This window comes from Salvelinus namaycush, chromosome 20, assembly GCF_016432855.1.
Source record: "Salvelinus namaycush isolate Seneca chromosome 20, SaNama_1.0, whole genome shotgun sequence".
In the NCBI taxonomy this organism is placed as follows: Eukaryota; Metazoa; Chordata; class Actinopteri; order Salmoniformes; family Salmonidae; genus Salvelinus; species Salvelinus namaycush.
In genome coordinates, this window is record NC_052326.1 from 32,204,611 (window position 1) to 32,276,277 (window position 71,667).

Sequence of the window (71,667 nt, forward strand, 5' to 3'; positions counted from 1 at the left end):
GTGTGTGTGTGTGTGTGTGTGTGTGTGTGTGCGTGCGTGCGTGCGTGCGTGCGTGCGTGCGTGCGTGCGTGCGTGCGTGCGTGCGTGCGTGCGTGCGTGCGTGCGTGCCGGATGTTCCGGTTTTCAGGGGAAATGGAAAGAGAGCCTGTGACGTGACTTTTGCTTTTGGAAATGAGAAAGGTGACACCACTCTTAGCTCCTCCATTTTTTTCCCCTCGTCAAGACCAGTATGTAGGGGGGGATCTAGTTTCAGGCATTTATTTTACTTCTGCTACGTTAGGTTAAGTCTTCAGTGATGTGGACGCAAGGAACTTGAAGCTCTCAACCCGCTCCACTACAGCCCCCTCGATGTGGATGGGGGTGTGCTCTCCCCCCTATTTCGTGTAGTCCACGATCAGCTCCTAAATCTGACTGACGTTGAGGGAGAGGCTGTTGACCTGGCACCACACTGCCAGGTCTCTGACCTCCTCCCAGTAGACCGTCTCATCACCATCGGTGATCAGGCCTACCACCATTGTGGTAGCAAACTCGATGATGGTGTCGGAGTCGTGCATGGCCATGTAGTTGTGGTTGAACAGGGAGTATAGGAGGGGACTAAGCACACACACCTGAGGGGCCCCCATGTTGAGGGTCAGCGTGGCGAAGGTGTTGTTGCTTACCCTCATCACCTGGGGCTGGCCCGTCAGGACATCCAGGATCCAGTTGCAGAGGGAGATGTTCAGTCCCAGTGTTCCGAGCTTGATGATGAGCTTGGAGGGGACTATGGTGTTGAACGCTGATCTGAAGTCTATGAACAGCATTCTCACATAGCTATTTATCCTCTTGTCCTGGTGGGCGAGAGCATTGGGAAGTGCAATTGAGATTGCTTCATTTGTGAATCTGTTGGGGCAGTATGCAAATTGGAGTGGGTCCAGGGTGTCTGGGATGATGGTGTTGATGTGTGTCATGACCAGCCTTTCAAAGCACTTCATAATTACAGCTGTGAGTGCTAAGGTACAATAGTCATTTACAGTTTTTTCCAACTGCTTTCACACAAAATCTTTTCATGTCACACGATTTTTGAAACCTCTCACTCAAAGTGCAAAACTACACACCAAATATCCAAAACCATAAGCTATTTCTCAGCCTTTGACTCAGTTGTCAATTGCATAAAACACTTTTTTCAAAACACTACACACAATTCTCTACCTAAAACACAAAAATCTAACAGGAAGTGACTTGCTTTCCTTTTCCAAACACAACCAATCAAAATGCTACACTTATTCACCAGGTCACACACACACTCCTCACATGTGCAAACACTAATAGCTTAACTTTTCACTAACTATCACTGCTTTACTGTAGTATAGGCCTATAAATAGGTCAAAGGTCAGATTACCTGTTTTGAACAATGGATGCCAACAATGGACAGAGAGCAAGAGGAGTAGGAGGGAGAGGAAGAGGAAGAAGAGGACAAGGGTAAAGAAGAGAAGGAAGGAGAGCCATCTCTGATGAGATTAGGGCAACACTTGTTGATCATGTGATCAACCACATTTTGACCATGAGAGAGGCTGGACTGAGAGTCCAGCCCAACTTGAGGCGATTTACAGCGTCCATAATTCGAACCTTCAGAAATGAGAACAGGTATGCAACTATCTAATGACTATTTTAGCATTACAGTAATGTACTGTAAAATACGTATGACTGCATAGTATTGCATAAACATTTGTAACTCTAAGCCATCAATTTATTGCACTGCATTGAATGAATGAGGTTGGTTATCATGCTGTACTACATTTTTTTGTACATTGTTTACAGTTCCTATGATGAACACATACTGTAATTGAATTCTGTACAGAGTGGAAAGGCAAAGACATCATGGAGGACGAGGATGTTTGTTTACTGATGTCCAAGAGACTGCAATTATAAATATGGTTTTGGCCAACAATCCAATTAGGATTCGAAAGATAAAAGAGCATATCTTGAATAATGACACCATATTTAACAACATCAATACTGTAAGCCTGTCGACCATACAATGCATCCTCCAACGGCACCGAGTGACGATGAAACAACTTTACAAGGTGCCATTTGAGAGAAACTCTGACAGAGTCAAGAATATGCGACATGACTTTGTAGAGGTATGTATTCAACACTACTTCCAGTACTTCAGACATACCATATTTACTCATCTGTATATCCTTTTGTCTGTTACAGAGAGTATTGGAGTTGGATGCCCATGTAATTCGCCATGAATTTATTTATGTGGATGAGGTTGGCTTCAACCTCCCCAAAACCAGGCACCGCGGAAGAAATGTAATAGGACAGCGTGCAATTACCAATGTTCCTGGACAGCGTGGGGGTAATATAACTATGTGTGCTGCCATCACTCAAAACGGGGTCCTCCATCACAATGCCACACTGGCCATATGCTCACTTTTCTGGATGCAATTTACACAATGCTTGTCCCTGATCCAGATCAGGAGCCTGCTATATTTGTGGTTTTATGGGACAATATTAGTTTTCTACCGGGCTGTTCTGGTCCAAAACTGGTTTGCCACCCATCCACAATTTGTAGTTTTGTACCTACCCCCATATTCACCTTTTCTAAATCCCATAGAGGAATTCTTCTCAGCCTGGCGCTGGAAAGTGTATGATCGCCAACCCTATGCCCGCATGCCGCTTCTCCAGGCAATGGAGGACGCATGTGGGGACATAGAGGTTGCCTCTGTCCAAGGTTGGATATACGCCATGCTAGGAGATACTTCCCTCGATGTTTGGCAAGAGAAAACGTATCTTGTGATGTGGACGAAGTATTGTGGCCAGACCCAGGCCGAAGAAGAGATGAAGCGTAGCTTAGCACTGGTGACTGCCCCCCCCCTACCAATTCCTGGACTGCCCCCCCGGGACCCCACACACACAATTGTGTTCTTTACCTTATTCTTGTAACGCTCTGGGTGTCGGGGGGGGGTGAAGTCAAGCGCAGGAACAACAGACAGTTCAATTATGGTGCTTTTAATGCACAACTGGCAAAAAACGTCCACACGAATAAACACTGGGTGCAACAAACAAATGTCCCCTACACGGAGGACAAAAACCCCAGTCCAAAATACAATTGATGAACGAAACCAACAAACGTTCATCTACTCCCGAATCCAACATACAGCTGAACAATCCCGCACAAAGAACCGTACGGGCTGGATGACTAATAAAGCCCACTAATTATAAATCACCTCAACACAGGTGTACCAAATAAACACATAAGGAGGGGGAGGAAAAAGAGTCAGTGGCAGCTAGTAGGTCGGTGACGACGACCGCCGAGCCCCGCCCGAACGGGAAGGGGAGTCACCCTCGGTCGGAGTCGTGACAGTACCCCCCCCTCTGACGCGCGGCTCCCGCAGCGCGCCGACACCGGCCTCGAGGTCGACCCGGAGGGCGAGGCGCAGGGCGATCCGGATGGAGGCGATGGAAATCCCTCAACATTGACGGATCCAAAATGTCCCCCACCGGTACTCAGCACCTCTCCTCCGGACCGTACCCCTCCCAGTCCACGAGGTACTGCAGGCCCCTCACCCGGCGTCTCGAGTCCAGAATGGCCCGTATCGTATACGCCGGGGACCCCTCGATGTCCAGAGGGGGAGGAGGGACCTCCGGCACCTCACCGTCCTGCAGGGGACCAGCTACCACCGGCCTGAGGAGAGACACATGAAACGAGGGGTTAATACGATAATAGGAAGGGAGTTGTAATCGATAACACACCTCGTTTATTCTCCTCAGGACTTTGAAGGGCCCCACACACTGCGGACCCAGCTTCCGGCAGGGCAAGCGGAGGGGCAGGTTTCGGGTCGAGAGCCAGACCCTGTCCCCCGGTACAAACACGGGGGCCTCACTGCGGTGGCGGTCAGCGCTCCTCTTCTGCCTTCTCCCAGCTTGTTGGAGGGACTCCTGGACGGCCCTCCAGGTCTCCTTAGAGCGCTGTACCCATTCCTCCACCGCAGGAGCCTCGGTCTGGCTCGAATGCCATGGTGAAAGGACCGGCTGGTACCCCAACACGCACTGAAATGGGGATACGTTAGTAGAGGAGTGGCGTAGTGAGTTCTGGGCCATCTCGGCCCAAGGAATGTATCTCGCCCACTCCCCTGGCCGGTCCTGGCAATACGACCGCAGAAACCTACCCACCTCCTGGTTCACTCTCTCCACCTGCCCATTACTCTCGGGGTGATACCCGGAAGTCAGGCTGACCGAGACCCCCAGACGCTCCATGAACGCCCTCCATACTCGGGACGTGAACTGGGGGCCCCGATCAGAAACGATGTCCTCCGGCACCCCCTAGTGCCGGAAGACGTGGGTGAATAAGGCCTCCGCAGTCTGTAGCGCTGTAAGGATACCGGGCAACGGGAGGAGACGGCAGGACTTAGAAAACCGATCCACAATCACCAGAACCGTAGTGTTTCCCTGAGACGGGGGAAGATCGGTCAGGAAATCTACGGACAGATGAGACCATGGCCGTTGTGGAACGGGGAGGGGTTGCAACTTCCCTCTAGGAAGGTGCCTAGGAGCCTTACTCTGGGCGCATACCGAACAGGAGGAGACATAAACCCTAACGTCCCGAGCTAAGGTAGGCCACCAATACCTCCCCCGAAGGCTCCCCACTGTCCTCGCCACCCCAGGGTGTCCCGAGGAGGGTAGGACGTGAGCCCACCGAATCAGTTGGTCCCGAACACCAAGCGGCACGTACTTCCGCCCCGCCGGACACTGAGGAGGCGCGGGTTACGCCCATAGCGCCCGCTCGATGTCCGAGTCCACCTCCCATACCACTGGCTCGAGGCGGGAAGGATAGGAGTGGGTTCGGTGGACCTATCCTCCGTGTCGTAAAGGCGGGACAGTGCGTCAGCCTTTACGTTTTGGGAGCCTGGTCTATAGGATAAGGTAAACCGGAACCGGGTGAAGAACATGGCCCACCTTGCCTGACGTGGGTTCAGTCTCCTAGCTGCCCGAATATACTCCAGATTCTGGTGGTCGGTCCAGATGAGAAAGGGGTGCTTAGCCCCCTCAAGCCAGTGTCTCCACACCTTCAGAGCCCTGACCACCGCTAACAACTCCCGGTCCCCCACATCATAGTTACGCTCCGCTGGGCTGAGCTTCCTAGAGAAGAAAGCGCAGGGGCGGAGTTTTGGTGGCGTACCCGAGCGCTGTGATAGCACGGCACCCACCCCAGCCTCGGACGCGTCCACCTCCACTATGAATGCTAAAGAGGGGTCCGGATGCGCCAACACGGGCGCATCCGTGAACAGAACCTTCAACCTGTTGAAAGCTCCGTCCGCCGCTGCTGACCACCGCAACCGCACCGGGCCCCCCTTTAGCAGTGAGGTAATGGGAGCCGCTACCTGGCCAAAACCCCGGATAAATCTCCGGTAGTAGTTGGCAAAACCCAAAAACCGCTGCACCTCCTTTACCGTGGTCGGAGTCGGCCAATTACGCACGGCCTTAATGCGGTCACTCTCCACCACCACCCCCGAGGTGGAAATGCGATAACCCAGGAAGGAGACGGCTCGTTTGGAGAACACACACTTCTCAGCCTTGACGTATAGGTCATGCTCCAGCAGTCTGCCAAGCACCTTGCGTACCAGAGATACATGCGCGGCGTGAGTAGCTGAGTAGATCAGAATGTCATCGATATACACAACCACCCCCTGCACGTGCAGGTCCCTGAGAATCTCGTCTACAAAGGATTGAAAAACGGCTGGAGCATTCTTTAACCCATACAGCATGACGCAGTACTCATAGTGGCCCGATGTGGTACTAAATGCGGTTTTCCACTCGTCTCCTTTCCGAATACGAACCAGACTGTAAGCGCTCCTGAGGTCCAGTTTTGTAAAGAACTGCGCTCCGTGAAATGATTCCACCGCCGAAGCGATGAGAGGTAGTGGGTAACTAAACCCCACTGTGATGGCATTTAGACCTCTATAATCAATACACGGACGCAAACCTCCCCCCTTTTTCTTCACAAAAAAGAAACTCGAGGAGACGGGTGAGATGGAGGGCCGAATGTACCCCTGTCCCAGAGACTCCGTGACATATGTCTCCATAGCCAACGTCTCCTCTTGGGACAAGGGGTACACGTGACTCTTGGGAAGCGCAGCGTTTACCTGGAGATCTATCGCACAATCCCTTCCCGGTCGATGGGGTGGTAATTTCGTCGCTTTCTTTTTACAGAAAGCGATTGCCAAATCGGCATACTCGGGGGGAATGCACACCGGGGAAACCTGGTCTGGACTCTCCACCGACGTAGCACCGATGGAAACTCCCAGACACCTTCTAGAACACTCCTCTGACCACCCCTGGAGAACCCCCTGTCTCCACGAAATACTGGGATTGTGCCGGGCCAGCCAGGGAATTCCCAGCACCACTGGAAACGCAGGCGAATCAATAATATAGAGACTGATCCGTTCCCTATGATTCCCCTGCGTCACCATGTCCAGTGGAACTGTGGCCTCCCTGACCACCCCTGACCCTAATGGCCGGCTATCTAGGGAGTGCACGGGAAAGGGAGAATCTATCGGCACAAGCGGAATGCCCAACTTACGGGCGAGTCCGCGATCCATAAAGTTCCCAGCTGCACCTGAATCGACTAGTGCCCTATGCTGGGAAGAGGGAAAAAATTTAAGGAAAAAAATCAAGACAAACATGTGACCAACAGGGGGTTCTGGGTGAGTCTGGTGCTGACTCACCTGGGGTGATCGAGAAGTGTTCCGCCTGCCATCTCGACTCCCAGACGGGACCCCCCAGCACCGATCGGCCGTGTGTCCTCTCCGACCACAGCTGGTGCAGGGGGGGCCTCCTCCTCCGATACCCCTAGGCGCGGTCCCTCCCAACTCCATCGGGATGGGAGCCGGGGTGCTGGGTGGTGGAACGCACAGGACCCTCTCCGAACGCCCGCGGGTAGCCAGCAGATTGTCCAGTCGGATGGACATGTCAATTAGCTCATCAAGGGAAAGAGCGGTGTCCCGACACGCTAGCTCCCTGCGGACGTCCTCCCGGAGACTACACCGATAGTGGTCAATAAGGGCCCTGTCGTTCCACCCTGATCCCGCGGCCAAGGTCCGGAACTCCAGCGCGTAATCATGTGCGCTCCTCTTCTCCTGCCTGAGATGGAATAGTCTTTCACCCGCCGCTCGGCCCTCTGGGGGGTGGTCAAACACGGCACGAAAACGGCGGGTAAACTCTGGGTAGTGCTCCTTCGCTGAGTCTGGGCCATTCCAGACTGCGTTTGCCCACTCCAGAGCACGACCCGTTAGGCAGGAGACGAGGACACTCACCCTCTCCGCTCCCGAGGGAGTGGGGCTAACGGTGGCCAGGTATAGTTCCAGTTGGAGTAAGAACCCCTGACACCCCGCCGCCGCTCCATCATAATCCCTCGGGAGCGTAAGACGGAGCGCGCTGGAGCAGGGGGATGGAGAGTCCTGAGGAGGGGAAACCGAAGGTGGAGAGAGGAACCCACTCCTCTCCCATCGGTCCATTCTCTCCATCATTTGGTCCATGGCTGATCCGATCCGATGGAGGACGGTGGTGTGGTGGAGAACCCGTTCCTCCATCGAGGGGAGAGGGTTGGCTGCTGCTCCTGCTGACTCCATTTCTGAGGTGCGGGATTCTGTAACGCTCTGGGTGTCGGGGGGTGTGAAGTCAAGCGCAGGAACAACAGACAGTTCAATTATGGTGCTTTTAATGCACAACTGGCAAAAAACGTCCACACGAATAAACACTGGGTGCAACAAACAAATGTCCCCTACACGGAGGACAAAAACCCCAGTCCAAAATACAATTGATGAACGAAACCAACAAACGTTCATCTACTCCCGAATCCAACATACAGCTGAACAATCCCGCACAAAGAACCGTACGGGCTGGCTGACTAATAAAGCCCCACTAATTATAAATCACCTCAACACAGGTGTACCAAATAAACACATAAGGAGGGGGAGGAAAAAGAGTCAGTGGCAGCTAGTAGGCCGGTGACGACGACCGCCGAGCCCCGCCCGAACGGGAAGGGGAGTCACCCTCGGTCGGAGTCGTGACAATTCTAAAGAATATACTTTTTGTTTACATATGTATATGGTTTTGTTGTATGCTACTGTATACAACAGTAATGTTTGGCCTAATAAATATTTTCTGTTTCTACATTGCATTGGTGTTTACAGTGTACTTGTTAACCCTCTCAGCAGATTACTTTCACTGTAGAACAAAGAGCTTTAGATTTAGAACAACAGTGTTTACATGGTATATCCAAAAATGTACTATTATGAAAGCAGTGTTTGCCATTTGATGAAAATGCTTCATTCTGACATGTGTTTATGGCATTTTTGTCACGACTACTACCGAAGGTGGCTCCCCTTCCTGTTCGGGTGGCGCTCGGCGGTCGTCGTCACCGGCCTACTAGCTGCCACTGATCCCTTTTCCCCTTTTCTGTTTATTGGTTTCACCTGTGTTTGTTGTGCGGGATTGTTTGATGTACATGTGTACACGTCTGTGTGTCACGGTTTTCCCATGTGTTTGGGTTTTTTGCTGGACTGTTTTAGTCCCCCGTGTTTGGGGCATTTGTTTTGGTTGGCGTATGTTCACCGTTGTGGTGCATTAAAAGTTAGCACTACCCTGAACGCTCTGCTTCCTGCGCCTGACTTCTCACCCACTACATCCCGGGCGTTACTGAATCCCACACCTTCAATATGGAGTCAGGAGGAGCAGCTGCCAACCCCCTCCCATCGATGGAGGAACGTGTCCTCCATCATACCACCGTCCTGCATCGGATAGGATCGGCGATGGACCAGATGATGGAGAGAATGGACCGATGGGAGAGGAGTGGTCTCCTCTCTGCACCTTCGGTTCCTCCATCGCTAGATCCACCTTCTCCTCCCTCCCCCTCCGGCTCCGGCGCTCCCGTCTTGCGCTCCCGAGGGATTATGATGGAGCGGCGGCTGGGTGTCAGGGATTCTTGCTCCAACTTGAACTGTACCTGGCGACCGTGAGGCCCACTCCCTCGGGAGCGGAGAGGGTGAGTGTCCTCGTCTCCTGCCTGACGGGTCGTGCTCTGGAGTGGGCAAACGAGGTCTGGAATGGCCCAGACTCGGCGAAGGAGCACTACCCAGATTTCACCCGCCGCTTTCGTGCCGTGTTTGATCACCCTCCAGAGGGCCGAGCGGCGGGTGAGCGACTGTTCCACCTTAGGCAGGAGAAGAGGAGCGCACAGGATTACGCGTTGGAGTTCCGGACCTTGGCCGCTGGGGCTGGGTGGAACGACAGGGCTTTGATAGACCACTACCGGTGTAGCCTCCGGGAGGACGTCCGCAGGGAGCTAGCGTGTCGGGACACCGCTCTCTCCCTTGATGAACTCATAGACATGTCTATCCGGCTGGACAATCTGCTGGCTGCCCGCGGACGTTCGGAAAGGGTCCTGTTCGTTCCACCACCTAGCACTCCCGCTCCCATTCCTATGGAGTTAGGGGGGGCCGTGCCGAGGGGTACCGGAGGAGGAGGCTCCCCCTGCACCAGCTGTGGTCGGAGAGGACACACGGCCGATTAGTGCTGGGGGGGCCCGTCTGGGAGTCGAGAGGGCAGGCGGAACACTTCTCGGTCACCCCAGGTGAGTCAGCACCAAACTCAACCAGAACCCCCTGTTGGTCACATGTTTGTCTTGATTTTGTTTCTTGATTTTTTTCCCTCTTCCCAGCATAAGGCGCTAGTCGATTCAGGCGCAGCTGGGAACTTTATGGATCGCGGACTCGCCATCAAACTGGGTGTTCCGCTAGTGCCAATAGATTCTCCCATCCCCGTGCACTCCCTAGATAGCCGGCCATTAGGGTCAGGGTTGGTCAGGGAGGCCACGGTTCCACTGGACATGGTGACGCAGGGGAATCATAAGGAGCGGATTAGTCTCTTCATTATCGATTCGCCTGCGTTTCCAGTGGTGCTGGGGATTCCCTGGCTGGCTAGTCACAATCCTAAGATTTTGTGGAGACAGGGGGTTCTCCAGTGGTGGTCAGAGGAGTGTTCAGGAAGGTGTATGGGAGTTTCCATCAGTACCACATCAGGCCACTATGAGTACCTCGTCATGCCGTATGGGTTAAAGAATGCTCCAACCGTCTTTCAATCCTTTGTAGACGAAATTCTCAGGGACCTGCACGGGCAGGGCGTGGTTGTCTATATCGATGATATTCTGATCTATTCCGCCACCCGCGCCGCGCATGTGTCTCTGGTGCGCAAGGTGCTTGGTAGACTGCTGGAGCATGACGTATACGTCAAGGCTGAGAAGTTTTGTTCTCCAAACGAGCCGTCTCCTTCCTGGGTTATCGCATTTCCACCTCGGGGATGGTGATGGAGTGTGACCGCATTAAGGCCGTGCGTAATTGGCCGACTCCTACCACGGTGAAGGAGGTGCAGCGGTTCTTGGGGTTTGCCAATTACTACCGAAACCTCCGGGGTTTTGGTCAGGTAGCGGCCCCCATTACCTCACTGCTGAAGGGGGGGCCGGTGCGTTTGCGGTGGTCGGCAGAGGCGGACAGAGCCTTCAATAGGTTGAAGGCGCTGTTCACGGATGCACCCGTGTTGGCGCATCCAGACCCCTCTCTAGCATTCATAGTGGAGGTGGACGCGTCCGAGGCTGGGGTGGGTGCCGTGCTATCACAGCGCTCGGGTACGCCACCAAAACTCCGCCCCAGCGCTTTCTTTTCGAGGAAGCTCAGTCCGGCGGAGCGTAACTATGATGTGGGGGACCTGGAGTTGTTAGCGGTGGTAAAAGCCCTGAGGGTGTGGAGACACTGGCTTGAGGGGGCTAAGCACCCTTTTCTCATCTGGACCGACCACCAGAATCTGGAGTATATCCGGGAAGCTAGGAGACTGAATCCGCGTCAGGCAAGGTGGGCCATGTTCTTCACCCGATTCAGGTTCACTCTGTCTTATAGACCATGCTCCCTGAACACAAAGGCCGACGCGCTGTCCCGTCTCTATGACACGGAGGATCGGTCCACCGAGCCTACTCCCATCCTTCCAGCCTCGAGGCTGGTGGCACCAGTGGTATGGGAGGTGGACTCGGACATCGAGCGGGCGTTACGGGCGGAACCTGCGCCTCCTCAGTGTCCGGCTGGGCGTAATTACCTGCCGCTTGGTGTTCGGGACCAACTGATTCGGTGGGCTCACACCCTACCCTCCTCAGGTCATCCTGGGGTGGCGAGGACAGTGCGAGGCCTCCGGGGGAAGTATTGGTGGCCCACCTTGGCTAGGGACGTTAGGTTTTATGTCTCTTCCTGTTCGGTGTGCGCCCAGAGTAAGGCTCCTAGGCACCTTCCTAGAGGGAAGTTACAACCCCTCCCCGTTCCACAACGGCCATGGTCTCACTTATCAGTGGATTTCCTGACCGATCTTCCCCCGTCTCAGGGGAACACTACGGTCTTGGTGGTTGTGGATCGGTTTTCTAAGTCCTGCCGTCTCCTCCCGTTGCCCGGTCTCCCTACAGCCCTGCAGACTGCGGAGGCGCTATTTACCCACGTCTACCGGCACTACGGGGTGCCGGAGGACATCGTCTCTGATTGGGGTCCCCAGTTCACGTCCCGGGTATGGAGGGCGTTCATGTAGCGTCTGGGGGTCTCGGTCAGCCTGACCTTCGGTTATCACCCTGAGAGTAATGGGCAGGTGGAGAGAGTGAACCAGGAGGTGGGTAGGTTTCTGCGGTCGTATTGCCAGGACCTGCCAAGGGAGTGGTCTAGGTACGTCCCATAGGCGGAGTTGGCCCAGAACTCACTCCGTCACTCCTCGACGAACCTATCACCGTTTCAGTGTGTGTTGGGCTACCAGCCGGTCCTGGCACCTTGGCATCCGAGTCAGACCGAGGCTCCTGCGGTGGAGGAGTGGGTGCAGCGCTCCAAGGAAACCTGGAGGGCCGTCCAGGAATCCCTCAAACAAGCCAGTGGACGGCAGAAGAGGAGTGCTGACCGCTACCGCAGTGAGGCCCCCGTGTTTGTACCGGGGGACAGGGTCTGGCTCTCGACCCGAAACCTACCCCTCCGCTTGCCCTGCCGGAAGCTGGGGCCGCAGTGTGTGGGGCCCTTCAAAGTCCTGAGGAGGATAAACGTGGTGTGTTATAGGTTACAACTCCCTTCCTATTATCACATTAACCCCTCGTTTCATGTGTCTCTCCTCAGGCCAGTGGTAGCTGGTCCCCTGCAGGACGGTGAGGTTCCAGAGGTCCCTCCGCCCCCTCTGGACATTGAGGGCTCCCCGGCGTACACGATACGGGCCATTCTGGACTCGAGACGCCGGGTGAGGGGCCTGCAGTACCTCGTGGACTGGGAGGGGTACGGTCCGGAGGAGAGGTGCTGGGTACCGGTGGGGGACATCTTGGACCCGTCACTGTTGAGGGATTTCCATCGCCTCCATCTGGATCGCCCTGCGCCTCGCCCTCCGGGTCGCCCTCGAGGCCGGTGTCGGCGCGCTGCGGGAGCCGCATGTCAGGGGGGGGGGGGGTACTGTCACGACTCCTACCGAAGGTGGCTCCCCTTCCTGTTCGGGTGGCGCTCGGCGGTCGTCGTCACCGGCCTACTAGCTGCCACTGATCCCTTTTCCCCTTTTCTGTTTATTGGTTTCACCTGTGTTTGTTGTGCGGGATTGTTCGGTGTACATGTGTACACGTCTGTGTGTCATGGTTTTCCCATGTGTTTTTTTTTTGTTGCTGGACTGTTTTAGTCCCCCGTGTTTGGGGTAGTTGTTTTGGTTGGCGTATGTTCACCGTTGTGGTGCATTAAAAGTTAGCATTACCCTGAACGCTCTGCTTCCTGCACCTGACTTCTCAACCACTACACCCCGGGCGTTACAATTTTGAATGCAGTATTACATTTTGAAGGAGATGTGAGGCATTTTGCATTTTGTGTGTGCAGTTTTGGGAATTGTGTGTAGAGTTTTGAAAAAAGGAGACAGTTTTGAAAACGTGTGTAAGCAGTTGGAAAAAACTATAAGCAGGTTACTTTGGCGTTCTTGGGAACAGGGACAATGGTGGTCAGCTTGAAACATGTTGGGATTACAGACTGGGACGTGCTTTGAACTTGTTGTGAAACGCAGATTGGCTAATGGCAAACAAGCTGCGTCAACCATGAACTAAAACTACAGCTTTCATGCTTGTAAACACATTATAGTGTTAAAAAACCATATTAATAGATTTATCTTTGTATAGATAATGCTGTGTTACATTTATCTGCCGGAAATTCTGTTATCGAGGTAATTTCCTTAGTAGTTGACGTCAGAGTTAAGCATGTGGGAGAAGAAAGAGCTCAGGGATGATAGACGTTAGAAATTATAAATTGGAGGGACGTTCAACTGGATTTTTCACAGTCATAAGTGGTAAATACCACCTTCCCACTTGGTTATGAATGCAGCATTAGGCTCTTGAAACGCTTCTTTACAGTCTGTCAGTCTGGCATTTCTGTGAAAAGTAAACATTTAAGGCGCCTATAATCACCTCCAGTTGAGATTCATATGTTGATTTTCCCTCAAGACATTTGTAAGTTATTGCTTTCAAGGAAGTAGCTAATTCTATTTACTCTTCTGTGAACCTGTCCCCTCTGCCTGTCCTACATCTGGCTGCTGCTTATGTCATCATTCCATTGGAAACTGGTAAATAATGATTGAATTGCCCTCCTCTTGCTCTCACAGGTTACATTGTGACAATTGTCTGCACTCTGAGACATGTTGACTCATTATACCTCTAGACTTTCACGCGCAACATTATTCCAATGATCAAACAAGATTTCACGCTTTTTCCTGTTGATTTGAACCTATTTATGTTCAAATTCCTGACATGCCTCAGGTGTTTGCTCATTAACTTTTTGTCCCAAGTGTGTGTGTGTGTGTGTGTGTGTGAGAGAGAGCGAGAGATAGTTGACAGTTACGGCCAGCAATGTGTGACCTGCATACAAAATTCTGGCCTCCATCTCGTGCTGAATTTCATGTGCTGAAAATGAACCATTGTAGCCTTCATTTGTGTGTAAATGGTAATACTGTAACTGTACAAAGCCAGGTTAGAGACAGTTTAATGCCTCTTCAGTTGAATGTGTCTTCAGAAACATTATTTTACTAAATTTGTGAAAAATATTTTTCTCTCATCATAAATGCACAGCTAGTTTCATTCTGGTTTGTGTGGGCTTTGTATAAGCCAGTGTTCTATGGTGGCATCTTTGCTGTGGTGTGCTGTGCAGTGTGGTTGGTCAGGTGCTCTGTGGGAAGAATTTAGTGAGCCATTAGCAATGTTGTTAGCACATGAGGGGTCACATGTAGTGCAGTTGAACAATCTCACCACCAACGTAAGGCAACTCAAATGGTAAGATCTGTCAGATCTGTCAGCTACATACATATATCCCATTGAATGCACCTTGTGTAAAAAAGAACATGTGGCTTCTATTTTAATAACCCCTTTTCTCTGTAAAATGAGAACTTCCAAGTATCAAGGATTTAAGGATGCAGAGGCCTACTCATACCACTACCTGTGTCCATACATAACTGAAGAATTTGTTGATTTGTTTTTTAACCTTATTTGAGTATTTAGTGAGTTGCATGCATGTTATTTTGTTTTATGGTGTTTTAGTACATTCTGTATTTTGCTTTATTGTATTGGAAGAATTGTACTCACTCAACCTTTAAACCTTTGAGCATACTGTAACAAAACAAGGGAGTAGCACGAGGTTCCAAGAAGGATTTGATCCCAGTACCCTAGGGTCCAGAGCCAGACACGTTACCACTGCTCCTAGAAAGCTAGCTCCCTTAGGATAATCGTGCTTATCAATCCCAGGGTCATTACAATACTATGTTTCCCCACACAAACCAAGGTTATGGTATTTTCATTGTGACCGGTGTTCTCATCCATTGAGACCTTTGTATTTCTACCCCATTAGCTCAATAATGTCTCAGGCTTGTTTGACTGAAACGCTCTGGAATGCAGAAGAAGGACAATGAGCTTCCACAGTAATATAGAGCAAGCACGAGTGTTTCCCAGCGTGTGTGGACTGCTACGAGCGTAGATACTTTGACTTGGTATGAGGCTTAGGGCACTGAAAGGAGGATATGGGGAAAGAGAGGAGTAAAAGGATGCTATTGATTTGCCATCCCCACACACTCATCTTGTGACCCCCATGCACACACAGCTGTAAGGTCGGACGTCAGGGCAGGCATGCATGACTACAGCTGAGAGAATTCTTCCAGGCCTTCACATAAGGAACAGACATTACATACAGTACAGTAAATTACATTTGTTTAAAGTCTCTGTCAGAATATGATGGATGGTGGTCATATTTAAAACGCGATATTGATGAGAAAAGTTATTAACTGAAGTGAAGTTAGATTAAGTGACATTAAAGCATATGGTATAATGCTGGAGTCATGGAATCTGGCGGAGATTATTGGGACACACCCATTGATTCAATTTCCTAAAGAGAGACCTTTGACCTTTGCAAACTCCATATGCTAGGACAACATCAGCAAAAAAACAGCCAGCCTGCTCAGTGCTCACAGGCTGTAGCAAAAAGCATGCTCCAGCACTCAGGTAACGTGTGCAATAGGCCCCTCAGTTGCTGTGTATCCTCAGACAACACTCCAACACACTCATCATCCTTACTTTGTGAGGCTATTGCTTTTTTTCACACCACAACCACTAGGCCACTAATTCCAGAAGGTTCCCACTCTCTGATGAAAATGGGAAACCTAACGTTCTGTACTTGTTAGAGAAAATAATATTACATTTACATTTTAGTCATTTAGCAGACGCTCTTATCCAGAGCGACTTACAGTAGAGTGCATACATTGTCCAAAATCTGATAATTTCTTCAGTTCTTCAAAATAAATGTAAGTGTTTTATGCGTCGTCTTTATCCAGTGGGAAGATGGCATTACTGATGATTTTTTTAAATGCATTCTGGCATGTGGAAATATGTTTTCTGGGTGGATGGTATCACTAAATTAAGGTTAATCCCTTTAGCTACTGTAATTATCCAATTAAACATGTGAAAACATAATAGCATTGCTAACAAAGTGTGTGTCTGTCTATTCACACAGTTGATTAGAGTGGGAGGGGCTGGTTTGTAGACTTCCTATGATGTCAGAGGTGAGAGGCAAGTTTATGGTAATTTATGGTCCAAGACTCTTTTATAGGGAATCGGACATCCTACCACAAATCTCTCCGGGTGGTGTGTTGTTGGGTTTTAAAGACTAGGACGAGGGTTAGGAACTGGGCAAAGAAGGACACACACAACCACGCACAATGAAGACTGTACTGATAGTACTAGTGTTGGCTCTCTTGTCAGCAGCTTTAGAAGCAAGTGAGTATATGGATTATTTTCTGCATGAAAATATCTACTTGATAAAACACAGGTTTCTCCATCCCATCTTTCTTGAATTATGTGCAGTGTTGGAGGAGAGATGGGGCTGAGGTTGGACGGATTGAAATAATGGAAGAGATTATCACTGAGCCTTGCTAAGTACTCACCGAGTAATTAGAAATAATGTATAATGTTCACAGCTTTCCAGCTGCGTGTGAAAGGACATTTGTGCTAACAATCGCCTTTAGTAGTGAAATGTTTGTGTTGTTCTATATTTCCCCAAATATCATCTAATTGCATTTTTTGTATTCCATAAACTCGTACATTTGACTAATCAATACGTACAATATAACTTGTCTGATGATCCGTCAATCATCATGTTATTAATAAGAAACAATAATTAATTGTATAGTTGTTTACACACTAATGGAACTTGGACAAGCTCAACTAACGTAATTATTCAGTAATAGTGAATAACAGTGGTCTCTCTCATATCATTCAGTTCTGTAATATTTTCAACTTAGTTTGAATGGTTTCTTTTATTCTCAGGATCTGTGTAGAAACCTGAGCTCTAAAGCCGGAATTTTGGAACACTGTAGGATTAATAATAATCTATGCATTACTCCTCTATACACTGCATATATACTCTACATATATCTGCATATAGTAAAGCGTTTCAATACCTGGTGAATTTACAGAACTACCAGTGTCTGAAATGACAACATTTTCAAAGAGTATACAAGTACAATCTTCTAAGTAACAACATAATTTGTGCAAATCAGTTCAAATTTAAAGTGTGAAGAATTTCATAATGAAGATCCTGAGTAAACACACACTAAGTTTTGACATGAGCTCATCATACAGTTCATTTTGGTATCACATATTACCAAACAATTTGGTAAAACATTATCTGCACTCCAAGCCCTAAAACTCGAATGTGTATCCTGGAGTTTCAATAGTAAGGTGAACACTTTATCTCAGCTATCAACAATAAAATAGATTAACAAAAATTTTCCAAGAGGGAACATCAGTACTAATGTTGGAATTTCACTGTCAATCATGCAGTTCAAAGTGTATTATTTTTATCTAAGTTTATCTAGCAATCTAGCAATGTGTTGCATCTGATGGATATCAAACCAAATCACAAACTGTAATTAACTTGGTAACTTGGTAGGAGATACTGGTGTTTTCATCAGAAATCAGTTTGAAGTGTGACGATCTGATTAATGACTGCACACGATAATGATATTATGGCTTGTCATTATGAATTAGATCTTTTGGAATTTGCATTCCTGAGGTTGTTGAAGCTGAGTGTGACTGTACAGTATCATATGGGGAATACAAGGGGCTCACAATAACGGAAGATAATGTAGGTGTTGAGGTTTCCTAAATCCTTAACAAACTCGTGCACACACACACACGCACGCACACACACACACACACACATACACACACACAGGAACAACAGTAGGAGAATAAGGCCGCCCTGATGTCTGAGCACCACAGAGGCTCCCCTCATTCCAGCAGTTGGGATTACAGCTGCCTGCGCTCAGCTGACAGTCACATGAAAGGGATTGAGGGGGATTGCAGGGGCCGTGTGACTCACACCACCTGGAACCCCCACCTCGCTCCCTCCTCCCCCTTCCACAACCATCAAAGAAATACCTGAACTACTCACCACCGCTATCTACATGTCAAACAATTATTTTTGTCCTTCTTTCAGTAAAATGTTGGTAAATGTCTTTGTCCACACCCCATCATACGCCCATATCCCAAACTGTAGTGTTATGATAATAACTTTTCCTCTACCCAGGGTAGGCAACAGGGCAGAGAACACTTCCCCGTATAATCATGTGGTCATAAAATAGAATAGCCACGGCTGTATTTCAGTAAGGAAGGGTCAGATACTGTAGATTTGGAGATAAATAGATTTTAGAACAGTAGAAATTGTCAACATTTTCAATAAGCATTTGAGTCGGTCTGAGTAGTAGATCTTCGCATGACATTCACAAAAGACATTATAAAAGTAAATGCTATTTAATTAGCCTGGTAGGTAATGAGTTCTGGGTGCCAGGATCCTGATCCTGACCAATGTCTAGACAAAGTCCTAATAAAAGAGCATATTCAACCTCAGATTTACGTTTAGATTTAGTAGTGCAGTGATCAACTGGTCTTACAAACAGATTTTCCGGTAGCGTTTTTGCTGATACCTAATGGCAATACCTCACCATACCTACTGGAGATGCTAAATAACTGATAAAATCTCAATAATATGATTCATATGAATGGATAACATGTCATGTAGTAGTAGAAGTTCACTATGTCAAAGTGTGATCAACAAAAACAATTAGGAGAACGAGAGGAAAATTACCCTAAAACTTAAACACTTTTCTTTTTACAGAGCCTAAAACCCGTTTTACACGCTACCGCTCATGGAACTCAGGGATATATCCAGTGTGGAAGGATGGGGACTCCCGATACAGAGACTGTTGGACTGGTGGGTTCTCACTTTATTGCACTTTTTTATAGATCAATCACTTAATATAGAAACATTAACTACTTTCTATTGATGTATTTATCACTTTCTGTCATCAGGTGGAGAAGTTACATTCGATGTGAAAAATGATGCACCCACCCTGACTGGCGCAAAGGCAACCTTTAACATCGACCTTCGCTTCCCATCAAACCAGACAGTGCTTCCTGATGGACAGGTGGTGTGGGCGCGTAACTGCACTGTCAATGGTGAGCTCTTCTTCCAAATTCAACCACTATACCATACCCCACTGATCCCACAGTTTTTTTGTTGGTCCTATAGGCATACAGTCTTTTTCTAGTGTCCCTAACCTTTTATGTTGAACTGGGTGTCGTGTTCCTCTGCTACAGGAACACAGTACCGTCAAGGCCAGGCTGTGTATCCCGACCAGGTCTCTGGTCCTTCAGGAGAGTACAGCGGAGTCTTCCCTGATGGCACCCCCTTCAATGGGACAGCAGACAGGAAACCACACTACGTGTTTGTGTGGAAGACATGGGGTAAGGACAGCTCTTTCATTTACAGACATTCATGTGAGAAAATGCTAATACAATAACACAATGATTTCTGGTATTTACAAAGCTGTGCACAGTGTGCACTGTGAAATCATTCCTTTCATAAGAGGGTTGAAAGGACTAATGAAGCAGCTAATGTTCTTGGGAGTTTTGTCAACACAAGATTTGATCATCAGGCTGTTAATTTTTATAAGTGCTGCTGGTTTTTCTAACTACTAACACCACTGCTTTGTATCCCAGGACGTTACTGGCAGGTGGCGGATGGGACCTCCTCCTCTCTCACCATCGGCACGGACAATGTGCCCCTGGGCTCTTACAACATGGAGGTAGTCATCTACCACTACCGTGGCAAGGACAAGTTCATCCCTCTGGGCTATGCCTCCACAACCTTCTCCATCACAGGTGGGTAGCTGGAACCAGGGTTTAAGTGCACAAAATCTTATTTAAACCAATATTCAATCAACCCTAATTTGACTTCAATTGATAATTTGAAATAATTTGAATTCACAGCATTGATGTCACGATGTGACATATTTTGCCTTTGCTTTGTGCCTCCCCAGACCAGATCCCCTTCACAGTGTCGCTGACTCAAATTAACGATGTGAACGAGGCTGACCAGAGCTTCATCCAGAATCGGGCCATTGCCTTTAGCATCAGCCTCCACGACCCCAGCCAGTACCTCAGCGCCTCAGACGTCACCTTTAACTGGGACTTTGGTGACAACAGTGGCACCCTCATCTCCAGGGAGCACCAGGTCACACATACATACCTCAACACCGGCACATACAGGCCTCAGGTGGTCCTGATGGCAAGCATCCCCAATGGCTGTGACACACCTGCAGACCCCACCGCTGCCAGCCCCACTGGTGAGAGACATCGATTTTCTATTTTACAGCGAATCCATTTATTGGGTCCAATCTTCCCTTTACAAAAGTCAATGCATATTCAGTGTATATAACAGTCATAACTGATGCCTTTCTTCTTGTGTTTTCAACCAGTGATGCCTATGGATCCCTCCGGTGCTCCTGCCGTTGTTGTGGTGGTCTCTACCCCAAGGGCAGCTCCAGCTGACATCGCCCTGGATGTGCCTGCCTCTGACGTTACCCCTGCTGAGGCTGCAGACACAGCTGCAGCTGACGCCGATGCCGCAGACACAGATACAGCTGCAGCCGAAAACCCAGCCATAGCTGAAAGCACAGACACAGCCGCAGCCGAAACTGCAGTCGAAGCCGGTGCCACAGCTGAAGCAGAACCCACAGCTGACGACGCAGCCGCAGCCGCAGAGGGAGTCGAGGTGGTTGCCTCAGTAGCAGATGATCCAGCCGTCATCCCAGCAACAGAGGACCCTGCCTCTGTCCCTGCAGTAGAAGCCGATGCCACAGCAGAAGACACGGCTGCTGCAGCCATTGAGGTCCCTGCCCCTGTGCCAGCTGTGGAGGGAGCCACAGCTGCCTCCGTCACCCCAGCAACTGAAGAGGCAACTGTTGATGCTGATGCAGTTGCAGCTGCCGAAACAGCAGTGGTAGAGGCGACGGCTGCAGATGTGCCCGCCATCAACGCTGCTGCTTCAGTTGCTCCAGTTGCAGAGGGAGAAGAGTCCACAGTGGACCTGCCGGCCACAGTCCTCCCAGAGGTCCCAGCTGTAGCCACCGTTACACCCGTGGAGGAGGCAACCGTAGCTGCCGATGCTGAGGTGGTGGCTGAGGTTGCGGCTGCAACAGAGGTGGCCCAGGTCGAGACGGTGGCCCCTACTGCTAACGTCATTGTTCTTGCCGCCACGGAGGCTGCAGCTGTGGTGGAGGTGGTGCCAGCTGAACTTGCTCTTGAGGCCGAGGCAGAGCTAGAAGCAGAGGTCGTAGAGACAGTGAATGAGGTTGCAGCTGATGCCTCTGCAGGTAATCAGTTACTTAGTTACTTAGTCATTCTGTATACAATCAAAAACATGATTTGAGCCATTTCATAATATTATTAACTTACTGTATTTTTGTTCCTCTTCAGCACCAGCAGCAGTGACTGCTCCAGTGGAGAGTGAGGTAGCAGCAGAGGCTGAGATAGAGGCAGACACAGAGACACAGGTGGCTCTTGTTGTGGCTAAAAGACAGGCTCCTGAACTTACAGCGGCTGACAACTGTATGATATACCGCTACGGCTCCTTCTCGACCGCCGTGGACGTTGTCCGTAAGTCCACATATGTCCAGATACTGTAAATGTACAGTATTTTCAATACAGTCACAGTTGAGATGTAAAATGCAGGTGATGGTTGCTGATAATGATCTCTCAACCGATCTCATTTCTCAGAGGGTATTGAGAGTGTGGAGATCACCCAGGTGGCCAACGTGGTGTCTCTGGCCACTGAGGTTGTGCAGAATGCTGTGGACCTGACCATCACCTGCCAGGGGAGGTGAATAGCCAACTAGCAGTGGAAACAGGACCCAAGGGACCGTGCACATTCCTATTGAAATTAGTATTTTGAACATTGCCATCACCTGCACTTTATATTTCCACCTTTTCTTTACATATTACATAGCCTGCCCAATGAAGTGTGCACCATCATCTCGGACGCAGACTGCATCACGCCTGTTGAGACCATCTGTAACAACGTGACACCCTCCCCAGATTGTCAGATGATCATTCGCCAGTTCTTCAACGACTCTGGAGTGTTCTGCATCAACGTGTCCCTGACCAATGATGTTAGTCTGGCTGTGGCCAGTGCTAAAGTTAGTGTGACTGTGGGTGAGTGAAATTAACAAACCTGTACATATAACTTTATGAACTGTAAAATCCTTTTCATTTGACATTTCACTGATCGTGGAGTGTACCATACCTTCCTCGAAATGTGTTGTGGTTGCAGGCTCCAACTCCTCCCCAACAGGCACTGTGGCCGCGGTTCTGGGTGTCATGGTCCTTGTCTCTGTTGCTGGTGCCATTGCTTTGACCTACAAGTGAGTGAAAGACAGTTCTAACCACCGTACAAGTCAACAAAGTCACACACTTCCTGGTTTCTCCAAATTGATAATTGATTTATGATCCACAAAAACGATTTGACACATAGTGGTCCACTGAAGATAATTCCACATTATATCCCATGCCATTTCTATCTAAATAAATTATTCATTTTGAAATATTATGTGCGGTTTTATACAATATAATGCACATCTTATTTTTTATTTTTTAACTGTAGCATGAATGGCAGCTAACTTGTGTTTTTCAACCAGGCGGTTTAACCAATACCGTCCACTGAGGGAGGACTCAACTGGCGGCAGCATGGGAAGCTCTGGAAACACGTCTGTGCCGATGCTGCTGTGGAACCTTCTGAGCCGACAGTCACCAGGAGAAAGAAGCCCACTGCTTCAGGGAAGGGTGGTGTGAAAACTCATAACCATCTGCACTGATAAAGCACACACTCATGCATGCATGTTAACACTTAAATATCACTCAGACACACACAGCCACCCTAATGCAGAGACAAAATGCAACAAGAACAAGCAGTTGTATTCTGTATCGTTACACTGAAAGTAACTTTAATAAAAAGTATAATGTTTTAGAAATGTATACATTTTCAACACAGAACAAAAAAGAAACCCCAAAAGCCTAAATAAATGTGTTTGTTTCTCCCGTTGCATCACTTGTGACAAAATATTATATTTATTTTGACCCACATACTTTTTTATTTAAGAAAAGAAAAACTGATGAACGTTTACAAAAATGTAGCAATTTATGCTGTGCTTTTTCTGTTATTACTCACTCTTCCTTAGAATGTAATCATAACAATGAATGACTGCCTCTTGTAACCTTCCAACACATACATTTTCTTTGTTAACTGGTCTAATTTGAATTGCCCAAAAAATCACAGCACTGTGATATAACATATATAATGTCACCCCAAAAATAAGCATTAAAATGTAAATTATGTAAGAATCTTCAACTACCGGTATACCTTCACATTTTCCTAGTCCTATCTAAGCTTGCATTCTTGCTTTTGTCCTCCATGCCCTTACTAAACTAGTACTGATTTCCCTGTCCATAGATCAAGAAATGTAAGCGCGTTGAGTGGTTTATTATTGATGTGAGTCTTGAAGTCTATTCAGAATTGAACTGTTTTGGGTGTTATCGTTACATTGCCACGAATAAAGAGGAGGAACCCATTCCTGAAGCAGAACAGAGGTTTGGCCACAGGGTGGCATGGTAAAAGTACTGTAGCATTGAAAGGAATTGAGTGAAGTCTAAGGAAAATAGAGGTATTGAAGGAAAGTCCATGCAAATTATAGGGCTCTAATTGTCACCACAATCAATACTCAATACTAAAGCTGTCTCTTCTTATTATAAACCAGTTGATGTCAGAAGTAAGATATGATTTACATGATTAAATATAAAGAACAAGCTATTGCTTTTACGTTATGTATTTCAGATAAAAATGTATATAAAAAGAACCATGGGGAAAATGCAATGATGAGTCGGTTTGAGATAAATAAAAAGAAAGGCACAACTCTATTGCATTAAAATGTTCATTTTATTTAGTTTTGATTCTGTTGACATTTCTCAGAATGCTGCATGAAATATTTTGTTAAGCTGCTGGAAAAGAGCATAACGTTGCTGCAAGTTTAAAAAAATTGCCAAATATATGCATATAAATTGTGTGCGATTTTATATGCATATAAATTTCCCATGTGTAATTACACAAACAGATAGTTGTAGAACTATATAACAATATGTACATACATGGTTATTACACTGCAATAATAATAATAATTATTTATTCTTGGGAAATACTGTGATAAGTCCTGGTGAGTGAAGCTGATGAAGATCCATTGAATTTTGTTGAAAATGTTTTTAAAAATTAAGTAATTTATTATATATCAAAGTCAGAAGAGGACAGAAAGTTGCAGTGTAAAACTGTAAAAAGTAAAACCATTGGATCACCATAACATTCCCTGAACACAACTACAGCACATCTCCTGCACATTTCCTTAACCATTTTCGGTGCAAACGGACATCATGGCATTTCCATTTTAGTCACTTAGCAGACTCTATTTTCCAGAGCAATTAGGGCTAAGTGCCTTGCTCAAGGGCACATTGACACATTTTCTTTCACCTGGTCGCTCTTAATCGCTAGGCTACCTGCCGCCCAATTTATGATGTGTGACAGTGCTTGCTAGCAATTTCCAACACTAATAAGGAAAGCTGAGCCATATTAACTTGTAACCAGTGATAAGCTTGCTTGTGATTTGACTAGGGCGAATTAATTCACTTTAATACTCCTCTCCCTCCTCCTCTCCCTCAATGGAGTCGACGCCCACCTCTTCATAATCTTTCTCCAGGGCAGCCATGTCCTCCCTGGCCTCAGAGAACTCTCCCTCCTCCATACCCTCACCTACGTACCAGTGCACAAAAGCACGCTTGGCGTACATCAGATCAAACTTGTGGTCAAGACGGGCCCAGGCCTCTGCCACTGCAGTGGTGTTGCTAAGCATGCACACTGCCCTCTGGACCTTGGCCAGATCTCCACCAGGTACCACAGTTGGGGGCTGGTAGTTGATACCAACCTTGAAACCAGTTGGGCACCAGTCTACAAACTGGATGGAGCGTTTTGTTTTGATGGTGGCAATGGCAGCATTGACATCTTTGGGCACAACGTCGCCACGGTACAGCAGACAGCAGGCCATGTACTTGCCGTGACGTGGGTCACATTTCACCATCTGATTACATGGCTCAAAGCAAGCATTTGTGATCTCAGACACAGAAAGCTGCTCATGGTAAGCCTTCTCTGCCGAGATCACTGGGGCATAGGTGGCCAGGGGGAAGTGGATACGGGGGTAGGGCACCAAGTTGGTCTGGAACTCTGTCAGATCAACATTGAGGGCACCATCAAATCGGAGGGAAGCAGTGATGGAGGACACAATCTGACTGATCAACCTGTTAAGATTAGTGTAGGAGGGACGCTCGATATCAAGGTTCCTACGGCAGATGTCATAGATGGCCTCATTGTCTACCATGAAAGCACAATCAGAGTGCTCCAGGGTGGTGTGGGTGGTCAGGATGGCGTTGTAGGGCTCAACAACGGCTGTGGACACCTGAGGAGCTGGATAAATGGAGAACTCAAGCTTGGACTTCTTGCCGTAGTCAACAGACAAGCGCTCCATCAACAGGGAGGTGAAACCAGAACCGGTGCCACCTCCGAAGCTGTGGAAGACCAGGAAGCCCTGGAGGCCAGTGCACTGGTCAGCCTGGAGAGAGAGGGAGGAGAGATGTTTCAGATCATTATGGTTGGATAAAGATAGAGAATGTACAGAGATGTAGAGTGTATGTTAATAAGAGTTGTCACCAGTTTGCGGGTCCTGTCCAGAACCAAGTCAATAATCTCTTTGCCGACGGTGTAATGCCCACGGGCGTAGTTGTTGGCTGCATCCTCCTTCCCAGTGATCAGCTGCTCAGGGTGGAAGAGCTGGCGGTAAGTTCCAGAACGCACCTCATCTGGAGAAATAAATACTTGTTAGCTTTTCCCAAGACTAAGGAGATAGACCAATGTTAACAGAACGTCATTGTTTCAAGACAAAGTGATCTTACCGATGACAGTGGGCTCCAGATCCACAAACACAGCCCTGGGGACGTGCTTGCCAGCTCCAGTCTCACTGAAGAAGGTGTTGAAGGAGTCGTCTCCTCCTCCAATGGTCTTGTCACTGGGCATCTGACCGTCCGGCTGGATCCCGTGCTCCAGACAGTAGAGCTCCCAGCAGGCATTGCCAATCTGGACGCCAGCCTGACCCACGTGGATGGAGATACACTCACGCTGGAGAAAGAGGAGAGAGAGCAATTGAATTGGATCCCACTGCACACAATCAAGGTAAATGTTAATGATGTCACCAAAGCGTTCTCATGTGCATTTATAGCATCAAAATAGTATACACTCTCCATAATGTCTAATCCAATGCAAATTAGATTCTTGCAATCTTTTCATTTAGTATATTACTAATTTATTAGGATCCCCATTAGCTTTTGCTAAAGCAGCAGCTACTCTTCCTGAAGGGTGAACTGAAATTCAGAAGGTTGCATTTTCCCGCACTGCAGCTATTCCACACAATCATCCCCACTGTTCTGAGAGCAGAAATGGCATTGAGAAAGTGGGAAAAATGGGAATTGTGCCATTTAGAGGTACCGCCCTGAGACTGAAGTCTGCAGGAGAGAGAGGATCAAAAGCTGCAGCATGGGCTGAACCATGACGAATCACGCAACCATCCCCCCTCCTCCCTCACACTCCTCCCCTTCCCTTCCTCTCTCCAGCTACACCCTACTGTTCCCAAGGGATTTTCTTGCATAATTCCGTTGCTAAGCAACTGGGCACTGGCAGGAAACCGTTTGTGGTTTTGCACAGGAGGGGGTGGTTTGTGCACTTTCCATAAAAAAATTATGATTTAGATTTGTCTATAATGTGCATACACCCAGGGACACTCAACAGCTATGGCGCTCTATAATATCTATAGGTCATTGTACAGAACTACCTGCAGATATTTTCACCAACCCTAAGGCTATTTGATTTTGCTCTCTAGGGCAAATCACTCACATCTCATGTTGCAAAATGGAATACACTACAGATTCTACAGTGCATAGATTTAACAGTAATGCCATTATAGAAATAGTAGCCTTTATGTGCAGCGAGTACACTTCAACCGGCGACTGTTATATCAAATTTGCTTCTCTCTGGTTGGAAAGAAGCTGCCTGGAGAGCTAATCTAAACATGAACATGGAAAGACCAGGGTGCAGCTGGCTACAATGGTCTATACACAAATCCATCTGAAAAAGACCACCTCAGAGAAAGATCTTAACCCTTAGCCTCCCCCTATCAGGTGTCCTTCTGGAGACCATATGCACCAGCAGAAATTAAGGATGAAATAGCTCCCCACCAGCCCCCATTGATGAACTAATAAGGTTCACCATGTTATTTTCCTATATAGGCTACTTCCCTCCGAAAATAAAGAGTTAGATCATTTTAAATGGCCATTGGAACGTCAATATTGATTAAACTGTTCCACAGTAACTGTAATAGTTTGGTAACGTTGGTTTGTTTCTAGAACTGTTCGGTACATTTTATCAATGTGATCCCCTTTCTGCCTATTTCATTCACCTTGCCTTGTATCGCTTTAAGGCTAATGTATGCGCACCATTTGGAATTTGATGGAGAGGCCAACAGAATGTGTAAACGTCCACCGGTGCCTTCTAGTCAAAATCAAATTAACGCATCAAATGTACATAGAGTAGTTTATAGCATACCGCATATTATAGACTATAGCCTAACATTGATGGCTATAGTACTAGATATTAAACTACCAGAATGTGTCAAAATGCTAACTATCAGAATAAATCTCTTCTCAACGTAATAGTCTACATTTCAAGGTGGGCGCGCCTCACACGATCATGAAAACGCAGTCAATCAAGGCGGCAGAGGTTTGGTTGATGAGATCTGGAATGTTCTTCTATCCCAGGTTCGATAACGCCTTTTTTTATATTCGGTAGTCAAACTTGAACTTGATAGTATTTTATAATAGCAAATTATATTCAAATGACAATTAAGGCTAAGATAATTCGTCTGTATCGTCCTCGGTCCGTAGCCCGCCAAAGGTAACTGGAATCAATTCACGTCAATCACCCGAGCTTTCATTTTCACAAAGCACAATGTAACGAATTTTTCAATTGAATCGACATGAGCACCTTCACTATATGAATTTGTAATAAACATACAACTGAAAATAAGGTTCTATAGGCAATAGTGTGTTTCTTCGACAGTTTGAAGCATATCCTATCATATTATGGTGGTCAAATACATCAGTGACCACTTATTTCAGCCACAATATGAAAATCCAGCCACAATATGAATGTAGCCATATACTATATGAAACAAAATGTTAGGCTATGTAACGACATTGATGGAGTGGATGAGTAGCTAGCACCACCATGAGTAAAATGAGAGATGAACACACAACATAAATAAATAAACAGACTACTTTCTAAATGTAAACTGTACTCACCATTTTTACTGATGGATATGAGTTTTAGAGAAATATCTAAAAAAATAAATAAAGTTTAAATAATGTTCTCCGGTTGAGAGAGAAGTTACTTTATCCGACAGTTAAGAGTCGATGTAGTAACTGATCTTAAACACCGTGGCGCGCTAGTATTTGTAGAATCGCAAGGGGGCTGAGCCAGCAACATTAATAAATTAGGAAGAGGAGAGGATCTCGACAGCGTGCCTAGGCATGAGGCCTATGGTGAGAGAGATGCAAGCAGCAGGCAGCCTTGGGAAAACAGTGCATTGGTCCTGTTTGTTGTTTTCACAAGATTTTGCCACATCATTTATTGCAGTGAAAGGAGTGCCATTTGGAGTATGGTCAACATATACAGTACCTTCAGAAAGTATTCACCATTTTTTACTTTTTCCACAGTTTGTTGTGTTACAGCTTTAATTTAAAATTGATTAAATAGAGATTTTTTGGTCACTGGCCAACACACAATACCACATAATGTCAAAGTGGAATTATGTTTTTGGAATTTTTACAAATTAATACAAAAATGTAAGCTGAAATGTCTTGAGTCAATAAGTATCCATCCCCTTTGTAATGACATGTCTAAATAAGTTGCATGGACTCACTCCCTCATCTCTATACAATTATCTGTAAGGTCCCTGAGTTGAGCAGTGAATTTCAAACACAGATTCAACCACAAAGACCAGGGAGGTTTTCCAATGCCTCACAAAGAAGGGCACCTGTTGGTAGATGGGTAAAAATACATTGAATATCCATTTGAGTGTGGTGAAATTATTAATTACACTTTGGTTGGTGTATCAATACACCCAGTCACTACAAAGATACAGGCATCCTTCCTAACTCAGTTGCCGGAGTGGAAGGAGGCCAATGGTGACTTTAAAACAGTTACAGAGTTTAACGGCTGTGATAGAAGAAAACTGATAATGGATCAACAACATTGCAGTTACTCCTCAAGACTAACCCAATTGACAGAGTAAAAAGAAGTAAGCCTGTACAGAATAAAAATATTCCAAAACATGCATCCTGTTTGCAACAAGGCACTAAAGCAGTACTGCAAAAAATGTGGCAGTGCAATTCACTTTTTGTCCTGAATACAAAGTGTTATGTTTGGGGCAAATCCAATACAAGACATTACTGAGTACCACTCTCCATATTTTAAAGCATAGTGGTGGCTGCATCATGTTATGGGTATGCTTGTAATTGTTAAGGACTGGGGAGTTTTTGGGGGGTAAAACATAAATGAAATAGAGCTAAGCACAGGCAAAATCCTAGAGGAAAACCTGGTTCAGTCTGCTTTCCAACAGACACTGGGAGATGAATGCACCTTTCAGCAGGACAATAACCTAAAACACAAGGCTAAATCTTCACTGAAGTTGCTTACGAAGAAGACAGTGAATGTTCCTGAGTGGCCAAGTTACAGTTTTGACTTAAATCTACTTGAAAATCTATGGCAATACCAGAAAATGGCTGTCTAGCAATGATCAACAACCAATTTGCCAAGAGCTTTGAGGAGCTTAATGGGCAAATGTTGGATAATCAAGGTACCCAGAAAAACTCACAGCTGTAATCGCTACCAAAGGTGCTTCTACAAAGTATTGACTCGGGTGTGTGAACAAATGTATTTAAAATGTATTTCATTTTCAATACATTTGCAAAAAATGATAAAAACATGTTTTCACTTTGTCATTACTGTATAGTGTGTAGTGTGTAGATGGGTGAGGGGGGAAAAGCAATTACATCTATTTTGATTTCAGGCTGTAACACAATGCTGAATGAAAGAAATCATATTTCTCCACTCCTGTTCCCAATACAAAATAAATATTTGTTGTATAATTTTACTGCAAGAAATGCATAATACTGCAGGAGTTATTATTATATAGTTATTATTATATTATGCTACATATGAGAGGTTCTAGGCCTACAGTTAGTGGCCAGATTTCAGTTAATATTCCATTTAACCCATATTAACTTAAATTAGGAATATTCTGTTTATTCATGGATACAGGGATACTCTTGAGCGGGATATCAAAGGTGCATGTAAACAGCTTATCCCAAATAAGATTTTAAGCGGGATATGAGCTGCTATCCGGAATACTGTGTGTATGTAAACGTGGTCATTGACTAGGGTCTGGTTTCAATGATGGTGTAACGGGTTTCGTCCTCTTCGTCTGAGGAGGAGTAGCAAGGATCGGACCAATACGCAGCGTGGTAAGTGCCCATAATGATATATTTAATCAATCAAACAGAACACTGAACAAAATAACAAACAACAAAACAAACAACCCGAAACAGTCCCGTATGGTGAATACAATACAGGATACAACCACCCACAAAACCCAAAGGAAAACAGGCTACCTAAATATGGCTCCCAATCAGAGACAACGACTGACACCTGCCTCTGATTGAGAACCATACTAGGCCAAACACATAGAAACAGACAACCTAGACATACAACATAGAATGCCCACCCACATCACACCCTGACCAAACAAAACATAGAAACATACAAAGCAATCTATGGTCAGGGCGTGACAGATGGACTCTTTTGGCATAGAGGAACTACGTAACTGCCTATGTCGATAAGGGAAAATGTTTTATTCCGGGTACTCTCCCAACAAATCACGAGGCAGACATGCCAGAACCAAAGTTGCAGGCAAAACCTTTGCAGTAGTTTTAGTTAAGTTAGTTGTTGCAAGCTACTTGCGAAATACCCTCATTAAAAATAAGCTTTAAGGTCTCCATCTTCCTAGATACTATTTTGTATTTTATTCAAGCGAATAAAGTAGTGACGTAGGCAGTGATGTAGTTCTTCTATGCCAAAAGAGTCCATCATTGAAACCAGAGACTAGTCACTGTGTTGCCTAGGATCGGGTTTTCGAGACTAGCCTTTAAGCATCTTGCTGCAGAGTTAAGTAGGCTACATGGGTAAACGTAAATAACCAAGGGAAACCCAGCTCTTCTGGATCCCTGCTAAGCCATTAGAAGGCACCACATTCAACATTCAGGTTCTACTAGCAGATGTTACCAATGGCCCATTGTCTGCCACACACCCTGCAGAGCCTCACACAAAGCCATGCATAAACATCACTAGCCCACATTCATCATTATCACTCAGTTTGGTTTTTATATTGCCATGTGGATTGACTTCTGTCATATTTAGGCCTACCACAAATGCAGAGTTTCTCTTTGTTCAGCATTCATACACATACTAGGGCGGCACACAATTGGCCCAGTGTGGTCCGGGTTAGAGTTTGGCCGGAGTAGGCCGTCATTGTAAATAAGAATTTGTTCTTAACTGATTTGCCTAGTTAAATAAAGGTAAAAAAAAAAAAATATTGATTCAAATTCAACTGTTCCTGTCATATTCTCCCATAGATTATCATCAAAGCCTTGTGGTGGCAATAGATTAATTGTATAGGTCTCCTCATGTTTCAGGAGTAAAATATATATATTTTTATTTGTTTCCTAATAACAGCATACTTCCTGACGATAAATAAGATTGGCATGCACCTGCTAACATACACTAAGAGCAGTTAGGCTATTTATTTATTCATGCTCGACATCTTGATCTTTTTTTTACGGGGTTTTATCTATGTTTTGGACAATCCTTAAGGGGAGGAAAGTGTAAGTGGTCCATCTGCCTGTAATTGCTGAGTTGGGATGGCATGCAAGTCAGGCAGACGGGCAGGGAAGTGCAGTCAGGACAATCTGATGCAGCTGTCTCTTTCAAACACAGCCCCCATCTCCTCCTTAATCCCTTTGCCCTCAGACCAATATTGTTGAAATTATGTGTGTGTGTGTCAATGGGTATTCCGGACACAGGGAGAGGAAAAGAGGTGACAGACAGCTGGGACAGGGAGAGGAGAAGGAAGACAGCTGAGGGGCCATGTGTTTGCTGGTAACTGAACACAGTGACACATCACCGGTCACTCGATCCACTGCAGAGGAGTGACGTCACTGCTGCAAAACCTTGAACAAAGAGGGGCGGAGGCTGGCTGCCTGGCAGACTAGGGGTCCATACTCTGTTGTAATAGATGTAATTAACTCTGGCACTTCTAAATGTCTGGCCCTTAACATTTCTGTCAAGCATCTACACAACTTCTCATCTTTTCCATTTTTATTTTTATTTCGATAGAATTATATTTTGTGACCCTTTTTGCATTTTAAATATGCATATGTGAAATTGTCATGAATGAAGAATAAGTATTTTGAGAGATTTTATACTGGTTTGCATCCTCTCCATCTCAATGAATTGACTGTGTTTGAATGACATCCAATATAAACTATCAAAATAAAGAAAGTCGCACTCCATGTATAAACTCCCAGCAATTTAATGGGTATTTACGAACGTTTCGGCATCACTGTGCCTTCCTCCAGGTCTGGGTGACGCCGAAACGTTGGTAAATATCCATTACATTGCTGGGAGTTTATACATGGAGTGTGCGACTTTCTTTATTTTGACAGTTTATAGTTTATTTGACGTTAGTCAGCACCTCCACACAAACTATTATTTTGGGTGTGCGCCAGCTCATGTTTTTTGAATGACATCTAATGACAGAGGCAATATATAGGTCTAATGTAGTGCTAGATAGCCTACTCAGCATTTTAGCACAGGGCTGTATTGTTGGCACAGAATTTAGTTCAGCACCCAAAGCTCGAGATGTGGGACTAAATCCTTCATTGACTTACACTCTATTTTGTAATCTATGTTGTATGTGGCGCATGCAGTCTGTGTGTGTTTTGAAGGGGTAGATTTGATCATTCAGCACCAGTTTTTTACATGCGATTTATCTTTCATAGGCCTATGTCCAGCGTCATCCAGCATAAGGCCGTCTATAAAGGGTGTGTCCATTGCTGCTATTTAGACCTCTGTAATGGCTTGAGAGACTACATCACAGAATGCTAACCCTGAATGTTTTTCATCGACACTAAAACAATCATATTCACATAATTAAATAATTGGTCAATACCAATTAACTTTATCTCACTCTCATTGAGATATACTACAATGCGTATTACATAGGCCTGTTCAATTTCGACTTCCTTATTATAGTAATATAGTAATACAACTAAAAACAACGTAATTATCTGCGAACATGCTTTGTATTTTGTCCGCGATTCTGGAGTGGACTGTGCCTGTGTGTCGCTGCCTGGCTCTTTCAATGAGAAAGCATTGAATCTGCTGCTTCTGGAAGAGAAGAGTGCACTCACTCACTGTACATCTTTTCGACGCCGCTATCATCTCTTTCCTCATAAAGGAATCAAAATGGTGAGCCGTTAATTTCGTTATAAAAAATAGTAGTATATAATTGTTTTTGCACACTTGGGTATAAAAATTGTGAGATGTTCCATAATGAGACAGTGGTTACATTTAGAATGAAATATTCGAAATGTTGATTATGGGCGTCTAGAAAGAAGTCATGGGTATTGTAGGTCGTGCATGTTCTAGCATTCTTACAAGAAACGCGCGTTTAGTAGTAGAGAATTTGATATTTTCCTGAGTTTCTGATGTTGTGTTTTGTTGAAAGATGGTTTTTAGTGTTCAAACCCACGTTTTTTATAGGAACATCCTAAATGAATCGAAAGGCATCTGTAACAAACTGCTCTGCCACACAAAGCAAGCCACTCCCTAAGAACGTTTGGAAAGGGTATGAATTCAGTCATACAAAAGCAAAAGCATGTTTTGGCCAAATCCAAACAGTTCATTTAGGCCTATGTGAAGTGATACAGTTGCAATATAATTATAATAGGCTACTATGTGTAATTTATCAGATAAATAGTATTTTATAGAACAATTCTAAAATGTAAGATAAATTAATTTAATGTAAATATGTATTATGGTGTAGAATATTATTTTCACTTACTTTAATTATTCATTTTGGACTCAGTGAGGTAAGCTAACATCTGCCACACCATTTTAGCACACTGTAAATATATTGTTTGTCTCTCGGCATGTGATTGTCTGTGCAGAATGGCACCAAATCTGACTTGGCATTTCAAAAATGTATTTTTTTATGATATCAGCAGTTATGGCCCTAGGTGCTAGGCTATGATATTAAGAGTGACTGTGTAGAACACATTCTGACTTCAAGGGCCAGTTTCCTGGACTCAGATTAGCCCTGGATTACTAAAGGTGGTCAATGGAGAATCGCCATTGAAATACCTTTTTTGTCCAGTACTAAAATTAATCTCTGTCTAGGAAATCGGACCAAAATAACATACTCAGACTTCAAAGGTCTCATTATGACTGGTTGGGATTTCCTATAAATTAATTTGGAAATTAATTGGAAAGTCATTTGTATTTTTAATGATTGATATACTTGTTTATTTTTTCAACCAGCGTGAGTGTATATCAGTTCAAGTAGGTCAGGCTGGAGTCCAGATGGGCAATGCATGCTGGGAAATCTACCGTCTGGAGCACGGGATCCAGATGCCCAGTGACAAGACCATCGGAGGAGGAGACGACTCCTTCAACACCTTCTTCAGTGAGACTGGAGCTGGCAAGCACGTCCCCAGGGCTGTGTTTGTAGATCTGGAGCCACTGTCATTGGTACGATCACTTTGTCTTGAAAAAATTATGATGACACTGTGCTATCTCAGTCTTGACTTCTTCAGCTAACAGGTCTTTCTTTGATCCAGATGAGGTGCGTTCTGGAACTTACCGCCAGCTCTTCCACCCTGAGCAGCTGATCACTGGGAAGGAGGATGCAGCCAACAACTACGCCCGTGGGCATTACACCATCAGCAAAGAGATCATTGACATGGTTCTGGACAGGATTTGCAAAACTGGTGAGAATCTCCAAGAAAATCTAGTGATGCCTTATCGTACGGCCTGTTATTTATTGTTGTTATCCAACCATAATGATCTGAAACATCTCTCCTCCCTCTCTCTCCAGGCTGACCAGTGCACTGGCCTCCAGGGCTTCCTGGTCTTCCACAGCTTCGGAGGTGGCACCGGTTCTGGTTTCACCTCCCTGTTGATGGAGCGCTTGTCTGTTGACTACGGCAAGAAGTCCAAGCTTGAGTTCTCCATTTATCCAGCTCCTCAGGTCTCCACAGCCGTTGTTGAGCCCTACAACGCTATCCTGACCACCCACACCACCTGGAGCACTCTGATTGTGCTTTCATGGTAGACAATGAGGCCATCTATGACATCTGCCGTAGGAACCTTGATATCGAGCGTCCCTCCTACACTAATCTTAACAGGTTGATCAGTCAGATTGTGTCCTCCATCACTGCTTCCCTCCGATTCGATGGTGCCCTCAATGTTGATCTGACAGAGTTCCAGACCAACTTGGTGCCCTACCCCCGTATCCACTTCCCCCTGGCCACCTATGCCCCAGTGATCTCGGCAGATAAGGCTTACCATGAGCAGCTCTCTGTGTCTGAGATCACAAATGCTTGCTTTGAGCCAGCAAATCAGATAGTAAAATGTGACCCACGTCACGGCAAGTACATGGCCTGCTGTCTGCTGTACCGCGGCGACGTTGTGCCCAAAGATGTCAATGCTGCCATTGCCACCATCAAAACAAAACGCTCCATCCAGTTTGTAGACTGGTGCCCAACTGGTTTCAAGGTTGGTATCAACTACCAGCCCCCAACTGTGGTACCTGGTGGAGATCTGGCCAAGGTCCAGAGGGCAGTGTGCATGCTTAGCAACACCACTGCAGTGGCAGAGGCCTGGGCCCGTCTTGACCACAAGTTTGATCTGATGTATGCCAAGCGTGCTTTTGTGCACTGGTACGTAGGTGAGGGTATGGAGGAGGGAGAGTTCTCTGAGGCCAGGGAGGACATGGCTGCCCTGGAGAAAGTTAATGAAGAGGTGGGCATCGACTCCATTGAGGGAGAGGGAGAGGAGGAGGGTGAGGAGTATTAAATATTTCTTAATTCCTATGCCATATTCACACATTACTAGGTGAACCAGAGCTAAGAATGACTTCATTATTTTTTTCTATAATTCTGCCTTGAACAACCAGCATCATGAAGTAGCAGGATGGCAAGGTGTAGTCCACAAATCTTTTAAAATGTGCTCACTCACAAAGGCTGATGTCCTTGCTTCATCTGTGCGTTTGTGGCGAGAGCCCAATAAAATCATCAATGAAGGTTATTCTGTTTCTCTGTTATTACATCCTGTAACAATGTTATGAATCACATCCAGATAAGTGAGCACTGAGTAAATTGATATCAGTAAGTTTATATACCCAAGGAAAATACTTATTTTGCTAACATTACTTTTATCTAGACTATATGTCTGTCTCTGTAATGTTCAATTACTTATTTTGCTTGCAGTATGTGGCAAAGCTCAGTTTTCATACTGATGAGACATTTGAAATGTTATATTCGCCTTAGCAGGAAATTTGACAAATTGTTATCCTTAGCAGTTTGCTAAGCTAGTTGGACTGGTGCAAGGCTTTATAAACAATATATTCATAATCAAAAGTTCTGGCTCCCTCCTGTGGTTTGGCATGGTTGTAGTATCTGCTGTTTCATGAGTAGGCCTACACTGTACCAGAATACTCTACTGACAGATCACTGTCCATTTTTTGGCGTATATTTCAAAAACAGTGATGCTATCCATTTTTCATGCCTTATGTAATCTAGCATTTTTAGGGCAAGGCCTATTCATTCTATGACCATATATGGAGATCATGATAGTAGTTTTTGTAAGCAGGTGTAGCACAAAACAACATGTTACATTTTCATTTATAATATAATAATTTTTTATATTTTTTATTTAACCTTTATTTAACTATGCAAGTCAGTTAAGAACAAATTCTTATTTACAATGACGGCCTACACCGGCCAAAATATCATGCCTTCTGCTTCTTTTCTTCATGAATCACTGTGTAATAGCCCACTTTAATGACTCAGCAAAGTGTGTGTGTGTGTGTGTGTGTGTGTGTGTGTGTGTGTGTGTGTGTGTGTGTGTGTGTGTGTGTGTGTGTGTGTGTGTGTGTGTGTGTGTGTGGTGGAGCTAATGGCATATCCATTCATCTTTGGACTGAAAGATGGTGTAAACCCCACTTTAATGTTGCCATCAGTGTTGGTATCTAATGTGTCCACTGTAGCTATTGCACTAAATGTTTGAGGTATTATACATCTTTGAATATAGAGGAAAAAACCTATAGGCTACAGCCTACTCCAGTTTTCCATGACATACCAGGTTACATTTTCTTATAGCCTACCTAACCAATAGGCTAATATTAGAAGTGCCTAAAATAGCCTAGGCCTATATTCATTCGTTCTTTTCCCCAAAGTCTTTAGTCTTACATAAGCACCTATCCCAAGTGTCTTGTCTCAAATAAGCTAGGGCAAAGTAAGTGTTTCCTTGAGACCAGCAAAATGACAACAGTGTCCTCCAAATTACAGGCTACAAAGTCACCATAGAAAGATTCTCAGCTGCAGAATTACTTGGGCTATAGCCTATTAAGCCATTAGCAAAAGCAGTTCCACAAAATATCTCAAAATTATGATTAAATGTAAAGCAAAAACATATAAGATAAATAAATCTAAGGATGACATAAAAATATCTCTGGATAAGAGCGTCTGCTAAATGACTTAAATGTAAATATGTTGGCTATTGTCTTAAGATTACTTTGTTATCGTTTTCAGTTATCTTATATCTAAAATAGTTTTAGAATATCGTTCTTGACTGTATGACAGTAGCATACTTTGTCATCATGCTATGGGAATGTGCTTATCCTAACTGCCTTGAACTTTGGTTGTAGCCTACATTATAAACCTAACGGTTTCCTTCTTTCGTGTCATCGGCATCCACGTACGCCTACGTGTTCAAATGGTCCAATAGAACGATCAAGAACGCCTCTTTTAGCCAGATGGGTGGTAAATTTGTGTCCAAAGCCCGCCCAAATGTGGTGGACCGTCATAAGCAGTATAAAAAGCCCCACCCTGACACATTGCTTAAACTTCTCACATTAGACTCCTTAAGGTCGCTCTGTGAGAGTTGGTCGTAAATCTACGGTTTCTTATTTTATCTTTACTGCTCTTTTAAACACCTCATCTTAGACATGGTAAGTTTGAATATGAAAATGACTGGAATTGTGATGTACTTTAAATGTGGTGTCATCATCACGTAATACAAGTAGGTTATGAAATACCAATCAAACATGACACCGTGAAACTTGCCTATATCTTCTAATGTCTAAGAAACCGTTCATTTGTATGATTATGTTTGGGGAAAGAAAGGAAATTCAGTGACAATCAGACATGATCCGATTTGACACATATAGCCGACATGAAAATGCCATAATATTATTGTCTTTGTGTTAGCCTATCAAAGTGACCTTTAACATATGTCGATTAAATATTCGTTAATTTCTACTACTGCGCCACAGCTTCAGAGGCCTTCTATTCCTTATGTAGGGCGGCGCTTATTCTTCCTTCTCCTATCCCCTCGCTCCTTGACCATAGCCTTCTTGCTTTGTTACATTGTTGCATTGCGGAAAGTGGCACGCAGTCAACTCAAAAGAGCAGGGCGGTTTCATTGTGTCAATGCGGTCATGGTCACAATCATAACTGTAGGCTAGGCTACAGTGTAAAATCGGAAATCATCTCTCACAATTAAGATGACTTAATCATGTGATTTACACAATCTCGCATTTTATAGGCTAACGCCCGTGAAAGTTCATGGGGTGGGAAATGTTATGAGCAGTACGAATTTAATCGAATGCCAGGGCGGGCAGGTGTCTGAACATTATACCAGAATAATCTGGGAAAATCAGACCACGTGGTGTTTGCCCATGTTGTGTAGAGAAAGGAAAGTACGGGTTGATGTAGCCTAGTTTATGATTCTAAACCGTTTATAGACCTATAGTAAACCCCCTATAGTCCAAATACCTGTATTACACATTTTATTTTGGAAGACGACATTTCGTTTTGTTGGAAAACGCAGTACCAATTCAAATGCCATATTTGCCTCGATCTGCATTTCCATTGCGGCTATTCTTATTTCATATTATTCTTTTCTGACCGCGGAAAATAACATCGTTACAATTGTGCCATATCAGGGATTTTATACAGCTCCCTATACATCGCTAATCTTTGACATAATGACTTTAAATTGCATTTGCAACGGGGATTACCAGACGACAGCTATAATCGCGCCCATTGTCAAGCGCACCGAATGGTGACTTCATTTTAAAAGGATGACAAGCAGAGCAAGGACTGCCATAGCCTATAACACTGAAATCATTAGTAAATTCTTCGTCATTGTTTGATTAGGCCAAATGTATATATTTAAATCCATTATTACAAAGTGTGTGGTTGTAGCCTATGAAATACACTAATTTGGAAGTGTCTCCTTAAATTTCTCAGTCTAAATCTTGATTCAATTCAGAAGACCTGTAATCACTCAAGGCTAAACCCTTCAATGATTCAGGGCTGAGAGTAGGCTACTCTACTCCAACACCTACTGCCTGCAGGTCATGTTCTTGCTCTGACACCAACAGGAGCAGGCCTTTATCCCCCATAGCTGCATGTAATCACTGAGTCAGGTGACCTGGGTGTGCTGGTGTTAGAGCCAAAGCTATGCATAACTTGAAAACACAGATACACATCGGCCCACACAGTCAAAATGGCAAATTATTGAAAAGGAGTTTCTCTTTCTATTACCTGATATGTTTCTGTAGGAAAAACTCCCAATATCTGAGCACTCAATTTGACATGATTGTACTTTTCCCACAGCGTGAGTGTATCTCCGTCCACGTGGGCCAGGCTGGCGTCCAGATCGGCAATGCATGCTGGGAGCTGTACTGTCTTGAGCATGGGATCCAGCCCGATGGCAAGATGCCCAGTGACAAGACCATTGGAGGAGGAGACGACTCCTTCAACACCTTCTTCAGTGAGACTGGAGCTGGCAAGCACGTCCCCAGGGCTGTGTTTGTGGATCTGGAGCCCACTGTCATCGGTAAGATCAATTTGTCTTGAAATAATTACTTTCTTTTAACATTGGTCTATCTCAGTGGTCTTAAACCTTTTCTTGCCTAGGGACGCCCACCCAGGCAAATCCCCAACCCCATCAAATGTTAGCAATTTAAAAAAAAATTATGTCTTGTCATCAGGTGAATGATTATGGCAAGGAGAATTTTTAAATTAATAGATTTGGTAGATTGTTTATATTAATTGACCTCCACACATAATTGGAAGAGGAAGTATAAACTAAACTCTAACATTGTAGTTACCTTTCTAGCTAATAGACTAAGACATTTTTGTGTTTGCAAAGATGTATTCAGTCAAGAAAGCTTACCAGTGGCACTTGCTGCGACTGGTACTCGTGGGTGCTTTTTCAAAGCCTATGTCACATACTTCAGTGAGTGTGCAATTCGCTCCAATGGGTAGAATATACTCAATATTAGGAATTGAGGAATAAAGTTGAAATCATTAGAAAGAAGATATTCTATTTTACTGTATTTATGTAATTCAAAATCTGTTTATTCTGTGCTAGCAATATTCATAAAAACAATTAAATAAATTTGTATATTTTTGTGGACCTACTGCAGTTTCTTCGCAGACCCATAGGGGGCCACTGACTCCGGCTGAATACCCTTGATCTATCTCTTTAGTCTTGGGAAAAGCTTACATATATCTTTCTCCAGATGAGGTGCGTTCTGGAACTTACCGCCAGCTCTTCCACCCTGAGCAGCTGATCACTGGGAAGGAGGATGCAGCTAACAACTACGCCCGTGGGCATTACACCATCGGCAAAGAGATTATTGACTTGGTTCTGGACAGGATCCGCAAACTGGTGAGAATCTCCAATAACCTTTTTAGTGTTTTTATTGTACATCCTGCATACTTATTGTCTTCAATAATTACCTTAAATTGAAAATCTTGTCTCCTCCCTCTCTCTCCAGGCTGACCAGTGCACTGGCCTCCAGGGCTTCCTGGTCTTCCACAGCTTCGGAGGTGGCACCGGTTCTGGTTTCACTTCCCTGTTGATGGAGCGCTTGTCTGTTGACTACGGCAAGAAGTCCAAGCTTGAGTTCTCCATTTATCCAGCTCCTCAGGTCTCCACAGCCGTTGTTGAGCCCTACAACGCCATCCTGACCACCCACACCACCCTGGAGCACTCTGATTGTGCTTTCATGGTAGACAATGAGGCCATCTATGATATCTGCCGTAGGAACCTTGATATCGAGCGTCCCTCCTACACTAATCTTAACAGGTTGATCAGTCAGATTGTGTCCTCCATCACTGCTTCCCTCCGATTCGATGGTGCCCTCAATGTTGATCTGACAGAGTTCCAGACCAACTTGGTGCCCTACCCCCGTATCCACTTCCCCCTGGCCACCTATGCCCCAGTGATCTCGGCAGAGAAGGCTTACCATGAGCAGCTGACTGTTTCAGAGATCACAAACGCCTGTTTTGAGCCATGTAATCAGATGGTGAAATGTGACCCACGTCACGGCAAGTACATGGCCTGCTGTCTGCTGTACCGTGGCGACGTTGTGCCCAAAGATGTCAATGCTGCCATTGCCACCATCAAAACAAAACGCTCCATCCAGTTTGTAGACTGGTGCCCAACTGGTTTCAAGGTTGGTATCAACTACCAGCCCCCAACTGTGGTACCTGGTGGAGATCTGGCCAAGGTCCAGAGGGCAGTGTGCATGCTTAGCAACACCACTGCAGTGGCAGAGGCCTGGGCCCGTCTTGACCACAAGTTTGATCTGATGTACGCTAAGCGTGCTTTTGTGCACTGGTACGTAGGTGAGGGTATGGAGGAGGGAGAGTTCTCTGAGGCCAGGGAGGACATGGCTGCCCTAGAGAAAGATTATGAAGAGGTGGGAGCAGATAGCGTGGAGGGAGAGGATGAGGGAGAAGAATACTAAAGTATTAGGATCAGGAATTTTCAGCCTGTCAACATTCAACCTTGTTCCTCAACATTCCTTCTAAAACCATTTTTTTGCTGTCCCTTTGTAACCCTGACTTTTAAATTTTGCTCTCTCCTTTAAGCAATAAAAGTCCATTTTAAATGTTTGGAAATGTGTTTTGTGGTTTATTGACCTGCTTACAATAAGTAATGTCTAATAATACAAAATACAGCACTTGCTATGACTGCTCTGCTGTGTTGGATATCGCAGCTTGCCCTGAATGAGGCTGAGCATTGGTGACTGTTTCTTATCTCATAAACTATGCAAATATAGTCAGAGTAGAACTGAAAGTACTAGTGTATAGAAATGTGGGACAACACAATGAGTCTTGAGCCCCTTCAATAAAATTACCTTTCTTGATTGAATTGACATTTGAAGCACTGGTTATATTTAAAGAAAATTTTAGTTTATGTCATTGATTATAGAGCGTGCAGGATGCTGTAGAGCTATAAAAGAAAAGTGCAGCATATTACATTCATGCCGGTGTCATTAATAGCCTTTGTGAGTGATGTGAACATGTTTAAAATACGCTACAACCGCATTTCCTATCCTCTTTACAGGCAGTAGGCAGCTGAGGTGACAGAATGGGGGAGTAGGCCTGAACTTTGAAAACAAGGTCATTAGTGGAGCATAACAGTTGCATTTGTCTACTGTATACTTTTGGAAACCACTAGAGACTGATTTTGTGGGAGTGTTTGAATTGCCTTTTGTGGAGTCTTTGATAACCCTCATATCATGCAATGAATGAGTTTTTTTTTTCTTTTTTTCTCCTTGCCTTTGTTTGGCTCAGCTGTAATGGCAGTATGAGATGCCACAAAGAGACAATGTAATATAATGAATGTAAAGGGACTAAAGCCCAAACCACCAGGCTATTCACAGCTATCTGAGAAGGTGTACACTGTACAATGCCAAGAGGTCATAACTGTCATTAGGCATACCAGTTAGACTAACTACTCTGGTCGTCTGCCAAAATAATCACAGAAGTGACATTTTTGTGTGATAACTTTCATAAACATATTGACATGTATTACTGTTTTAAAATACCATTTTATTAACCATATTTGCTCAACCTTAAATTCAAACAGCATAGACACATGACTTCAAATAAACTGAGTTCAGGCCTGTCTTACTTCTCCCCAAACAGAGCATGGAATTGGACAGCTGTAGTAGGGACCAGGGTCGTTGGTATTGTGTCAACTCCTCTCAAAGGCCTTATGGAGAGGATCTTAATTTGCTCAGAGAGGGTCTGAAGTCCCTGTGGTGGTTGGAAATGATTTAACTTGGGGCTCTCTCTCTACTCTCTATTATTGTGATTAGCCATTGAAAGTCTGAGACCACATTATTTTAACATTCCAGACAGCAGCTGCGTGATCATGTACAAATATGAAGTCATCTGTGTATGATAAAATAACACAATGGGGTGTCCCTACAAGCATGGAATTTTATTACCAATGGCTTACGATGCTGTTGTAACGCATGAATACTTTATGAATGATTTCAGATTTTTTTTGTTCTAACTTTCATGAACTTTAAGCTTGACTGTTGAGGTTAGATATGCAGGGGGAGAATGTCAACCTACTGAGAGCATGTTGCCTCTAATGCCACCATGTGTTTCACGCCACATTTCACACTGTCATTACCTACCTGGTCTGACCTGTGTAGCCAGTGCTGCAGCTGTAGGTGAGTTTCTAGACACACGTCTTTGAAATGGCCGCTGCTTTGTACACGTCTGCTGGGAGGAGGTACTAATACAGGAAATATGAGGTCTGTACATTAGATGGTGACTGTGTCCTAGATTTTGCGTCAGATAAGATAGCTTTGGTGTGTGTCTGTACAAGTGTGTGCTTGTGTGTGCGTGCTTTCTTGTGTGTGAAGGGAGGCGATGCAGATAGAGACTCAGGACATAGGAAACCTCATCAGTGGTCATATGGGAATATTGGTCATTACTGGAGAAAAGGGAACAGTGAAAAATTGCTGCTGCAGTGTGTAGTCGTCCATTAAGGAAAGACAGAGGCATGGAGAGAGGAAGCAAAAGCGCAAACTCATTTATTATAAGGCAGGTTGATTCGATTGTGGTGCAAAGCCCAACAACAGGAAATTAATTACAGAGAAAGTCAGACATGGCAAGTACTATGTTTGGTTCAGATTTGGACGAATCATAGACATCCATGTTTCACATGTGGACAGTACAGTACGGTTAGGGCTGGGCAAAATGTCCAAAAAATATCACAGTATAAAAAATAAAAAAATCGGTTTGACAGTATTTTATGTTTTTGAATATTAAAAGTTCAAAATTTGCTTTGAGTAGTGCATGATCCTACGGTGGCAACACATACTGTACATTCTAAGTGATTTCAATGGGTCTTTCTCCATTCTAATTGTTTTATACTGTTCAATTCAACTTCAACCAACGCTGTTGCATGTCAAATCAAATCAAACGTATTGGTCACATACACATATTAGCAAATGTTATTGCGGGTGTAGCAAAATGCTTGTGTTCCTAGCTCCAACAGTGCAGTAGTATCTAACAATTCACAACAATACAAAAATCTAAAAGTGAAATTATGAAATATATAAATATTAGGACGAGCAATGTCGGAGTGGTATTGACTAAAATACAGTAGAATAGAATAAAGTATATACATATGAAATGAGTAAAGCAGTAAGTAAACATTATAAAAGTCACTAGTGTTCCATTATTAAAGTGGCCAGTGATTCCATGTCTATGTATATAGGGCAGCAGCCTCTAAGGTGCAGGGTTGAGTAACCGGGTGGTAGCCGGCTAGTGATGGCTATTTAACAGTTTGATGGCCTTGAGATAGAAGCTGTTTTTCAGGCTCTCGGTCCCAGCTTTGATGCACCTGTACTGACCTCGCCTTCTGGATGATGGCGGGTGAACAGGCTATGGTTGTCATTGATTATCTTTTTGGCCTTCCTGTGACATCGGGTTCTGTAGGTGTCCTGGAGGGCAGGTAGTGTGCCCCTGGTGATGAGTTGGGCAGACCGCACCACCCTCTGGAGAGCCCAGCCGTTGCGGGCGGTGCAGTTGCCGTACCAGGCAATGATACAGTCCGACAGGATGCTCTCAATTGTGCATCTAAAAAATTCTGATGGTCTTAGGGGCCAAGCCGAATTGCGCCTTCTTCACCACACTGTCTGTGTAGGTGGACCATTTCAGATTGTCAGTGATGTGTACGCCGAGGAACTTGGAATTTTCCACCTTCTCCACTGAGGTCCCGTTGATGTGGATACGGGTGTGCATCCTCTGCTGTTTCCTGAAGTCCACGATCAGCTCCTTTGTTTTGTTGACGTTGAGGTTATTTGCCTGGTACCACACTCACAGTGCCCTCACCTCCTCCCTGTAGGCTGTCTCGTCATTGTTGTTAATCAGGCTTACTGTTGTGTCGTCTGCAAACCTGATGATTGAGTTGGAGGCGTGTATGGCGACACAGTCATGGGTGAACAGGGAGTACAGGAGGGGGCTGAACACACACCCTTGTGGGGCCCCTGTGTTGAGTATCAGCAAAGTGGAGGGGTTGTTTCCTACCTTCACCACCTGGGGGCGGCCCGTCAGGAAGTCCAGGACCCAGTCGCACAGGGCGGGGTTCAGACCCAGGGCCCCAAGCTTAATGATGAGCTTGGAGTGTACCATGGTGTTGAAGGCTGAGCTATAGTCAATGAACAGCATTCTGACGTAGGTATTCTTCTTGTCCAGATGGGATAGGGCAGTGTGCAGTGCGATGGCAATTGCATCGTCTGTGGATCTATTGGGGCGGAAAGCAAATTGAAGTGGGTCTAAGGTGTCAGGTAAGGTGGAGGTGATATGATCCTTAACTAGACTCTCAAAGCACTTCATGATGACAGAAGTGAGTGCTACGGGGCGATAGTCATTTAGCTCAGTTATCCTTTGCTTTCTTGGGTACAATAACAATGGTGTACACCTTGAAGCAAGTGGGGACAGCAGACTGGGATAGGGAGAGATTGAATATGTTCGTAAACACTCCAGCCAGCTTGTCTGCGCATGCTCTGAGGACGCAGCTAGGGATGCCGTCTTGCGAGGGTTAACACGCTTAAATGTCTTATGAAGGTGTTTAGCTTGTCTGTGAGCAAGATGTCGGTGTCCGCGACGTGGCTCGTTTTCCCTTTGTAATCCGTGATTGTCTGTAGACCCTGCCACATATGTCTCGTGTCTGAGCCGTTGAATTGCGACTCCACTTTGTCGCTGTACTGACGTTTTGCATGTGCTGCATTGACCATGCAGACTGAAGGCAAGTGTCTCGTCGTCAAGCAACAACAAATGCGCTCCTTGAGTGATAGGGGGCACGGCAAGGTCTCTGTGGAAAGCGGCATGGAGAGAGAGAGAGAGCGGAGAGGGATGACTCAAGTAGCTGTCTAAACTATAAAAATTGACATTACACATGTCATATCACATTTAACATTCAAATACCGTTATTGAAGGTAAAGTAAAAACCCAAACCTGTCCGTTCATCAATAGCAGTGTATAGTAAAATACGGTATACCACCCAGCCCTAAGTACGGTAGAGTGCAGCAGAGTACAGTACATTACATAATACTGTACACAGTACCTTAAAGAAAAGTAGAGTATAGTACAGTACGATACAGTACAGGGGAGTACAATACAGTAGAGCACAGTAGAGTACAGTAAAATAAATAAAAGTAAAGTATAGTGTGGTGTATTGTACCCTACTTTACTCTAATATACTTTACTCTACTGAACTATACTAAATTGTACTGAACTTTACTGAATTAAACTGTACTCTACTGTACTCAACTATTCTGAAAAAAACGACTATCCTGCACCGTATCATGCCATACCATACTGTACTGTACTTTACTGTACTGTGCTCTACTGTGCTGTTCAAACTTGTGAAACATCGCGTAGACAGCTATGATCATTTCAGATTTGTCTCTGGTCCGCACCGACCAAATGTTGACTTTCAAATAATACCCAGCATGCTTTGCAAGTGTCTAAGGCACTGCATCTCAGTGCAAGAGGCGTCACTACAGTACCTGGTTCGAATCCAGGCTGTATCACATCCGGCCGTGATTGGGAGTCCCCTAGGGCGGCGTACAATTGGCCCAGCGTCGTCCGGGTTTGGCTGGAGTATGTTGTCATTGTAAATAAGAATTAGTTCTTAACTATATTTGCCTAGTTAAATAAAAGTTACATTTAAAAAATATATTTAAAAAATTACATTTACATTTTGGTCACTCAGCAGACGCTCTTATCCGGATGCACTTAGTCAGTGCATTCAACTAAGATAGATAAAGCAACATATCACAGTCATAGCAAGAAAAAAAATGTGTAACCATTACTGAGAATGTTATTGTAGTTGAAATGGTGTGTTGGTTTATTCTATGGTTTAGACTTCATTAACATCATTGCTGCCAGTTTCAAAGCTTTTGAAAAGGCTAACAGTAAATGCATGTGACAGATGGGAGAAATTATCAATATTGTTCCAATCTTCAGTTGGCTCTATATTAAGAGGCTTGAAAGTTTTTAATTTTATATAATGCTTATTTCATTGAGAATGTACACTGCATTCAGAAGGTATTCTGACCCCTTGTCCTTTTCCACATTTTGTTACTTTACAGCCTTATTCTAAAATAATTAAATACAAATAAATCCTCATCAATATACACACAATGCCCCATAATGAAAAAGCGAAAACAAGTTTAGACTTTTTTTGCAAATTTATTACAAATAAAAAACAAAAATACCTTATTTACATAAGTATTCAGACCCTTTGATATGAGACTCAAAATTTACCTCAGGTGCATACTGTTTCCATTGATCATCCTTGAGATGTTTCTACAACTTGATTGGCGTCCACCTGTGGTGAATTCAATTGATTGGACATGAGTTGAAAAGGGACACACCTGTCTATATAAGGTCCTTGTCACGACTTCCGCCGAGGTCGGTCCCTCTCCTTGTTCGGGCGGCGTTTGGCGGTCGACGTCACCGGTCTTCTAGCCACCGTCGATCCACCTTTCATTTTCCATTTGTTTTGTCTTGTTTTCCCGCACACCTGGTTTGCATTCCCTCATTACTCGTCTTGCATATAACCCTCTGTTTCCCCCCATGTCTGTGTGTGGAATTGTTATATGTAAATGTATGTGTACTCCAGGCTGGTTTGCGCCGGGTTATTGTAACCCGTGTGTGTTTAGTTTTCTGAGTGCCGGGTTTTGTCCGCCTCAATAAAGGGCTCCGTTTGCTACCCATTTCTGCTCTCCTGCCCCTGACTTCCCTGCAGCCAGTTACGCACTCCATTACAGTCCTATAGTTGACAGTGCATGTCAGAGCAAATACCAAGCCATGAGGTCAAAGGATTTGTCCGTAGAACTCCAAGATAAGACTGTGTCGAAGAACAGATTTGGGGAAGGGTGCTCAGGACTTCAGACTGATGCGAAGGTTCACCTTCCAACAGGACAACGACCCTAAGCACACAGCCAAGACAATGCAGGAGTGGCTTCAGGACAAGTCTATGAATGTCCTTGAGTGGCCCAGCAGGTCTTGTACCCGATCGAACATCTCTGGAGAGGCCTGAAAATAGCTGTGCAGCAGCTCTCCCCATCCAACCTGACAGAGCTTGAGAGGATCTGCGGAGAAGAATGGAAGAAACTCTCCAAATACAGGTGTGCCAAGCTTGTAGCGTCATACCCAAGAAGACTCAAGGCTGTAATCGCTGCCAAAGGTGCTTCAAGAAAGTACTGAGTAAAGGGCCTGAATACTTATGTAAATGTGATATTTTAGTTAAAAAAATATATATATTCTTTTTTTTTTTTTTTGAAAACTCTGTTTATTAAGTTTTACACACACAGACAAGACAAAGCAATATAAATAATATACTCAACTAGAAAAAATACAAATAATACATATAAAAAAAATAACTTTAAAGATACCATACTTTAGACAAGTTAAACACACCAGGCAGAAGGCTACAAAAGGTTAAAGGGCAATCTATAGTATAGGGACAGAGCAAACACCTCACCATTGTTCCTGTAAACAGTCAAGGGATGGGGTGGAGAAATGCAACCACTCACAGACAGTCAAGGCCACAGACCGACCATCCACTGGACCAAAAATAAAAAGTTACAATGCTTTAAAATAAAAAATGAATAATAATAATTTTATGTAGGCGTGAACAGAATTAAAAAATAAAAATAACTGGGAAAAACAAGCTCACACCTTAGTCTCTGCCCGGGCAGGATGAACAAGGCATCCACAGGTCACAATCAATAAGCACATCAACCTTAATGCCCCCAACCCCCACCCCAGAAAAAAAACACAGAGAAATGCTCATCCAACCCCTAAGTCACAGGGGGGTCAAATACAGACTTATTTTGGTTTTAATAGGAATGCCATCAGAGGATGGACTGTTTAAAGTAAGACCGGAATGGAGCCCAAGCCTCATTAAACAGTTTGGGGTTCCCACGTGAATTGAATTGAATTTTTTCTAGTTTCAGAGAGCACAACACATCTCTCACCCAATATTTATAAGATGGGGGAGCTGCCATCTTCCAGTTCTGTAGTATTAGCCGTCTAGCTAAAAGAGTTGTATAAGCAACAGTGTCCGACTGGATTCTTGACAGGGGGGTACCTATGGGCAGTACTCCAAAAAGGGCTGTAAGGGGAGAGGGATCTATAACACTGTTATATATATCAGAGAAACATTTAAATATTAATTCCTAGAAACCTGACAGTTTATGACAGCCCCAGAACATATGCAACAGTGTGGCTGGTTCAATTTTACATCTGACACAGGTAGGATCAAAATCAGAGAATATTCTTCCAAGTCTGGCCCCAGACCAGTGGATACGGTGAACCACCTTGAATTGAATGAGGCTGTGTCTAGTGCTAAAAGAGGACGAATGCACCCTGCGCAGCACAGATTCCCAGGTGTCTTCCCCAAGTTCCTCCCCCAAATCCTTTTCCCATCGAGTCTTTAAAGGCACCAAAGAAGGGTTCTGTAAGTCATGAATGATTGCATATACATCTGAAATTGCGCCCCTAGGAAGCTTGTTCAGCTCCAGGATGCTCTCTATAGCTGTATTCGCAGGCCTATGGGGAAATTCAGGTGTGTTAGCTCTGACAAAGTTCCTAGTCTGGAGATAGCGGAAAAAGTGGGATTGGGGGAGGTTGAACCTTTCCTGTAGCTGAGCAAAAGAGGCAAATGTATCATCAAAGAATAATTGGGCTAGTGAGGAGAGGCCTAGTGAGTGCCAGATGCCAAAAGCCCCATCATTCAAAGATGGAGGAAATAAAATGTTCTGATTGATTGGGCCTGATAGAGAAAAGCCTCGGAGGCCAAAGGCTAAACGGAACTGATTCCAAATTTTAAGAGACTGCTTTACAATTGGGTTGACACACCTTTTGCCTAGGGACACTGGGAGAGACGAGCACAACACAGAAGAAAGTGCAGCAGGTTTACACGATTCAGACTCCATCTGGACCCAGATTGGTCTAGGGCCAGTAGGATCAGTCTGCAGCCAGTACAGAAGGGCTCTGAAATTTGCAGCCCAATAGTATGTCTGAAAATTTGGTAGAGCTAAACCCCCCAATGACTTAGGCTTCTGTAAATGTTTTCCACCAATCCGTGGTACCTTGCCATCCCAAATAAAATGCATGAATGTTTGATCCAGTGAAATAAAAAAAGATTTTGGAATAAAAATGGGTAAACATTGAAATAAATATAGAAATTTGGGCAACACACTCATTTTAATGACATTAATCCTTCCGATAAGAGAAAGAGGTAGCGCATTCCAAAAAGTAAAAGATTGTTTCAAACTGTCTGCTAGAGCAACCAAGTTTTCCTGAAACAGATTTGAATATTTCCTTGTCACTTTAACTCCCAAGTAGGTGAGTTGATCCCGGACAATCCTAAACTGAGAACTTGTAAAAGAGCACTTTAAAGCAGCCTTGTTTACAGGAAAAAGCTCACTCTTGCCTAGATTCAGCTTGTACCCTGAGATTGATCCAAACCTTTTAAGAACAGATAAGGCGCGTGGCAATGAGGTATCAGGGTTAGAGGTAAACAAAAGGAGGTCATCCGCATATAGCGAGACTTTCTGCTCTGAGCCCGTCCTGCTTATTCCTTGAATGGCATCATTAGAGCGTAGTGCAATGGCGAGAGGTTCGATTGCCAAAGCAAACAACAAGGGGGAGAGTGGACAGCCCTGTCTGGATCCGCGGTGAAAGGGAAAATAGTCAGAGGACAAGTTGTTAGTCCGTACCGAAGCCGTGGGGGAAAATTAAAGAATCTTTATCCACGCAATGAATTTGGGGCCAAAGCCAAATCTATAAAGGGTAGCTGTTAGGTAATCCCACTCAACGCGGTCAAACGCTTTTTCTGCATCAAGTGAGACCACCACCTCTGGGTCCTCCGACGCTGGGGAGTACAGTATATTCATAAGGCGCCTAATATTGAAAAACAAATGCCTATTTCTCACAAAGCCAGTCTGGTCAGAGTGTATTACTTGATGCAGCGAGCCTTCCATACGGATGGCTAAAAGCTTGACTAGGATTTTGTAATCACAGTTTAAAAGCGAGATTGGGCGATAGGATCCACATTCCAGGGGGTCTTTGTTTTTCTTTAATAGTAATGAAATTGAAGCCTGATAAAGACTAGGCGGTAGCTTTGAGGTATTAAGGCACTCTGCAAATAGTCGAGACAAGAATGGGCAAAGCAGACCAGAAAACGTCCTGTAAAATTCGGTTGGAAAACCATCCGGACCCGGTGATTTACCACTTTTCATTGCGGACACTGCTGTTGCAATCTCCTCAGGTGTAAATTCTTCTTCTAGACAGTCATGGGTGTCTGTATCAATTGAAGGCATATTCAGGCCATTAAAGAAGGAATCAATCAGCAAAGGGTCTTGAGGGGATTCAGAGGTGTATAGCGCAGAGTAAAATTGTTTGAATTGATCATTGATCTCTTTATGTATAACTGTGGTGGCACCAGACGGGGTCCTTATTTGTGGGATTAAACGTGAGGCCTCAGATTTACGGATCTGATGTGCAAGGAGTTTACTGGCCTTGTCGCCTTGTTCATACACTCTGTACCGAGCTCGCAAGAGTAACTGTTCAGCTTGCCTGGTAGAAAGCTCATCAAATTCAGATTGGAGTAGTTGGCGCTCTTTATGCAGATCAGAGGAAGGAACCGTAGCATACTTCTCATCCAATGTGGCTATGGATTCGCTCAGGTCCCGAAGTCGCTGAGAGCGAACTCTGTTTTGGTTGGCTGTATAAGAAATAATTTGGCCACGTAGGTATGCTTTGAGAGACTCCCATATGGTAGAGCAGGACATACCTGGTGTTGAATTAGTTTCTAGGAATAAGGTGATTTCAGAAGAAATTAAATTGACAAACTCCTTATCTGAGAGTAAAATGGGGTTAAGACGCCATTGATAACACATAGGAGGTCGCTGGGGAAACTCTAGTTCAAGCACTAATGGTGAATGGTCAGAAATAACAATACTCTTGTAAGTACACTGCCGAAGGTTAGGCAGAAGTTTTTTGTCCAAAAAGAAGTAATCAATCCAGGAGTATGTTTGATGAACATGAGAATAAAAGGAATACTGTCTATCTGTAGGATGTAGGAAACGCCAGGCCTCAAACATGGCATATTTCTGAAGAAAGGCTTGAATAAGTAGGGCACATTTAGATGGGCCTGTAGTTGTTCGTGAGGACTTGTCAAGAACTGGGGACATTTTGCAGTTGAAATCCCCCCCTAAAATCAACAAATGAGAATCTAAATTGGGTATAGCAGACAAAAAGGAAGAAATGAAACTTGTGTCATCCCAATTGGGAGCATAAACACTAGCCAAAACAAGAGGGGTAGAAAACAGTTTACCGGTTACTATGACGTATCGTCCCTTAGGATCAGCGATAACCTCAGAAGCTACAAAGGGAGTGGCTTTATCAACCAAAATGGCAGCCCCTCTTGATTTACTATGAAAGTTAGAGTGGAACACTTGACCAACCCAGTCCCTACGCATCCTAAAGTGCTCACCAGTCCTCAAGTGAGTCTCTTGTAGAAATGCAACATTTGCATTCAAACCCTTTAAGTGTGTCAACACCCTCTTACGCTTCACTGGGTTATTAACCCCTTTGGTGTTCCACGAAATGTACTTGATCGCATTGTTTCGGCCCCTCTGGGCATTCCCGTTATACAACCCTGTCATTAGAGCATAGAATGGAAAAGCAATGAGCACCCAAAAACCCCAGAATAACTTGTCTCAGAGTAATAATGTACGGTGGTAGATGTTTGGAAAAAGTACAGAAAAAAAACAAAAAAGACAGAATGACAACATTAGAACTGAACAATTCAACCCCTCCCCCCACCCCTCCCCCCATCCCAGACAATACCTCCCCAAACGAGGTACAAGCCTAAATAGAACATGTTCTCTTCGCACAGTATGTCTGTGAGAGTGCGGTCTTAAACCTAAACCCACAGTCCCGCTCTTTAAAGTCGCGTTTTGTTAGTGGATCAAACAGCAAAAAGAGATAATCATTTTTTAAATAAAAAAAAATAAAAGTGAATCCCTTGTGCAGACGAAATTACAAAAGCACCACTTGCAGATGTATATAATTATATTCCCAGTCTTATAACAGGCATTTGAGAGAGAAAATAAATAAAATAAATAAAATGTATAAAGGCTCTCAGCCGAAAACCTAATTTGAAGTAAGGAAATCGTAGTAAGACAGCTTACAACCAAGACCAAAAAACTAAGTGTGCGCAACGTTGAACGCTTGCTGGGCATAAATGACGCTCAGAACTTTTAAAATTTAAGTGAAGACCCCAAAAAACGTGTCGCCTCGGGAAGCATTTACTGTTTACTGGGTCAATGCAAACGGATGCAGTAAGCAAATAACCAATAATATTTTGAGTCACTGAGACACTATGTAAACAAACTGAATAGGTGAGCAAGACAGCCTAGAAAACACAGGAGTATAGTAAAACCTCAATACAATGAAATTAAAATGACTGAATGCTTGTAAGGCAAGCACACTAGATGATCAAAACATTAGATCACATCAAATAAGCCTGAATGGGTTCGCCAACTCCCCAACTATACAAAATTAGCATGTTGTAGCTAAACATAATTGTACCACAGGTGGGTTACTTACTATCCACAGTTCGCAAGCAACAGTTGCTGAACTATGAGCAAGTTCAAGACTTCTTGATGTGACGTTGAATGTGAGAGAGAGCCTCATCCGGAGATTCAAATGTGTAGTCTTTACCATCATGAGATAGCCATAAACGGGCCGGGAATCGCAGTCCATACTTCACACCTGGATGGTCCCGAAGTAGTCGTTTGGCCTGTCCGAAAGCTGCGCGCTGCCTGGAAACAGTGGGGGAGTAGTCCTGGTAGATGGAGAAGCTCTGTCCTTGAAAGCTCAGAGTGGTATTGCGGGCTCGTCGGAGAATCTCCATCTTCTCATGGAAAAAGTGCACTCGAAGAATTATGTCACGGGGCCTCTCCCCATCCCGGGGCTTTGGGCGCAGCGACCGGTGGGCACGATCAATCAGGGGCTTTACATCTAATGCAAGAACATCCTTCAGCAGCCCAGAAACAAATCCGTGGCGCGAGGCATTTCCGCTGACTCTGGGACTGATACAAGTCTCAGGTTATTGCGGCGAGAGAATCCCTCTAAACTTACACAGCTCTCCTTCACCTTTTTCAAATCCGCAGCTAGGCGTTTCACGTCAGCCTCCAGGGATGTAGTTAAGTCGGAGACATTTGTAGCGAAGGTCTCCAGTGCTGCAATCGTTGTAGCGTGCGACGCCATTGTTGTTTTGAGTGATGTGATTGCTGGCACCGTCTCGTTCCGCAGGATGGTTAGATCTGCTTTTAAAGTATCAGAAACCTCCTTTATTCGGGCCTCAATCGTAGCAACCACCTCCGTTTTCATTTCAACTATCTCAGAGCGTAGTAGTTTGATGGCCTCGAGAATGTTCACTTCAGCGCCGCCAGGCCAAGCCGCCCCCCCGGGTAAAGTATCAGTCCCCGGGCCGTCAGGCTCAGGGGAGGGCGGTGATGAGTGTGTCTTGTAGGCCGGGTTTTCTCAAAGTCATGCTTTTGGCCTTATGTTTCGTCGACATGCTGACATTTGGAAGTAAAGTAGTCTTGGTTTTTACGGGAAGGGATCACCAAAATAATATATGAAAATAAATACGGTTCTGCTGCAAAATTCACATAAACTTTAAAAATACCACGGGAGCAAACGGAAAACACGTCAGTCGCACATGGCGTCCCTCCAATCCCCCAAAATATATATATTCTATGCCTGTTTTTGCTTTGTTATTATGGGATATATAAATCTGTAACGTTACAAAATGTGGAAAAATCAAGGGGTCTGAATAGTTTCCGAATGCATTGTATATGCAGTTGAAATTTGGCTTTAGAATCAATGAATGATTTTCAACTTCTGGAAAAATATGTATTTTCACCTTACATTCAGCACCAAAAATGCATCTGATTTCAACTTCTGTAAAATACTTATTTTCAAAGTCTGGAATATAAGTGTTTTTAGAGGTGCAGAAAATACGTTTTTGTCATTCGGAAACTACGTCTTTTCACCTTTCATTCGGCACCTAAATTGTACCTGACTTCAACGTTAGGAAAATATTTATTTTCAACCTCCGGAAACTACATATTTTCAACGTCTGAAAAATACATATTTTTGACTTCCGGAAAAAATGTGTTTTCAACATAATTTTACTTACTGGGAAGGTATTATTTCACTCAGTATCAACCTATTATGCTTCTGTATACTTTGAATATGACAATTGTTTAAAATGTACATTTTTACTTATTTTCTTAGATTCCTTGTAAATGTTGAAGTCAATGTTTTTTATGTCACATTGTCACTACTGGGGGTGATTTTTGCTAATGACACCTTACAGGTTTACTCCTAGTCACTTCGTACATTCTTTGTCTCCAGACCTATAAAGGCTTCCGCATGCTTCCCAGCTGAAACTGTTATGACTACATTTTGTGATGTTTTGGTGAGGATTTTGTCGTCTGTTCGGGCACACACATTGTTTTCTGAAGGCAAGCCGAAGTTCCGAGCCGAAGTCTACGCACGTTCATCTGTGATTGGTCGACTGTAGGGATTTTAAAATAAGTCTTTGTTGTCATTCAACGAGAGATGACTCGTTTTCATGCAATTGTTTTCATTGAGAAATACTGCACCAACATCTTAGTTAGATGTGAAATTGCTTGACTAAACGTCAAATTAATGACATATTTCTTGAGTTATTTTAGATTAATTCGGACTATTTTGAGCTACGGCGTCTCAAAATGGACAAACAGTACTATTGCTATCGTTTTTCAAGCGAAGGTCTTTTAAGGGAGTATGCGAGCACACTTGTTTGGTTCGGCTAGCCGAGTTTGGCTAGGCACCAGCTGAACTGAAGCATGCTGATGCCATGATTCTCTGTTCTGCAGCAACACACCTTGTACTCATAAGAAACACATGAAGAAGTCTATCACCTTGGAAACTTGATGCTTCTTCCTCATATTCTCAAGGTTTAGGGACAGATTTACTGGCTGGTCCAACTCAAGGTGTCAGAAAATAATTGCACCCCCCTCCCCAACATAAAAAATATTTTAACCTGACCCTCCTCTTGTCCTGTAAAATAAATTTAACACCCTCCCTCATAGAATTAACTCAAAATAATGTTTATCTTTTTAGGGACAGGGTGCAGTATTCTGAAATTCGGATGAATGACGTGCCCAAAGTAAACTGCCTGTTACTCAGGCCCAGAAGCTAGAATATGCATATAATTGGTAGTATTGGATAGAAAACACTCTGATGTTTCTAGACCTGTTAAAATAATGTCTGTGAGTGTAACAGAACTGATATGGCAGGTGAAAATCCGAGGAGAATTGGCACCCATTCAAATGGCTGTCTATGGGAAAATCAAAGGAATACCTCCCAGATTGCAGTTCCTAGGGCTTCCACTAGATGTCAACAGTCTTTAGAAAGAGTTTCAGGCTTATATTTTGAAAAATTAGCTAGAATCTGTAGTTTTACTAGGTGGCTCTCATTTTGACTGTAGTCTTGTCGCACGCGTGGATGAGGGCGTGCACTCCGTTATTTATCTCCGGTAATGAACATACTATTCTCCGTCTTAAATTTTATAGTTTATTTACATATTAGGGTACCTGAGGATTGATTAGAAACGTTGTTTGACTTGTTTGGATGAAGTTTATTGGTAACTTTTGGGATTCCTTTGTATGCATTTTGAACGAGGGGAACAGGTGGATTACTGAATCAAGCCAGCCAACTTTGTGATGCCATATTTATAATTATAATTATATAAAATATATGCAACATTTTCTATGCCAATGCACCACACAACCAATAAACAAAGCATACCGACTTCGGGCACTTCGATATCATGGTTTGCGTTTTCAACACCACAATAAATAGACTGTCAATCTTGACAAACAGAAATTACATCCCTCCCTACCTTGTAGGCTTACCCAGTATCAAAGCTTGGCTTGACAATCTCTGAATGTTGTTAAACTTTTGGGGGTTTTGTAACATGTCTCTTTCCATTCGTCAATTGGCAGAATAAAGTCGGGGACTTATTTCCATTGTGGTCCCTATTTTTTACATATACAGTGCCTTCGGAAAGTATTCAGACCCCTTGACTTTTTCCACATGTTGTTAGGTTACAGCATTATTCTAAAATTTATTAAATAGTTTTCCCCCCTCATCAATCTACACACAATAGCGCATAATGACAAAGCAAAAACAGGTTTTCCAAAATTTTTGCTAAATAAACAAAGAAAACCCCCCCCGGAAATATGACATTTACAAAAGTATTCATACCGTTTACTCAGTACTTTGTTGATGCACCTTTGGCAGTGATTACAGCCTTGAGTCTTCTTGGGAATGACGCTACAAGCTTGGCACACCTGTATTTGGGGAGTTTCTCCCATTATTCTCTGCAGACAGGACAATAATAGCGCCAGGGGGGATGGCTGCCATTTTACGTGCTCCTAACCAACTGTGCTATTTTGTTCGTTTTTTCTCGTTGTTTGTAACTTATGTTTTTACTTATTTTGTACATAATGTTGCTCCTACCGTCTTTTATGACCGAAAATAACTTCTGGACATCAGAACAGCGATTACTCACCTCGAACTGGGCAAAGATGTTTTCTTTAACGAGTCCAAAGCGAAGGATTTACTGTTTTCTCAGGAACGGGCCCAAATCCCTATCATTTGCATGAAGAAAAGATAGAGAAAAAGGCGGCGGAGGTCGGGCTGTCTTCTGAGAATTCGTAGGCGAGTGAGTAAACCCCCCACTGCCATCTGTTCTATTGGCCAACGTGCAATCATTGGAAAACAAAATGGATGATCTACGATCATCAAGATTATCCTACCAACAGGACATTAAAAACTGTAATATCTTATGTTTCATGAGTCGTGAGTTCATGAGTCGTGGCTGAACGACGACACGGATAATATAGAGCTGGGGGATTTTCCATGCATCGGCAGGACAGAGAAGCTACGTCTGGTAAGACGAGGGGTGGGGGTGTGTGTCTTTTTGTCAATAACAGCTTGTGCTAATATTAAAGAAGTCTCGAGGTATTGCTTGCCTGAGATAGAGTACCTTATGATAAGCTGTAGACCACACTATCTACCAAGAGAGTTCTCATTAATATTATTCATGGTGTCTATTTACCATCACAAACCAATGTTGGCATTAAGAACGCACTCAACCAGCTGTATAAGGCCATAAGCAAACAAGAAAATGCTCATCCAGAGGCGGCGCTCTTAGTGGCCGGGGACTTTACTGCAGGCAAACTTAAATCCGTTTTACCTAATTTCTACCAGCATGTCACATGTGCAACCAGAGAAGAAAAACAACTCTAGACCACCTTTACTCCACACACAGAGATCCATGCAAAGCTCTCCTTCGCCCTCCATTTGGCAAATCTGACCATAATTCTATCCTCCTGATTCCTGCTTACAAGCAAAAACTAAAGCAGGAAGTACCAGTGACTCGCTCAATACGGAAGTGGTCAGATGACACCTGGGGAAGGAACCAAAGGGAGTGACATACAGTTGAAGTCAGAAGTTTACATACACCTTAGCCAAATAAATTTAAACTCAGTATTTCACAATTCCTGACAAAGGAATCCTAGTAAAAATTCCCTGTCTTAGGTTAGTTAGGATCCCCACTTTATTTTAAGAATGTGAAATGTCAGAATAATAGTAGAGAATGATTTATTTCAGCTTTTATTTCTTTCATCACATTCCCAGTGGGTCAGAAAGTTACATACACTCAATTAGTATTTGGTAGCATTGCCTTTAAATTGTTTAACTTGGGTCAAACGTTACGTGTAGCCTTCCACAACCTTCCCACAATAAGTTGGGTGAATTTTGGCCTCCTCTTGATTCCTCCTGACAGAGCTGGTGTAACCGAGTCAGGTTTGAGGCCTCCTTGCTTGCACACACTTTTTCAGTTCTGCCCACAATGTTCTATAGGATTGAGGTCAGGGCTTTGTGATGGCCACTCCAATACCTTAACTTTGTTGTCCTTATGCCATTTTGCCACAACTTTGGAAGTATGCTTGGGGTCATTGTCCATTTGGAAGACCCATTTGTGACCAAGCTTTAACTTCCTGACTGATGTCTTGAGATGTTGCTTCAATATATCCACATAATTTTCCTGCCTCATGATGCCATGTATTTTGTGAAGTGCACCAGTCCCACCTGCAGCAAAGCACCCCCACAACATGATGCTGCTACCCCCGTGCTTCATTGTTGGGATGGTGTTCTTCGGCTTGCAAGCCTCCCCCTTTTTCCTCCAAACATAACTATGGTCATTATGGTCAAACAGTTCTATTTTGTTTCATCAGACCAGAGGACATTTCTCCAAAAAGTACGATCTTTCTCCCCATGTGCAGTTGCAAACTGTTGTCTGGCTTTTTTATGGCGGTTTTGGAGCAGTGGCTTTTTCCTTGCTAAGCGGTCTTTCAGGTTATGTCGTATAGGACTCATTTTACTGTGGATATAGATACTTTTGTACCCGTTTCCTCCAGCATCTTCACAAGGTCCTTTGCTGTTGTTCTGGGATTGATTTGCACTTTTCGCACCAAAGTACGTTCATCTCTAGGAGATAGAACGCGTCTCCTTCCTGAGCGGTATGACGGCTGCGTCGTCCCATGGTGTTTATACTTGCGTACTATTATTTGTACAGATGACCGTAGTACCTTCAGGCGTTTGGAAATTGCTCCCAAGGATGAACCCGACTTGTGGAGGTCTACAATTATTTTTCTGAGGTCTTGGCTGATTTCTTTTGATTTTCCCATGATGTCAAACAAAGTTTGAGTTTGAAGGTAGGCCTTGAAATACATCCACAGTTACACCTCCAATTGACTCAAATGATGTCAATTAGCCTATCGGAAGCTTCTAAAGCCATGACATCATTTTCTGGAATTTTCCAAGCTGTTTAAAGGCACAGTCAACTTAGAGTATGTAAACTTCTGACCCACTGGAATTGTGATACAGTGAATTATAAGTGAAGTAATCTGTCTGTAAACAATTGTTTGAAAAATGACTTGTGACATGCACAAGGTAGATGTCCTAATCGAGTTGCCAAAACTATAGTTTGTTAAGAAGAAATTTGTGGAGTGGTTGAAAAACTAGTTTTAATGACTCCAACCTAAGTGTATGTAAACTTCCGACTTCAACTGTATATAGGGCAGGTAATCAAGGAGGTGATGGAGTCCAGTCGAGGACATTTAGAGACTTGTCCCGAAGCCACTCCTGCGTTGTCTTGGCTGTTTGCTTAGGGTCGTTGTCCTGTTGGAAGGTGAACCTTCCTCCCAGTCTAAGGTCCTGAGCACTCTGGAGCAGGTTTTCATCAAGGATCTCTCTGTACTTTGCTACATTCATCTTCGCCTCGATCCTGACTAGTCTCCCAGTCACTGCAGCTGAAAAACATCCCCAAAGAATGATGCTGCCACCACTATGCTGATTGGTGGAGTACTGCAGAGATGGTTGTCCTTCTGGAAGGTTATCCCATCTCCACAGAGGAACTCTAGAGCTCATTCAGAGTGACCATCAGGTTCTTGGTCACCTCCCTGACCAAGTCCCTTCTCCCCCGATTGCTCAGTTTGGCCAGGTTGCCAGCTCTAGGAAGAGTCTTGGTGGTTCCAAACTTCTTCCATTTAAGAATGATGGAGGCCACTGTGTTCTTGGGGACCTTCAATGCTGCAGACATTTTTTGGTACCCTTCCCCAAACCTGTGCCTTGACACAATCCTGTCTCGGAGCTCTACAGACAATTCCTTGGACATCGTGGCTTGGTTTTTGCTCTGACATGCACTGTCAATTGTGGGATCTTATGTAGACAGTTGTGCCTTTCCAAATCTTGTCCAATCAATTGAATTTAGCACAGGTGGACTCCAATCCAGTTGTAGAAACATCTCAAGGATGATAAATGGAAACAGGATGCACCTGAGCTCAATTTCCAGTCTCATGGCAAATGGTCTGAATGCTTATGTAAATAAGGTATTTCTGTTTAATTTTTTTTATACATTGATAAAAATTACAAAAAACTGTTTTTGCTTTGTCTTTGTGTGGTATTGTGTGTAGATTGATGATGATTTAAGAAAAATGTAATCCATTTTAGAATAAGGCTGTAACGTAACAAAATGTGGTAAAAAGTCAAGGGGTCTGAATACTTTCTGAATGCACTGTACATATACAATTAAATAGATAGAGACGAAAAAATGCTCAACCTCCAGACGAATAGGAACTAGAGACAGAAAGGAGCACTGAAAAAAATGCTAGACGTAACAAAACGAACTGGCAACAGACAAACAGAGAACACAGGTATAAATACACTGGGGATAATGAGGAAGATGGGCGACACCTGGACAGGGGTGGAGACAAGCACAAAGACAGGTGAAACAGATCAGCGTGTGACAATGTTTACGTGCCCTTAAAAACAGCAATAACAAACTACAAAAACAGTATTCCTTGTGTTTCGAGGCTACTTTCCTAAAATCATAATTGGTCACCTCACGGTTCAGCTGTCAGGGATTGGAGCACTAAATATATAAGTTCATTGCATGCATAGGCCTATACAGTAGGCTTAGGTGTCCACTCTATGATATTAATATTTTAATATACAGTACCAGTCAAAAGTTTGGACACACTTACTCATTCAAGGGTTTTTATTTTTATTTTGTCTATTTTCTACATTGTAGAATAATAGTGAAGACATCAAAACTATGAAATAACACATATGGGATCATGTAGTAACCAAAAGAGTGTTAAACAAATCAAAATATATTTTATATTTGAGATTCTTCAAAGTAGCCACCCTTTCTCTTGATGACAGCTTTGCAAACTCTTGGCATTCTCTCAACCAGCTTCATGAGGTAGTCACCTGGAATGCATTTAAATTAACAGGTGTGCCTTGTTAAAAGTTAATTTGTGGAATTTCTTTCCTTCTTAATGCGTTTGAGCCAATCAGTTGTGTTGTGACAAGGTAGGGGTGGAATGCAGAAGATAGCCCTATTTGGTAAAAGACCAAGTCCATATTATGGCAAGAAAAGCTCAAATAAGCAAAGAGAAACGACAGTTCATCATTACTTTAAGACATGAAGGTCAGTCAATGTGGAAAATTTCAAGAACTTTGAAAGTTTCTTCAAGTGCAGTCGCAAAAACCATCAAGCACTATGATGAAACTGGCTCTCATGAGGACCGCCACATCAAAGGAAGACCCAGAGTTACCTCTGCTGTAGAGGATAAGTTCATTAGAGTTACTAGCCTCAGAAATTGCTTCCCAAATAAATGCTTTGCGGAGTTCAAGTAACAGACACATCTCAACATCAACTGTTCAGATGAGACTGTGTGAATCAGGCCTTCATGGTCGAATTGCTGCAAATAAACCATTACTAAAGGACACCAATAAGAAGAGACTTGCTTGGGCCAAGAAACACGAGCAATGAACATTAGACAGTAAAAATCTGTCCTTTGGTCTGAGTAGTCCAAATTTGAGATTTTTGGTTCCAACCGCCGTGTCTTTGTGAGACGCAGAGTAGGTGAATGGATGATCTCTGCATGTGTGGTTCCCACCATGATGCATAGAGGAGGAGGTGTGATGGTGTGGGGGTGCTTTGCTGGTGACACTGTCTGTGATTTATTTAGAATTCAAGGCACGCTTAACCAGCATGGCTACCATAGTATTCTGCAGCGATACTCCATCCCATCTGGTTTGCGCTTAGTGGGACTATCATTTGTTTTTCAACAGACAATGACACAACACCCCTCCAAATTGTGTAAGGGCTATTTGACCAAGAAGGAGAGTGATGGAGTGCTGCATCAGATGACCTGGCCTCCACAATCACCTCAACCCTATTGAGATGGTTTGGGATGAGTTGGACTGCACAGTTAAGGAAAAGCAGCCAACAAGTGCTCAGCATATGTGGGAACTCCTTCAAGACTGTTGGAAAAGCATTCCAGGTGAAGCTGGTTGAGAGAATGCCAAGAGTGTGCAAAGCTGTCATCAAGACAAAGAGTGGCTTCTTTGAAGAATCTCAAATCTCAAATATATTTTGATTTGTTTAACACTTTTTGGTTACTACATGATTCCATATGTGTTATTTCGTGGTTTTGATGTCTTCACTATTATTCTACAATGTAGAAAACATGAATGATAAAAACAAACTGGAATGAGTAGGTGTGTTCAAACTTTTGACTGGTACTGTATATATACAGTATATATATATATGTAGAGAAGCTTAGGCCTAACCCCAGAGAGAGCGATAGAGATACGCTGACGCTGACATGCATTTATTTATGTCAGATGGCTACTGTGTCTGCTATACAGATATAGACATTCAGAAGGAGGCTAATTTGTTAATTTTCGATTATATTGTTAGATTATACGGTCCCTGGTTCGAATCCAGGCTGAATCACATCTGGCTGTGATTGGGAGTCCCATAGGGCGGCGCACAATTGGCCCAGCGTTGTCCGGGTTTGGCCGTCCGGGTAGGCTGTCATTGTAAATAAGAATTTGTTCTTAACTGACTTGCCTAGTTAAATAAAAATATATATTTTTAAAAATAGGAGTAACTCTGGTAGGCCTGAAACAGACTTCTTCTCCTCAAGTTCAACTGTCAGAGTCAGTTGGAGCACCGGGGCGCACTGCCTTCATATCATAGGCCTGCAATAGTGTCACGGCTCTCGTCGTAATGAGGATCGGACCAAAGCGCAGCGTGGTAAGTGTTCATGATTTTATTTGATCACAAAACACTCGAACAAAATAAACAAGAGTGAAAACCAAAACAGTTCTGTAAAGTGCATAAACTATACAAAAAACAACTACCCACAACTAAGGTGGCAAAACAGGCTGCCTAAGTATGATTCCCAATCAGAGACAACGATCGACAGCTGCCTCTGATTGGGAACCACACTCTGCCAAACACAAAGAAATACAACAAATAGAATGCCCACCCCACATCACACCCTGACCTAACCAAATAGAGAAATAAAACGTCTCTCTCAGGTCAGGGCGTGACAAATAGCTAAAGCTTAATTATAGTCACCCCATACCAAACCTTCACAAATGTTTCTAACCTTTATTAGGGTAATATCAAAAGTAAGTCAAGCCATTGTTTATAGGGAAAATACGAGCAGAAAAGCGAATGCAAACCAGGTAAAAAAAACGCACTACCCTCCCCTGTGACCAATAAAAAAACACACAACTCTTCACAAAACAACAAAACATTTTTGGACTACCCCTCCCTAGTAAATTTCGATCTGTCCCTTACTCAGTCCAGAGTCTACCCATGTACTGTAGGTTAAGCATTATGTATTTTACTATTTTTGTTACAATAAAAATATGATTTACCCGAAGTACCCACAAAAAAATGAAAATACTAAATGTTGATGTTGTCATTGTGTCTGGGCTCAGAGGACATGACTGGATCCACACAAAACAAAGTGTTCCTCTGAAATCTGTTCAGCTGCTGAGGAGATCTCGCCAATCCTAATTTCCAAAATAGGATTCAAACACAGATCACTCGATACCAGTCAGTGCACACTAGCCATGCGGGATAGAATTGCACCGTAGTTGCTCTGCCCTCGCCTCCCAGAATATCAATATAATATTCCATTACAGTGGAAATAAAGGGAAGAGACAGAGCGAGGAAATACATTCAGCTCTGCAGTGATAACCAAATGAGCTTTGTGATATAAGAACCTGAATAATAAATAATTTTTTTGTTTTGGGATTTATTTGGACAAACTACTTTGTTGAACAACTTTAAAATGTCTTACATAATCACATTGATGACATCACTTATGTATATCTACCATTACAGTAACAGTAAATTAAGGACATCAACAGTGAAAGAGAAGAGGATGGTGATAAGAAGTGGGACAGAGCAACAGGAGGAGATGTACTGATAAATCAAGAGAGGAAAAGTGGAGAAAGAATTGCAGGGAGTGGACACAGCATCCTACAGAGGATACACTGTATCAGCTGTCAAGGTGAGGAGAGGGAGGTGGGCTTGGCGATGGAGACATCTTTAGAGATAGAGGCATTAACGTGGGAGACAGTTTGGCCTCCTGCCATGTGCTACGGATAAAAGGGAGGGGCAGATGGGAAATGAGAGAGAGAGAGAGAAAGAAAACACAGGGAGGGAGGAGGGCCTGCTACTGTAGGCCGGGGTGTGGCCTAAGACTGCATGTATGTTGAGGAGTGATGGATAGAGGAAGGAGGCAGGGGATCTGGAGACTAGAAAAGAGGGAGGGAGGGTGGGGGTGAGGAGGAGCTGTTTGCAGAGAGGCAGCGGGGGTGGGGGTGAGGAGGATGGGATGTCGTGTGTATAAAAGCTCCGGCACTCCTCAGTCGGACGTCCTGTTGCTTCACTCCCTGCTCCGAGGCACCTTTGGCTCCAACAAAGAGAGACAGCAAGAAGGAGAGCTAGACAGATAGATAGTAAAAATTAGATAGTTAGCAGAATTAGAGACCACCAAACCTCAACCATGAGCCACCCTTCAATGATCCACCACTCAGGCCGCGCCTCCACTTCTTATCGCCGCACGTTCGGGGTACCCAACCCCATCTCCATGTCCTCCTACTCTCCTTCCTACTCGTCTGTCAACTCCCGCAAGCCAATGTCCAGTGGGCGCTACATGCGCTCCATGTCGCCCGTGGTGTCCTCTCGCTCCTCCAACTACCACCACCAGCAGCGGCAGCGCTCCAGCACCCAGCTGCCCCGTCTCACCTACGAAAAGGTTGACTTCCAGCTGGCTGATGCGGTCAACGCCGAGTTCCTGGCCACCCGCAGCAACGAGAAGGTGGAGCTGCAGGACCTCAACGACCGCTTCGCCAGCTTCATTGACAAGGTGCACTACCTGGAGCAGCAGAACAGCGGGCTGCAGCAAGAGCTGAGCCAGTTCAAGGGCCAGCTGCAGGAGGGAAAGCCCAACCGGGCCACCGAGCTCTTCCAGGAGGAGTTGAGGGAGCTGAGGCGCCAGCTGGACCACGTGGGCAAGGAGAGGGACCAGTACCAGGTTGAGAGGGACAACCTGGCCGAAGACATGAACCTCCTCAAACAGAGGTGGGTGACACAGAGGAGGGAGAGGGAGGTTAGTATGGGGTGGGGTATGGAGGATGTTTGGGTAGATTTGGGAAGTGAGGGTTAGGGTAAGGAAGGTGGGGGGTTATAGTTGTGGATGTACATGAGTGACGCAGATACATTTTGGGTGGTAGTGGTGTTTGGAAAGGGGGGTGTAACAATTGGAAGTGTATTTTAGAAAGTTGGCAGAGGTGGCAGGGGACTGGCTGTTTTTGGGCTTTGATGTTGATTGACACATTCCGGGCAGAGCCTGTCAGGGAGGGGACATGGGCAGGGCGTATGACTGTGGACAGTCTGTGACTTTCACCACATCACCACCACTCTCCCCTCAGCAGTGGTTGTCTAGCTGGGGCGTGGCACTTTGGAAGGACGGAAACAAAAGCACCGCAGCATACTACCACACTGTGGTTTACTGCAGTGTGTGTGTGTGTGCATGCTGAATGTCATGGCAATGGACAGGATCCAACAAAGAAACAAGATGAAGTGCTTCAGCATATCATAACCAAGCAACGAATGGGACACCAAGGAAAACAATGCATTGGATACAGTAGCAGAACATTTGTACATTAGCCAAACATGTCTACATTAGTAGTATTTACAAACTTTCCCTGAACATCTCAGCATTTGTTGAGCATCTGCAGATTATTTTATTAAATCTGTTTTATTAAATCAAGAAATGTAGTTAAAAGGAAGATGAAACTTCCTGCATGCATTGGATGTAAATATGGACACAGTACATTTGATTTGAAATGATGTTGCAGTTCTGTCAGCCCTTTCATACCAAACCACAATGCTTTGCTTTGAAACTTAAATTTGAGAAAATTCAAACAACTAGTTATGGGAAACAGTATTGTTCCTCATTTGAGTTAGATTATCGGAAAAATTTCTGTAGAAGAAGAGGAGGATGGATAGACTGCGCACAGGGGGGCGCCAGGAAAAAAGTAGGGAGGGGGATAAGAGAGGGAGGGGGCATAAGAGGAGGAAGAGGAGGAAGAAGAGGAGGAGAGGTGGGGAGAGGCTGTGTAGGCGCAGAGAAAAATAGCATCTGGTTAAATCAATGTGATTGAATAGGAGTGGCTCCATTATGGGTGGGTGTTAGTGTCTCCTTGTGTTGATGGGGCGGTGCCAGGGGACACCATTGGGAAAAAAGGAACCCTGTGACACAGCATGAATTAAAGATGAGATGAGGCAGCAAACCCCCACATCCAGTACATGCAGTTTTATTAAATGAAACACATTTAATTAAAAGGAAGATGAAAGTCCCTGCATGCATGGAATTTAAATATAGACACAATAACACAAGTAATTCGAAATTACGCTGCAGTTCCATCAGCCCTTTCAAACCAAATCACAATATTTAGCTATGAAAGTTAACATTTAGAAGAATCAGACAACCAGTTATGGGAAACAGTATTTTCCCCCACTAGTGTTACTTAGATTATCGGAACAATTTCTGTAGACACACACTAGCTACATGTAAATACACATACACATCCCTGACCCAGAGAGAGAGAGAGAGAGAGAGAGATAGATGACAGAAGAGGATGGATAGACTGTGCACAAGGTGGAGCCAGGAAAGAAGTAGGGAGAGTGATGAGAGAGGGAGGAGGCGGAAGAGAAGGAAGAGGAGGAGGGGTCGGGAAATGGAGTGTAGGCGGGGAGAAAATTGTATCTGGAAAAATCTATGTGACTCAATGAAAGTGGCTCCATTAGGGGGTGGGTGTTCAGTGTCTCCTTGTGCTGATGGGACAGTGCCAGGGACCCCATTAGGAAAAAAGGACCCCTGCAACACGGCATGAATTAAAGATGAGATGAGGCAGCATAAAGTATATTTCACGTTTGGGAAAGGGAAGGCTTAGTCAGACCAGTCAGTATACTATAGGCTTACATAGTTTTATCTTTGGCGGCAGAATGCCCAGAGCTGTCAGGATTAAAGCAGGGTGTGTGCAGTCCACATGACCTCTAACAAGTGATTTGCCAAAATTTGTTTGGAGTAGCATCTGCTGACCCCGTTGGATACGCTAACCCTAACCCTTTTACAGGACTTGTGAATTACCAAATTGATCCAGAGGCTTCTTTTGCCAGCTGATGCTTCTTCCAGAGGAGGCCTATGATACCCAGTCAGACATATTTGGTCTGTTTCCCAAATTACACCCTATTCCCTATCTAATGCTCTACTCTTGATCAGAGCCATATAGGGGATGCACTATATAGGGAATAGTGTGCCATTTGGGATGACACCTTGGATAGCACTTATGCAATTAGCACTGTGTTCAGCCCTGTCCCAATGCTTCAGCTTCCTTTGTCCAGAGCAGGACTTAACCTAGACTAAAGCCCAAGCATTGTAAACGATATAAAAAAGTTATTAAGTGCCATAAAGAGATACAGAGGATGTGTGTTTATTAACTACAAAATATATTGTCTTATATATTTCATGTAATGTATATTTTTTTTCCATTAATGTATTTATTTATTCTAAGGAGTCCCCTAAATAGATAACATGAAATTACAACATGAATTTACAACAGTAGGCCTATGCGTGATTGTAAGATATATGTTCTCCTTGTGTGTGTGACCACACCCTAACCCCCCACCCTCTTCATACAGGCTGGATGAGGAAAATCAGAAGAGGGCTGAGGCTGAGAGTAACCTGATTGTCTTCCGCAAAGTAAACACACCCTAGACTCAAACCATCACACTGTACACCAAATCAATATTTTGGGCAGCGAGTCGATAGTTGACTGTAAAAGTCTGATTGAATCACACACCAGTTATGATGTCAGGGCCCAACCCAAAGCATATTTTTCCTCATAGCCCTGCATAACAGTGACATCTTCTGGTTCGCTGAGATAGAGCTGATTATTATGATAACATGGCAGCTCTGAGAACCCGGAAATCAGGGGTATATTCACTAAGAACCAAACAGAAACAAACAGGCTGAAACGGTTAGGAACTAATCTGAACTTCTCCAATAAGAAATGCTTGTTTTCATTGCAAAACATTATTCTACGGTTTGCAACAGTGTGCACGAATGAATACAACCCAGGATACTTCCCACTGTGCACACACTGGTTGAATCAACATTGTTTCCACGTCATTGCAATGAAATTACGTTGAACCAACGTGGAATAGACGTTGAATTGACGTCTGTGCCCAGTGGGTTATAACAATGACAAAACACAATATTGATAGCACTGCATTGTTGATATATTACCATATGCAACCTACCCACTGTTCAGTGTTATCTAACCAAGACAAAAACATTTGTTTACCTGTTTGGGGGTTGATGAATTACTTACTAATAGTACTTTGATCTAAAACCAGGATGTGGATGATGCAACTCTGTCTCGCCTGGAGCTGGAGAGGAAGATCGAGTCTCTGATGGATGAGATTGAGTTCCTCAAAAAGCTGCATGAAGAGGTAGATGCCGCTGCTGAGATGGTCGAGCACAAATCATGATCTTTGTGATGGATAACAATCAAACTGTGGTCCTGATGGTCATGTTATGGTCCTGGTGTATTACCTGTAATTTGGTATGCTGATCTGCTCCTACTTGCATTTATTTTTGTACATATTTTTGTGAATAGTTCACTAAAGTTGATTTGCATCATACCTATCTGGATTGTACCTGCCATTTAGAGGCCTTTTTTCCCACTAAACCTCTCACTTGCTCTGCGGTCTTTTCAGGAGATCCAGGACGTGCAGGTGAGTGTCCAGACCCAGCAGATGAAGATGGAGGTGGAACAGACTGCCAGGCCTGACCTGGCTGCTGCCCTCAAGGACATCAGGGCCCAGTACGAGAACATCGCTTCCAAGAACATGCATGAGTCTGAGGAGTGGTACAAGTCCAAGGTGAGGGGGGAACAATACACAGACACACACACACACTCATGCATGCACACATGCAGAGTAACACCTGTCCTTATTTGTGTGTTCTTTCTGTGCTACCGAAGTTTGCTGACCTGACGGACTCTGCCAAACGTAACACTGATGCTCTGAGGCAGGCCAAGCAGGAGCAAAATGAGCACAGGAGGCAGATGCAGTCCCTCAACTGTGAGATCGATGCACTGAAGAGCACGGTGAGGCCTCACAGAACCTTCCTATTTATCTGTAATCACCCCCAGTTTACACTGGCTGAGTGAGGAACTAGAGTACATTGATCTCAGGCTTAGCCCAAAATGGCTGCCAGCCATGAATCACCCAAGTGGGTCATGCATGTAAGTAGAGGATGATGCGAGTGAGAAAAATCCCTCAATTTCCTCCCCAAAAATCTCCCACAGAATCTTCCCAAAACAATTGTCCTCATATGTACAGTATGTGTGTATTTTTCAGAACGAGGCTCTGCTGAGGCAGATGCGTGAGATGGAAGGCCAGTTTGGCATGGAGGCCAATAACTACCAGGACAACGTGGGTCGCCTGGAGGAGGAGATACACCACCTGAAGGACGAGATGGCCCGCCACCTGAGGGAGTACCAGGACCTGCTCAATGTCAAGATGGCCCTGGACATAGAGATCGCCACTTACCGCAAGCTGCTGGAGGGAGAGGAGAGCAGGTGAGGAGGATAAGGGTTAGGACATCCTTACTTGTGTTTGATTATGAACATGTTGCTGAGATAACATCCTATTGCTTAATTTCTCTTTAGGATTATTGTTCCCATGCATCCCTCCCAGTACGGCCGTAGTGGTGATAGGGGTGAGATACATCATATTGCCAATAATACTA

General features: G+C 44.4%; 4 protein-coding genes and 1 pseudogene across 4 annotated transcripts in view; 4 read left to right on the top strand and 1 right to left on the bottom strand.

Moving 5' to 3' along the window:
• Positions 1-16,269: 16,269 nt before the first annotated feature.
• Positions 16,270-22,741, top strand: LOC120064764 (melanocyte protein PMEL-like). The gene is made up of 12 exons (XM_039015372.1): positions 16,270-16,327; positions 18,729-18,824; positions 18,923-19,069; positions 19,211-19,357; positions 19,613-19,774; positions 19,933-20,238; positions 20,371-21,267; positions 21,371-21,550; positions 21,671-21,773; positions 21,900-22,105; positions 22,224-22,314; positions 22,588-22,741. The coding sequence occupies exons 1-12, from the start codon at positions 16,270-16,272 to the stop codon at positions 22,739-22,741; spliced, it is 2,547 nt and encodes an 848-aa protein (XP_038871300.1).
• Positions 22,742-24,136: 1,395 nt separating this feature from the next.
• LOC120065257 (tubulin alpha chain-like) lies at positions 24,137-28,411 on the bottom strand. The gene is made up of 4 exons (XM_039016092.1): positions 28,394-28,411; positions 25,937-26,159; positions 25,695-25,843; positions 24,137-25,596 (listed from the first exon to the last, which is right to left on the bottom strand). The coding sequence occupies exons 1-4, from the start codon at positions 28,394-28,396 to the stop codon at positions 24,622-24,624; spliced, it is 1,350 nt and encodes a 449-aa protein (XP_038872020.1). The 5' UTR covers positions 28,397-28,411; the 3' UTR covers positions 24,137-24,621.
• A 6,364-nt stretch (positions 28,412-34,775) lies between these two features.
• On the top strand, positions 34,776-36,284 carry LOC120065260 (annotated as a pseudogene).
• A 2,038-nt stretch (positions 36,285-38,322) lies between these two features.
• Positions 38,323-42,404, top strand: LOC120065258 (tubulin alpha-1C chain). The gene is made up of 4 exons (XM_039016093.1): positions 38,323-38,439; positions 40,112-40,334; positions 41,023-41,171; positions 41,281-42,404. The coding sequence occupies exons 1-4, from the start codon at positions 38,437-38,439 to the stop codon at positions 42,253-42,255; spliced, it is 1,350 nt and encodes a 449-aa protein (XP_038872021.1). The 5' UTR covers positions 38,323-38,436; the 3' UTR covers positions 42,256-42,404.
• A 23,883-nt stretch (positions 42,405-66,287) lies between these two features.
• prph (peripherin) overlaps positions 66,288-71,667 on the top strand; it is a 6,634-nt gene continuing 1,254 nt past the window's right edge. The window contains exons 1-7 of the mRNA XM_039015169.1: positions 66,288-66,926; positions 69,552-69,612; positions 70,269-70,364; positions 70,632-70,796; positions 70,898-71,023; positions 71,277-71,497; positions 71,588-71,637. Of these exons, the coding sequence (XP_038871097.1) occupies positions 66,349-66,926; positions 69,552-69,612; positions 70,269-70,364; positions 70,632-70,796; positions 70,898-71,023; positions 71,277-71,497; positions 71,588-71,637 (1,297 nt within the window). The 5' untranslated portion in view covers positions 66,288-66,348. The remainder of the gene's footprint in view (positions 66,927-69,551; positions 69,613-70,268; positions 70,365-70,631; positions 70,797-70,897; positions 71,024-71,276; positions 71,498-71,587; positions 71,638-71,667) is intronic.

Bases quoted from the DNA above. Each gene is read 5' to 3' on its own strand.
- LOC120064764 (XM_039015372.1), top strand. From the start codon at position 16,270: ATGAAGACTGTACTGATAGTACTAGTGTTGGCTCTCTTGTCAGCAGCT. The intron at 16,328-18,728 runs GTGAGTATATGG...TTCTTTTTACAG, and splicing joins GTCAGCAGCTTTAGAAGCAA to AGCCTAAAACCCGTTTTACA. The intron at 21,774-21,899 runs GTGAATAGCCAA...CATATTACATAG, and splicing joins ACCATCACCTGCCAGGGGAG to CCTGCCCAATGAAGTGTGCA.
- LOC120065257 (XM_039016092.1), bottom strand. The intron at 25,844-25,936 runs GTAAGATCACTT...TTATTTCTCCAG, and splicing joins TCTGGAGCCCACTGTCATCG to ATGAGGTGCGTTCTGGAACT. The intron at 25,597-25,694 runs GTGACAACTCTT...CTCTCTCTCCAG, and splicing joins TGGACAGGACCCGCAAACTG to GCTGACCAGTGCACTGGCCT.
- LOC120065258 (XM_039016093.1), top strand. The intron at 40,335-41,022 runs GTAAGATCAATT...ATCTTTCTCCAG, and splicing joins TCTGGAGCCCACTGTCATCG to ATGAGGTGCGTTCTGGAACT. The intron at 41,172-41,280 runs GTGAGAATCTCC...CTCTCTCTCCAG, and splicing joins TGGACAGGATCCGCAAACTG to GCTGACCAGTGCACTGGCCT.